This window comes from Pelobates fuscus, chromosome 11 (genome assembly GCF_036172605.1).
Source record: "Pelobates fuscus isolate aPelFus1 chromosome 11, aPelFus1.pri, whole genome shotgun sequence".
NCBI lineage: Eukaryota > Metazoa > Chordata > Amphibia > Anura > Pelobatidae > Pelobates > Pelobates fuscus.
This window is the reverse complement of record NC_086327.1, coordinates 26926602-26998690: the sequence shown is the minus strand read 5'-3', so window position 1 is coordinate 26998690 and position 72089 is coordinate 26926602. Positions and strand designations below refer to the sequence as shown.

General features: G+C 40.9%; 1 protein-coding gene across 1 annotated transcript; it reads left to right on the top strand.

Moving 5' to 3' along the window:
• The first annotated feature begins 13790 nt into the window (after positions 1–13790).
• Positions 13791–54549, top strand: LOC134578030 (sodium-dependent neutral amino acid transporter B(0)AT2-like). The gene is made up of 12 exons (XM_063436997.1): positions 13791–13917; positions 28921–29188; positions 31437–31594; positions 34538–34664; positions 35954–36126; positions 37207–37317; positions 38226–38467; positions 40866–41040; positions 42190–42391; positions 44367–44526; positions 44652–44814; positions 52827–54549. The coding sequence occupies exons 2-12, from the start codon at positions 28999–29001 to the stop codon at positions 53160–53162; spliced, it is 2037 nt and encodes a 678-aa protein (XP_063293067.1). The 5' UTR covers positions 13791–13917; positions 28921–28998; the 3' UTR covers positions 53163–54549.
• Positions 54550–72089: the final 17540 nt, after the last annotated feature.

Below are 72089 nucleotides of genomic sequence, written 5' to 3'. Positions count from 1 at the left end.
AGTGTAGTCCTGAAGCTGGACTGTCAAGTTCTAAGGTATTTGTTATATAATAAGGAAAATATGCAAATCAAAAAGAATGTTAGATGTTGTTTATGGATTCTTATTTCCTACACGATTTGAGCAGTTGTGAAGATGGTTAAGATGGCTGGCTGAGCATGATGAGGAAAGCAAGTAGTTATACAGCTCTATATTGCAACATAATAAATATGTTTGAAGACAGTAAAATTAGAATGTATATTTTGGGATCTAGGGGCTGAGAGAATGATGGAAAAATTAATTTGCACCAAAATTTGTTACCCAATGCATGAAGGGGATAGAGTTATATAGACTTGTAAATTGCTTGCAAAGACATGTAAGTGTATATATATATATGAGCTAAGAAAAAAAAAAAAAAAACTACCAAAAGGTGTCTCCTGATTCTATAATGAAAAGTGTCTATTTACACAATGAAATGCAGAGCAGCTCGGGGGAGAGAGGTAATAGCCATCTCTATAGACTAGTCCAGAGATAGGCAACCTTCAGCACTCCAGATGTTGTGGACTACATCCCCCATAATGCTCTTACACACATAATGCTGGCGAAGCGCCATGGGAGGTGTAGTACAAAACATCTGCGGTGCCGCAGGCTGCCTATGCCTGGCACTAGTCTCTACTGCAGTAAGAGTCCAATCGAATGGTTAACTGCCTAATAAGGCAACTGGCTAGACACCCCCAAATAGAAGTATTAGAACGCAAAAAACTAATATATGTAAAAAAGTACTGTAGAAGGGGAGGTCCCCTGTGCGATTAAATCAGTGATAGTCAGTAGCAGAGGGGAGTATATCAAGTCCCTGTGCCTAGATAAGACTTGTCAGTACGAATCTAACGTGCCTTCGAGGGCACTCCGTAAGTCAAAACTGCACTATCAATCAACCCCCAACTAAGTAGCAAGACTAAAATAAATACATTTTAAAAGCAAAAAATGGGCTGAAAGCCCAATCTCAGGGTAGCCGTTCAGAGACAGTGACTGATAGGATGACGGCAGCGAAAAGTAGAACGCAAAGATATTGCTGGCTACGGCGTCCGGAGCTAAAAAATAATGGGGGTTTAGTTACATTATATGATCATACATTGCATAAGCCTGCCACAACGTCAATGTACCCCATCTGACAGGCTTATGCAATGTTTGATCATATAATGTAACTAAACCCCCATTATTTTTGCCTAAATTAGGTGTTTAAAAAAATAACTAATAAAATCTGTCAACACTGAAGTTGCTGTTTAGTGGATAGGTTAGTGTGCTGGATCTTGTGTATTGCATAAATTGGCCCCCAGCAGCACCCCATTTATGCATGTTCAGGTGAGTGCAGCGTCCTGGTTTTATATATAATTGTTGTGTTTTATATACACACTTACATGTCTTTGCAAGTAATTACAAGTGAATGCGCTGGATCCTGTGTATTTTATATATATACCGTATTTATTCGAGTATAACGCGCATTTTTTTTAACCGATTTTTAATTTAAAATTAAGGGTGCGCGTTATACTCGAATAAATATACCTTCCAGGACCGCCAGGCTCATTACAAGCCCGGCGGTCCTGGGGGGGTGGGCAGCAAGCATTTACTCACCTCCGTGCAGCTCCTCCAGCTTCCCAGTGTAAATCTCGCGAGACCCGCGGCCAGCTCTGACGCTCTGACGTCGTCAGAGCTGGCCGCGGGTCTCGCGAGATGTACACTGGGAAGCTGGAGGAGCTGCACGGAGGTGAGTAAACGCTTGCTGCCCACCCCCCCAGGACCGCCGGGCTTGTAATGAGCCCGGCGGTCGGTATTATCGAGCACCCACTCGAATATTTATTCGAGTATAACAAGCACCCTAATTTTAGATTAAAAATCGGTATAAAATTTTATACCGATTTTTAATAGAAAATTAGGGGTGCGCGTTATACACGTGTGCGCGTTATACTCGAATAAATACGGTATATATATATATCAGGGTAATGTTAAAATATGTATGGCAAATGCCTTTATGTGATGATTCTGATATAATATCTGTAAAAGTAAATTTCTTGGGTGCGTCATTACTCCATGTGTAAATTTAACAATGGAATGGTCAGTTTCAGGCCAATAATTCCCGGGTGGGAGGATGTCATATTCTGCAATTTTTCACAGTTTTTGATTTAGTGAATAAAACTCAGACAAAGTGACCTTTATGTGTATTTTGGAGTGTTAGGAAGGGTGGAATTAGACAGTACTGGATAGAGCAAATATTTTGGTTGCCAGCGATTGAATGCTGGCATACATCTACCCATGAATTAAACATTATGGGTGTTACGCAGGATTTTCTGTGGGTTATGGACAAATAAGCACATTCTGAACATTATCTAAACTGACCGTTTACAGACCTACATGTATACATCGCTTCAGAGGGTTAAAAAACAAAATAGCTAAAATTGGGGCAATATGAAAGACCAGCCCATTTGCATGGCTGCCCCTGTTTGTGCCATGCTGCCAATCTCCAATCCACAACTGGATGTCTCCTTATCTTACTACATAATGCTCAATTTTTCTAAAACATCCAGAGATATTTACTAAAGTGAGAATTCAAAGTGAATTTCAAATTTAAGGTGAAATAGCCAAACTGGTAAAATTCTCTAAGCCCTTTACACTTCCAGTTGATCTACATCACCGTGACTTCTCATGTTAGTGAATAAGCCTGTGAGCTGCTAATCTTACCTCTAACACTAATCTGTTGTCACTTTTACTGCAAGTTGGTGGTAAACCCATCATCCCATCCGTGCAAGCTCACATTGTCGGTGTTATCTTTGATTCTGGCCTCGCCTGTACACCTCGTATCCAGTCTGTCACCAATACCTGACAATTCCACCTTAAAACATTGCACGCAATCGCCCATTTTAATGCTCAAGGTGCCATTAAGAAATGTATGCACGCTCTTGTAATTCCTGCATTGACTACTATAATTCACTTCTAATTAGTCTCTCCAGAGATTACACTGCTTCTCAATGGTCAATCATAAATGCCTTTTCCAGGCTTATTTTTATCTCTGGACGTTCCCCTCACATCAGTACCCTTTATTAACACCAGCAAAGCATTTAACAACTCTTCCCTTCATTACATTTCTTGACTAATTCATTGTTACACCAATTTTGCGATTGGCATTCTCCTGTCCGCTGCATGTAGCTCTGTTTGTATGGAGAAGCCAGTCTCCCCTCATTAGTAGGGCACCAGGCATGACTAAGTTTTGTGTCAAATTGTGCTTAAACAACTGTTTGACAGATTGCACTGGTACTGTGCCAGGTCACTCCCAGTACCAAAACCACAAAAGCGGCCTCCTGTTTCTTTACAGTGATTCCACACTACATTTATAATATAGATGTTTGATTCCATTTGATCCAGTGATTATTATTGTTTAAGACTTCCAAATCTCAACTTTTTTACTATCAGACAGTATGGCATTGTACACAATTACTGCTAACAGCAAACATTTTGGTATTCATCTAGGTTCTAAAAAAAAAATGTTTTCAACTTTTTTTTACGTTATGTGTTTTAAACAGAAACATAAGCACATAACTTCCAAATTTTTACATGAACTTATAATGTAATCTTATGACAAAGGATTGGATCTTGTGAGGTCTGCTATAAACGCAGAATGAATGTTTCCCACATATTGATTGCAGTAAATACATACTTAGAAAAATAAAATGTTTGACCACACCTTACAATTTGCCTGGCACATTTTATGTGTAAATAGTCAACTTAATTTGATGTGATTAATATAAACCCTAAGGGCAAGGAGACGTGGGTTATATTTTGGCAAGACATGATATGTGAATTTGGTTAGAACTATTATATAATAGTTACTGTTGTTAATACATACTGAACAAATAGTTTTTTTTAATATTAAGTATTACATTAACTATGTTATGCTTCTTATTTTTACGTTTTTTTTTTCATTGTGAGTTATATAATCAAAATGTGACTGTCCATTTTTTTTCAAAATGTGTTCAATTTCAAAGTTTTTGGTTACTTTAAAATAACGGAGATTTCATTGTTACTATTTTTTAAGGTATGTCTTCCTGGTTGCATTTTCAGACTGTTAATTTGCTGAATTTGAGGTGTAGCCTGATTGACAGCTGTACATTCCTCCCAACATTTCAAATAGACAAAGAGGGGCACTTATATTTTTGGGGTGTGAGTGGAGGTGCGGCCAGCGGTAGGGCTGTTCTGAGAAATGTTAGGTCACTTAAAGGGGTACTTTAGTGCCAGGAATACAAAGCTGTATTCCTGGCACTAGCGATCCCTCTACCTCCCACCTCCCTCGTGCCCGCTCCCCGGAAAATAGAGGAAGCTCAGCCCCCTCCTCTGTCCCACGACGAGCAAGGTCTAATGCGCATGTGCAGCAAATTGAATCAATGCTTTCCTATGGGGAAAATCTGACACTGGAGGTCCTCATGCAAAGCGTCAGATAAGTGACAAAAAGTTTGTTATGATGCCAGAAGCAGCACTAGGTGCAAAATGGACACAGCACCCAGACCACATGAACTGAAGTGGTCTGGGTGCCTAGTGTCCCTTTTACAATTTAACCAAAATGTAATCTAGAACAAGTACAATGTATCTTATTTACACAGACTGATTTCTAAACCCATTTACTGGGCGTATTATACACTGAGACACATCAAGAATATGGAGCTCCTAGAAATGAGGAACATTAGGATAGATTTGGGTTTGGCTCTCAAGTATGGACTGTCCTCGTAAATGGGGGCACCTGGGTGGTATGTTGTTACATTTAGTGAGTTGGATGAAAATATACGATGGCCCAATCCATTTTCTCCCAACTCCGTACTTGATTATTTTTGCATTACGAATCAATACAAGATCAATGTTATAACTCAAATCCCTCTCTCCCACCCTTATCTCTGTTACGGTATTTATTAGACAGGAATCTGGTTCGTCAGTTGTTAGGGTTTTGTCCTTCTGTATGGCCAAGAAGGATTTCAAAAGCACACACCTTCCTTCCACACAGTACAGGAGCTTGTATAGCTTAAAGGTACCCTCTTGGCTTCTAGCGTGTAGGAAGTAAAGTGGGTGCTTTGGAAACATTGCTTTTTTTTGTGGACATTCCAATAGAGCCGACATACAGACATTATTTTTTTTATAGATTTTGGCGTTTTTGCAGCATTTTTCATAATCTGTAATCCCCAAAATGCAATGGCAGATATTTGTCTGTTTCTGTTTATAATTTGTACTATTTCCCTGTCTGAGATATTATCATACAAGGGATATTATATAATCTGTAATGCATTTTATCCCCCCTACTGGTTCTGTAAAGGATGAATTAATACATATTTGTTTAGCTACCTGTGAATTCATGTCTATCCTATGTTCATGTGGTAGCCATACACCCCATATCAGGCAGGATCTACAGATGCAATCATGTGGGGCAACGTGCATGACATCTGCTGTGCCCCCCCCCATGTCTACATACCTTAGCCACATGCATTAGCTCAAAGGTAGGCAACCTTCTGCACTTCAGATGTTGTGGACTACATTACCGTGAAGCTTTGCCAGCATTATTACTGCAAGAGCATTATGGGTTATGTAGTCCACAACATCTGTAGTGCCGAAGATTGCCTACCCCTGCACTAGCTTGTCAGTCTAAAGAAATACAAGAGAAACATGATGGGGCATTGTATGAATACATGCATGAGTTTAGGAACCTGGGGGATTAAGGGAACAAATTCACCCTAGATAATCTAGTGGGGAGAATGCTAGGGGTATGATCCCACCAGTCATGATGGTGTGTGGGTTTTACAGTAATATTTTACTGTTTAAGAAATATGAGAAAAAAAGAGTTAGTTAACAAGAAAATGTAAAATTATCAGTGGAAATACTGAAATATACAGTTTTAAAAGGGATATACCTTTACTGAATAATGTATTTATTTATTATTTGTGATAAATTCCCTCTTTATATTAAAAGATGGGGTCAGGTAGGTTAGACAGGTCTATATCTTATTCTACCAATGGCCACCACAGTGATAGTGAGATACCGTCTCGATATCATGTATAGTACATATGGGGAGCTGGTTTTAGTATGAAAGGCTGTCCCCAGAAATAGTTTTTGGTTTCTAGGCTGATGTATGTTTTTTTTGCATTTGGAAATAAATGGAAATAAATATCAGAATTGATGTAAGGTGCATGTGTGCAGCTTTTTTTTTGTTTTTCATTTTGCAAAAATGTTTATATTGGACCCCCTGGCATTAGAGGTGCATGCTTAGCACGGTATATGGTGACGTAGAAATAGTTAACTCGCTCGATTTCAGCTCGGGTTCTGGGAGTGTGCGCATGCATGCCTTTTACATCAGTTACTTGTTTGTAGTTTTATTTGGCAAAAAAAACTGTAGGAGACTTTTACATGTACTTCATACAGGAGAGATATGAATGTGAGGATGTGCATTTTTGTTTGTTTGTTTATTTCTTCTCGTGATAAATGTAAGCACTGTGCATGGATTTATTTTTCTATTTGGTCTCATTTTAGAGTAAATGCATAAATAAGGTGCTAATCTTAGCATGTCCGTGTATATATTGCATGATGCATACAGAACCTGGGATTGGCTGAGATCAGTAAGCCAGTCCTGTTCGTCCCACTATTTTTTGTGCGAACACTGTAATATATCACAAGTCCATGCTGCCCAAACAAGGTTCATACGGCAATAATTGTGATGATTGATTATCTCTAAAGGATCTGTAAAGGCCAGAACTGAAACATGCATATTTACATATATACCAACTGCCTGCTTCTCTTTCTCATTTTCTTTTATGATTGAGAAGTTGACGGAGGTACTGTGCTCATTCTGGAATCTAATGAAATATAATCAACATTAATGGTTACAGTAAGCCGACTGAACTCAGGAACTGTTGCCATTGCTATTCGGAAATAAAACGGTTTAATATATATTTTATTTATATACAGGTTTATATACACATATATATGAGCACGTTGCTCTCTGTAATCGTCCAGGTTGGACTTGCACAGGAGTTTTTGGCATAAAAAAAATCTAGCAGAACAGCCACTCAGCACCAGATCAATAGAAGCTGGGGTCTACCACACCAGGCAAGACCTACGGTGCAGACTGTGCAAAGACGTCTCTGAAACAAACCAGCACATAGTAGTCTGGTGCAAGATTTATCAAGGACAGCATACACTGAGAGGCACAACAAAGTTGCTGGGATTGTGTACCGAAACATCTGTACAGAATATGGTCTGGACCTTCATAAGTCCAAATAGGAGATACCGCAAATGGTAGTTGAGAATTACAGGGCTGTGATCCTGTGGGACTTTCAGATCCAGACAGACAAACAAGTACTGGCCAACCAACCCGACATCGTGGTGGTAGACAAGGAACAAGAGATTGCAGCCGTGGTGGATGTGGCAACACCTAGTGACTATAACATCAGGAAAAAGGAACATGAGAAGATGGACAAATGCCAATGACTGAAAGAAGAGCTAGAAAGGATGTGAAAAGTGAAGGTAGTAGTAGTCCCTGTTGTGATAGGAGCACTCGGGGCTGTGACTCCCAAGTTGGGGGAGTGACTTCAACAGATCAGGTGTAACATCTGAAATCGCTGTCCAGAAGAGTGCAGTTTTAGGAACTGGGATCAACTCCCCAGGCATACAATAAGGATTAAGTCATACCAGTAGTTGCAAGTTGGTTGTGGTGTGCCAAAACCGACGAATGGGGTAGGCCTGAAAAAGAGAGCCCACTTATTGAAAGAGTATTAAAAAAAGGGAGAAACTGTGAGGAGGTAGTAGACATAGGCCAACAACAAAAACAACATAGGCTACAACTCCAGGCATCTTGCCTTAACATATATATTTATTTATTTAAATGAAAGGAGAGAACATTTAATTTACATGCGATTTTCCCATTTCAAGTAATTTTCCACATTCTGTTGATTACATAAGCAGTATCTCTTATCCTCAGTCATACTTGTGAGGCTTTGTTCTATCTGATACGACAGTGCTTGTTCTACCTAGAGGTCCCGTGAAGGTCGGGGAAAGTATCATGTATGGAACTGTCCTCACATGATGCATTTAAAATGCTTGCTCATACACACCTCTAAATTTCATTGGTAGTTTATTAGATTATTTTAAGGCGGTGACATTGTTAACTCTGCGTGTGCAAAGATGTTTAGGGTCACTTTCATGTCAACAAAACTAAAGCGGGACTTGTAAGGCTTCCATTACTGTGTGCAAACTATTGATGTAATCAGATGTTATGTAATTAAACTTTTTTTATTTTTCAATTTGGAATATTGTATCATGCTTTACTGTTCTGTGTGGCACTAACCTGGGAAGCACGTTTAGTAGCAATCTGAGGAGTGGCCACTGGAGGTGTCCCTAGTCTGTAATGGAATCACTGCCTTTTCTCTGTAAAGACAGTGTTTGCTGCAAAAAGCCTGAAGGGAATGATTATACTCACTAGAAAAAAATATATTACGCTGTAGTTGTTTTGGTGACTATAGTGTCCCTTTAAGGACATTTCTGAAAGAGAGGACTGGGTTGGTGGGCATTGGGCAATGAGAGTGTGTAAAGAAAGTTCGTCTGGGAGAAGACTGAGGTATTAGAGCAGAATGCTCTCCCCGGCTTTTCCCACCTCCTATAACCTTCAATCCCACCTCCTATAACCTCCGATCCTCCTTCTCCTACAGTGCACCCCAATTATGGTACGACTTCCCTCACACTTTCAAATCTTCCCCAAGCCTAAAGTCCTTTAAGAGATCCCTCTCTACATATCTCAAAACAGAATGCACCTATCATGGTTGATTATATATTTCCTACCTGTTCTATGTTAAATTTTGTATATATTGTGTATTAATATTGTTTTTGTATTTTATTGTACCCTATTGTATCAACGCAATGTTTTGTGGACCCAGGACATACTTGAAAACAAGAGAAATCTCAATGTATCTGTCCTGGTAAAATATTTTATAATTAAATAAATAATAAACTTGCGAGGAGGGAGTTTTTTTTTATGTGGTGGATTATAGAAAGTCTGGGGTGAAGATGGGATTAAAATAGGCTGCGGGTACACAGGGGAAAAGAACCAGAGTTTTGTTATTTTAATCAGTATTATCTTACCCGGAGCTGAAGTCCTGGAAAAGGTGATATGCTGATCTCTCCTGTAGAATTAAATATATATTAAAGGAAAATCGGTTTGTAAATTTAGAGAGAGCTGCAGCTTGTTTACATTTTTGCTGTATCTTTGCTTTGATTGTTTGTTCTAATGAAGGTCAGATTTTAAGCTCCGGGTATTTGTTTGCCCAAATCTATGAAAGAATTTTGGCCCAAGTTAAATCCTAATATAATAATTAAATTAGAAATATAGAAAATGTACAGACTAAAAAGCAAAATACCATACATATAGATATATATGTATATGATACACAAGATCCAGCGCACTCACTTATCCACTAAACAGCAACTTCAATATTGACAGATTTTATTTTTTTAAAACACCTAATCTAGGCAAAAATAATGGGGGTTTAGTTACAGTATATGATCATACATTGCATAAGCCTGCCACAATGTCAATGTAACCCATTCTTGGCAGGTCCTACTTTGCACCCCTCCCTGTCACATGTGCCTCATCCCAGGGCCCTATTTAGCCTTGTACTGCAGAGAGCCCCAGATGGAATATTTTCCCCAAGTAAGTGGATTAATCTCATAAGAGCAGACATTAGGCTGTAGGACCTGCCTAGAGTAGGACCTGCCAAAGATGGGGTACATTGACGTTGTGGCAGGCTTATGCAATGTATGATCATATAATGTAACTAAATCCCCATTATTTTTGCCTGGATTAGGTGTTTTTTAAAACAACTTCAACATTGAAGTTGCTGTTTAGTGAATAAGTGAGTGCGCTGGATATTGTGTATTTTATAAATTGGCCCCCTGCAGCACCCCATTTATGCATGTCCAGGTGAGTTCAGCCCCCTGGTTGCATATATATATGTATACTTCCAGTGATTGGAGCTTGGTTCCGCACTGTGATGTAGAACCTGTTTCGTACTACAAGGAAGAGCATGAAACACATTCTGGTAGTTATCAGTACTAGACCCCCCACCACATAATGGGCATTGTGTCAGTGGTTATAGTAAAACACGGTGGAATGCTTCATTGCACATGAATATATACCAGTGAGAGCTCACTTGTAACCTGGGTGGTTCTGCATTTGAAGTCAGCAGAGCACGTCTTCTGCTGGGTAGTACTGAGTTCAACACAAGGGTTAAGGTGAGCTACTGAGAGTTTGGTAGAATTGTCATGCGCTCAGACCATGTTCCTGTTGTTAACTGTAGAGACAGACACACACATACTCACTCACACCAGTGGTGCATCCTAGGCATGACAAAACTCAGACGCCCCCCCCCCCCCCCCCCGCACCACTACATGACAAAACTCAGACGCCCTTCCCCTCCCCGCACCACTAACCCACCACCCTCCTCCCCCTTCCCCACCTTCTAAATACACACACACACACACACACATTCACTGACAGACACGCATACACTAGCTAACAGACATACATACTCACTAACAGACACATACAGTCACTAGCAGACACACACATTCACTAACAGACACGCATACACTCTCACTAACAGATACACACATAGTAACACACTCCCTAACAGACACACTCCCTGACATACACACACTCACTAACAGACACACACTCATTAACAGATACACACACACTCACTCACTAACAGACATACACACACTAACAGACACACACACACACTCACTAACAGAAATAAACACACACACTGACAGACACACACACTCACTCACTAACACACACCAGCAGACACACACTCACTAACAGACACACACACTCACTAACAGACACACACACACACAGACTAACAGACACACACACTCACTAACAGACACACACAGACTAACAGACACACACACTCACTAACAAACACACACACTCACTAACGGGGACACACACTCACTCACTAACAGACACACACACACACACGAACAGACACACACACACACTAACAGACACATTAACACACTCACTTTTTTTTCTTTTTTTTTTAATTCAATCCCCCCAGCCTCCTTACCTTTGGGAATGCGGGGGGGGGGGAGTTCTCCCTTTCCCTGGGGTCCAGTGGGGCTGCTGGGCGGGCGCTGGTGAGGGAGCACTGATTAGTGAGCTCTCTGCTCAGCTCCCTCGCGCGCCGCTGAGTGATGCCGGGAGCCGGAATATGAAAGGCCATCACTCTGTGGCGCGCGAGGGAGCTGATCAGAGAGCTCACTAATCAGTGCTCCCTCGCCAGCGCCGCCCGCCCGCCCTGGATTGTCAGTTAGCCGCTAGGCTAACAAGACATTTGCCTGGGCATTTGGGGGCAGCTTTTTTTGCTGCCCCCTGGAAAGTGCCGCTAATACGTCCCTGACTCACACACAGACATACTCACAAACACACTTGGACACAGACATACTCACTCATACACAGACATACTCACACACACATACTCAAACACTTAGAAACAGACACTGTCACACACAGATATTCACACAATTAGACACAGACATACTCACAGACACACATACTCAAACACTTAGAAACAGACATACTCTCTCACACACACACACACACACACACATATTCACTCTTACTACAAGTACCAGGTGCCTTTGCATCCCAAACAGTTGACCATATGGCGTCTTCACCTTTTGTCTCTGTTAATATTCTGTATGTTAGTTACTTGTTGACAGTTATCCCCAGTTAGTGCTATATAAATAATGTTCTAAAATGATTTTCAGCTGGTATCAATGAGACTAATATGTGCCATCCCCCTTGATATCAGCAGAGTATAATTTGGATTCCACATGGTACTTGTCAGCCACACCAAGTTTCACACCAGTCTGTCAGCCTCCATATGTGTCTGAAGTGGTAACTTTGTGTGTCTCCGTCCATCAGTTCCTAAGTCTGTTTGTCAGTTTACCTCTGTGTGAGTACCGGTATGTTTTTGTCTGTTTGTTTTGTCTGTAAGCCTGTTTTTTTGTCAATGAGTGTGTGTACATATTTACCTCTGTGTGTGTATATCTGTGTGTGTGTGTGTGTCATATCTGTCAGTGTTTGACTAAGCATGATGGGAGTTGCATTCCACAGCAGCTGAAGTGAGTTGACGAGGACAATCCAACCTCTGTTCAATAAAAACAAAACTAAGAATGAAATAAAAAAATAAGAAAAATATTGACTATATTAAAATAGTGAAGGTGTTATATACAGACATACTCTGGTCTTTCTGGTGTTTTATATTTTTTCATAACACAAGTATTTCTTGCACATTTAATTTTATGAAATTTAATGTACTCCAATTTCTATTAATTTCTAAGCAGGATATTAAAAATAATAATGAATCCAGTAAAAAGTCTTATTTTATATAATATTTATAGTATAATATAATACAATATAATATGTATATACTTATGTAATTTCATATTATAAAAGTATAAAGCGTAAACCAATTTAAAAAAAAAAAGCACACGATTTCTACATTGGAAAACACCAAATATTCCATCTATTAATGAGGTATTATACTCAGTATTACAAAATAAAACTGTCTCTTAGGGAGTCATCACCTATACATTATAATATTACTATGTTATTATTTATATAGCACCAACAGCGCTTTACAGTGGGTGGACGAACAGACATGTAGTTGTAACCAGACAAGTTGGACACACAGGAACAGAGGGGTGGAGGGCCCTGCTCAATGAGCTTACATGCTACACTAATGACAGTTGCAAGAGAGGAATCAGTTGGGAGTTATTAACAGTTTAATTGATACGCTTTTATGAAGAAGTGGGTTTTTAATGATTTTTTTGAAGGAGTGAAGACAGGGTGAACATCTAACGGAGGAGGGAATTGAGTTCCACAGGATCGGTGCAGCCCTCGAGAAATCTTGAAGGCGAGCATCAGAGGTGGGAGTACGGACAGAAGATAGATGTAAGTCTTCAGCAGAGCGAAAGGGCCTAGACGGGACATACTTGTGTATTAGTGAAGATAGATAGGTGGGAGCAGCATTATGTAGAGATTTCAAAGCAAGAACCAGAATTTTAAATTGAGCTCTATATCTTACAGGAAGCCAATGTAGGGACTGACAGAAGGGTGAGGCGTGGGCGGTGCAGGTGGACAGGAAGATGAGCTGTAGCGGCGCAAATTGGGAGCACGTAAGACCACTGAGAAGCGGATTACAGTTGTTTAGGCGAGAAAGGACAGTGGAGTGGACCAGCACCTTAGTCGCATCTGGCTTTAAGTAGGGTCGGATGCGCGCAATGTTTTTGAGATGCAAGCGGCAGGATTTGGCGATAGACTAATAATGAGAATACTTGGGAAGAAGGTGTTCGAAAAATATATTTATTGTCAAATATTCATCTTGTTTACCAACAATAATATCTTTACTGTAACATTTCCTACCTATGCCAAAGATTATACATTGTTGCACCTAGACTCTAATTTCATTTCATTTTTATTAAGGATGCATAACCCCATCCCTATTTTTATTTATTGTTATATTGTAACATTTTGTTTCCTTTTTGTATTTATTATTGTTTATATTATATAATATTTTGAAAACATTAATAAAAAATCATTTGAAAAGGTAACAATGCAGCTGGTATGACATAATGAATGTAGTATTAGAATGCACGTACTGTCGCTTTAAAAGGTGTCGCTTTAAAAAGGCAGGCCTCCTGCCAGTATCACTGGCTGATGCAATAACAGCCATTGAGGCTACGAAGCACATGTGTCGGGACTTATTCAGCAAGCTACTTCTATGTGCAATCTGCCGGACTCTTAATTGATAAAAAGCTGCTCTATTTTTTTATAGGAAGTGTCTGGTATGTATCGTTTGTATCGTTTGTTCATGTTATATCTCTTTTTCTTATGTCAGCTGTCAGTGTTCAGTGACAGACGTTCTGCAGCTGGGTGTAGAATTTTCTGTAGCGAAGACCAGACAGTCCAGCACCAGACTCTGCTACAGGAGCCTGCTGGGATACAAGGGGAACATTGGGGCGGCCGCACATTGGGGTATTAAATGGAGGTCACTTTAAAAAAAAAAAAAATAATACATGTTGATTTTTTTGTGTTTGGTAAAAAATTCTGCATATTGCCGTTTCCAGCATAGTGATCGTGGGCCCTAATGTACGATTTTTATTTTTATAAAGGTTTGCCAGTTAACACTGCACTGTGGTTACCTTTACACAATGGTGGCTCACCTTGCGCTGGTGATGTTTGTGGACTGAACGTCCCACAAACCTCAGACAGCCAGTTTATTGATAACTTTGATCATATACGGGGGGGGGGGGGGGGGGAGGTCTTACCATGTGCATGGCTTTTGGAATCAGACAATGAGATCTTGCCAAAGGTGTTCCTTAGTGTTTGGAATTGCAGTTGGCGCTCAGGTTGGTGTTGTTAGGGGAGCTGTAAGTTTGGTGTCTTCACATTACAAACCTGGCAGGGGTTTAGGGTTTCACGATGTCAGATGACAAGGTTTGCAGTCGTGGCGGTAGGTAATACAGTTACAGAAATACTCGGTCCACCCTGTCCAAATTTATTACAAATCTGCTGATATGACCCATTACACACCCTCAATTCTAGCCCTACATCTATTCATTTGGCAAAGATTCCATTATTCGATTATAACATTGTTTCAGCTATAGTTGAATGAAATAAGTTTTCTTTTAACCAGTTTTGTTTCTTAATTATTTTGGATTAAATACGTTCTACCTTAAGGGATAGAAACATTAAGGGGATCTCTCTTTGACAGGTGGTCTGATGGGGTATGTTTTGGCGGCACCCTGAACCCAGAAATGACAAGCAGGAAGTACAACTATAGGAACCAACAAACGTTGAGACAGTTTCCTTTTCCTTTAAGTTCAAAGCACCTGAATACGCTCATAACACGTGTTATTTCACCGTGAATTATGGTGATATCTTTGAAATGAAGGCAAGTTATCCAGTTGGCTAGTAAAAGTATAAAATGTAATAGTAATATATCCCTTTAAAAAAAAAAAAAACTGGGGGCAAGCGGTGCATTCGTAGGCGACAGTTAACCCTTTCTGCTTTAACATGATGTCAAGAAAGCCTGAGGGCTGCTTAGGGGGCTTAGTCAGCTTAATCCCTCTGGAATGCTTTTTAATTAAAATAATAGACCCCCTGCACGGTGTATATTTCTAGAAGAGTTTCTTAATGAACGCTAGATATGGTTTTCTTATCAGCGGGTCACGGCGGCCCATTGCATGAATGTCAACCAGAAATAACCTGAATCTATTGACGGCTAGGTAGCATGAGAACATTTACTGATAAGTAAAAAAAATCAATGTCAACAAAGCTCGGAGTACGAGAATAAATGGCCATATAGCCTGTTAGAACTTTACCAAAAGAATTGTGGGTCTAAAATATTGCTTTCTGCAATTAGTGGTAAAACTGTTTTTTTTTTTTTTTTTTACTTTTACATAGTGGATGTATTAAGTAGTGAGCTTTGTAAATCAGGAGATCCGGTGACACTATAAACCCTTTAGATGCCAGAAGGCATGCTCTGAACTTATTACCCAACTCTGGCACTGAAAGAGTTAAAATACATCACCTTCTTTGGTATATACTGTCCAACCTCAAATCAGAGTGCTGGGTGTTTTAGTGGGAAAAGGGGCTTTGCTCCTGAGCAAACTGTCAGCGAGCCAAGGGAACGTGAAAACAGTAGAGCACTGTGGCAAGTAGACATGTGGAGTTCTGGAAAAGTTTGCTTTTAAATGCAGCGTATTCTTTGTTGGGTATGTCTATGAGTTTTCTGATTAAATTCCTCCAGTTTCCAAGAGAATCTGCGATAATTGAAACGCAGCATAAGCCAGTCCCAGGGACCTTTGTGAGCAAAGTTCTTGTTGTGGGGCTCTCATATAATTTAATCTGGGGGAATATGTTTGAACTACAAAAGAACTTAACCTTGACACTGGATTTAAATTTCCAGAAGGGCTATTCACTAAACAGGGAAGGGAATAAAACGACCATGCCCCAAACCACTCATGCTCTTTTGAAAGACCATTAAATTTCATATTTTTGTTTATCTAACAAATGCATGGATCTGGAGGAAAAACTATTAAAAAAAAAAACAGTCTTTCTTCCACTGCTCAGTCAAATCTTTGGCATAGACTTTATGCCGACGATTTCATTGACAAGGGAGAGCAGAAAATACCTCCCAAAGAAGGTCCTTCTGCTCTCCAATTAAATGTGGAAGTTCACACTGTATAAGGTAAAAAGGAAATAAGTAGATACAACCTTATAGTATCCAAATACATAATTTGCAAAAGTTTTATTATTTTTACATTATGATTAATAGCATTTATATAGCTATCAACAAATTCTGCAGTGCTTTGCAATTATAGAATGGGGATGGATAATATATTGGGAAACATTTTTACTCACATCAGGATAGTTACTCCACATTTGAATCATAGAAACCAGTACGGTTGTCTTACAAAGGGCTATCAGCTATGGTCTGTGGAATAGAGGGATCTTTGCTAGGTCTGGTGGACACTGATTTAGAATGGAACATTTTAACAATAAAAATATTTCCTGGGTGGCAAGCTAACACTTTCATAATTAATGTAATCCCAAGAGTCTGGATCTGTGATACCACCACCATATATGTTGACCATACTTCCAGAAGTGTGTGGATTTTTGAAATGGGGTTTTGGCTGCTTTGATCTACCTTTCTAGCTTATAATGTTAAAATCATGTATTCCTTAATGTGTATATTCTAATCTGAAATCTGTGGGTGGTGTCAAAGCCCTTTTCCTAAAAGCAGGCCCTTTAACAAACCGGTACCATGAGGATTAGCTAGTACAATGGCAAAGTAATTTTAATAGCTTTTCGGGTAGTTAGGGAAATACCAGCCCTGCACCTTATAGTTTATGAAAGAATTTTAATGCTGTTACGTCAAAGCCAGGTAGTTTTTTTTTTTTAAACTCCCAGAATCTTAACCATATGTCTTAAGTAATGTTTAATTTCAGCTTTGTTTGCATGTTTGTTCTTACATTTTATAGGCTTGATCTATGACTCACATTGGTTGTCCGTGTTACATCTCGTCTTACAGGTCTTGGCTTAGTGTACGTCTTTAGTTCGGTGACTTCAGACATTATTTAAAGTTATTACAGTTAAACAAGAACAGTGTTTGTGCATTGATTTGTAGGCTGAGCTCTGTGGATGGATTTAGTGATGGAATTGTAGTTTCTTGTGATTTCTGACGCAGTTACCCTTCTTCTGTCACAGTCTGGCTTTTTCCAGAGCCACTGACCCTCTGTTTGCCTTCGATTAAGCAGCCTCCACACTTGAAAACCAGCATGTACATGTTCCTACCCATAGATTTTGTTTCTGTGTTTCGTTCTACCCATAGTCAGGTGCCAGAATCACCTGGCTTACATGCTATTAGCGTGTTTGACACTTGTATTGACACAACTGTCAACTGTCAACGTCCGGCATAGATGCCTTTCCGGCACGTGGCACTATTGTGATTATTATGAGGTGTTTTGCAGAAGCTCACTGCGCAAACCTGGGAAAGGGCTATAAATAGGCAACATGTCCATGTCTCAGTTCCAAACATGGTTTACTTTTTTAGAGTATGTTGTGTTGCTGAGTTCCAAAGATGCCGTCTTCTTTTTCACCTTTCTTTTTCCTACTCCTGCAGTTAAGGTTCTGACTCTCTTGTACCGTTCTATCTGACAAGATCCAAATGTTGAAATGAACCAAGCACTGCAAGATATACAAGCCCTTCCAAAACTACAACTTTTGGGAGCAGAGTAGACAATAACAGCAGACTGTTCAGAGCAGGCAACCTGTTCCACCAAAGGATGGACCTGGCTGAATTTTAATCCACAAGGTGTCTTCGGTTTATAAAGTTTGGAAGCCTGAACTTCTATTTCTGGTGATGTAGTCTGAGTGAGTTGTGGGACTTGTATCTGTGTTAGTGATCTAACTTGTTGCATCCTGACATCATATGCAGTCAACATCAGTAACAGACATATGAAAGACTGGACTGATGGGAGTCTTTTTCTCAGCCTATATTAATATGTAACCACAATCCCTAACTAGTTTTCAGTTGATTGAACGGTTTCTGAATTTCGGTTGGAATTGCGTGAGTATGCTCAACATGATCCCAATCCAGATATATTGAACCATCTACAGAAGGTGTAAATCGACATTAATGTTGGTGTATGTTTGTTTAAGACATTTTGAGCAGAGTAGACCTGTATAATTGCTGAATTATTAACTCGTAACATTTTATTATTACTGTAACAGTGTTTATTTGTACTAATTAAACAGGAAGTTGTATAAGTTACTGTTATCATACGTGGCGTGGTATATATAATGTTTGTTTTGCTTATGAATTATTTTTAAATGTTAGAGATTTTCATTTTTAGGGTTGATTACTGACCACTCTGTCTAAAAAAAAGACAACCCCCCAAAAACATAACGTTTAATCCAGTACTAGACAGCCTCCTCCTCTGTGCCGCCCAATCTACCTACTGTTAGATCATCAATCCAGATTTGTACTGTGGACCTACGACACGTGCAATATTCGCCGCTCTCTGACACTCTAATGCTTCTAATATAGAAGCATTAAATCTAATGATAGTTGCATACTGGTTATCATGCAATGTGTGAGGCATCTTAACCCTACAATGTAAACGTTGCTGTTTATACTAAACAGACATTTTTTCAGTTACAGGGTTAAAATAGGGACACGGCACCCAGACCACTTTATTGAGATACCTGTAGAGTCCCATTGTACAGTGCTGTGGAATTTGTTTGCGCTATATAAATAATAATAATACTAATAATGAATATAAAACAGTAGATTTGAAAGAACATTACATTGACATCCTGGCTATTGGACATAAAGGGACATGAGAGACATGTAATCTAGATGAGGAGGCTATGGAAGTAAATGTCATTACCATTGATGTGCATGTCCTAAAAATCCATCTAACAGTAAAGCTAAACCTCACTTGTATAGGGGTAGATGCCCTTAGAACAGAGCTAGTACATTTAATGATTTTCCAAAGCTGTGTTTTCTGGAGACTTGTGTCTCCAACATGGGATGGTAGGAGAGGAAGCTGAAATCAGAACATTCTACTGGATTTGTTTTCCGTTGGGTAGTGTGCAATGTACAGGATCCTTGTTATAGACTATGAAATCTGGTTTGGTTTTCCTCATTGAGTGTCCTGGCTTCAAACATGAGAACATGTGCTCTGCATTGTGTCCAGCTCACTCGTTTCAATCTGATTTTATTATACCCATAATCCCATGTTTGGTAGATGTCTATTAAGACCAAATACCATCTGTTCATTCACATCTCATTATCTCATTGATGCTATTGAACTTACCCAGTCTTGCCTAAAACATGTCATGTTTCATTAGGATCTGGTTTAATGTTCTCAAATTCTTCTGCCCTGCTCCAAACCCTCAACAATCTTTTTTTTCTGAGAGCTTGGTTGGTGCCCAGTTTAAAGTATCAGTTCAGATCTGACCTGTTTTTCAGTCCTCGGACTTGCTGTGAGGGATATTTGGTTTTCATCGTGGTCTGCCTAACAAAATGTAACCTTTTTTTTGATCCGATTATTTAGGTCACCACTGAGTTTGGAGAAGTGCTTCTAAAGATGACATAGTACGACCTTTAGTGAATAAATTCCATTGACGTTCGTATTACATTGAAGATCATGTTTGCTATCTCAATTATTTTTTAGTGCGGGTTACGTCTGCCTAGAGACATTGTAAAGTGAAGCTGTTGCTTCTGTGGAAAATACACATTGTACCAAAACACTATAAATCACCTATGACCTGTGTTAACATTTTTTCATGTAATTTTCTGTTGTCTTTTAAAGTGTATATTAAAGATTTAGTAAGTGACATCACAATCCAGTTAAGTTCAGAAACAGACAGGGCACCCAATGCAAATGATGAGAACAGACACATTGTTCGGACTGTCCACAAGCAATGTTATATGGCCGAAAAGGCAATCATAAATAATAATAATAATTCATAGGGAACAAAAGATGGAGTTCGCCCTCCATTTGAAAGATAGTTGTTTGAAATTCTACAGAATATTACAAATCCTGGGTAGTGACAGTTCCCCTTTTAGCCTCATCGCCAATACAAGGTAGATACACATGTGCACATTACATGTTTCTAAAATATGGATTGACACTTTATTTGGAGCAAAAAAAATTAAAAAGGTAATATGTTGCCCACAGTGTTAAACAGAACTTCTATAGTGTTCAAAATCGAATCACTGAAAAACTGAATATAAATATCAAAGAAACAAAGCTAAGTAAGTTACAAAATGACACAACATTGAGAAAAGTAAAAACTATGTATGGTATAACATGCTCTGACTAGAAGGGCTGGTGATATTTTTAGCAGTTTTGTATTTCTTTGGTCGATGTTCCTTTTAGTTGAGATTACCTGATCTGCTTTTCTTTTCCAATTTTTTTTTAACACATATCAAGGTTCCTTGTGTCTGGAGTCAAACAATATATACATTTTATGCTTGACTGTTAGAATACTAGGATAACATATTTGACGGTGGCTAAGATGTCAAAGGAACTTTATGTCGTTAACTCTAAATGTTGTGCTGAGGAGGACATCTCACAGGAGGGTGGATTTAAAGTGCCAAAAAAAAGCAGTTTTTTTGATTGTCCAAGGAATTCCCAACACCCATGATTTTTAATCCTCACACGGTTTAACCCATAAATGCCTGAGGTGTATCTCCTGGGTGAGCTTCAATGCATTGAGCTCAGTAAGTGTTTTCAGCACAGAGAGCAAGGGTTAACCATCACTGTGTGGAAATGTACGAATTTCATAACTATGTTGCTGAGGAGACATGTTACTGCAGAACTAACACCTTAACAGGAACTGATAAATATTGCTACTAGCAGTGTGTGGGTGGGTGTGTGTGTTCACTGTGTAGAGTGCATTGTATGTACTGTATGCATTTTGTACATGCTACTGTTTTTCCTTTTTTTTTTTTCAATTCTTTATTTTAAATGTGACAGACATCAGTATTCAGGTTTTGCTACGTTGTGTGGCTTACGCAGAAGCCAGATGTTTCATAGTTAAAGCAGTAATTTGAACGTACATCAGGTCGACCTACGCAGAGGCCAAATTCAGCTCGGTTGTACAATTACGTTTTGTATACTGTAGACAAGACCGGACTCCGTCACTTTTTCATATTTTCACATTTGTAACAACAGTAAATACAGGGCATGCTACTGTTTTTTGTGACCTTCTCATTTTTGTTGTTCGTTCAGTTCGTCCACGTTTCCTTTCACAAAACTTTTCTCGTGTGGACTTGTCTTCTTGACCAATCCCACCAAAAACCTAATGTAATACTTTCAGGTCGTACTATCCAGTGTGGAACATTCTACCTACTTCTTCACTCTAGAATGTACTGTTTGTGTTCTCTTTTATTCTTTCCTTTTATTTTTTTTTAGCTCTTTTGCCCCAATTTGTGTTATTTGGATTTCTGTTCAATATGGTTTGTTGTCAAGTGAATAAACCCCTCAGAGATTTGCACATGCTCCCGGATCCCTGACAACCACCTGTCATACTTTGGCCTTTGGGACACTTCCTAGTTTTCTTAGGTGTACTATTTAAATGAAGTCATACATTATAAACATGCATTCTAGAGCTACTGATTCCATTCCATTTAGTAGGTATGCATGCAACTTACATTCCTAACCTCTCACTCAATTTTTTTTTTCCTCTAAGCTTATTCGTCATGATCACTTAGCTGAGCAATTCAGCTTTAATATACGGCATCTGAACTCTTTAACATTTACTGGGTTATTCACTGAAGTGAGAATTCAAAGTGAATTTTAAATTTAAAGGACCACTATAGGCACCCAGACCACTTCAGCTTAATGAAGTGGTCTGGGTGCCAGGTCCAGCTAGGATTAACCCTTTCTTCTATAAACATAGCAGTTTCAGAGAAACTGATATGTTTATAATAGGGTTAATCCAGCCTCTAGTGGCTGTCTCATTGACAGCCGCTAGAGGCGCTTCCACGCTTCTCACTGTGATTTTCACAGTGAGAAGACGCCAGCGTCCATAGGAAAGCATTGTGAATGCTTTCCTATGGACTGGCTGGATGCGCGAGTGGCTCGTGCCGCGCATGCGCATTCAGCCGAGGAGAGGAGGAGGAGAGTCCCCCGCCCGGCGCTGGAGAAAGAGGTAAATTTAACACCTTCACCCCCTAGAGCCCGGCGGGAGGGGGGCCCTGAAGGTGGGGGCAACCTCAGGGCACTATAGTGCCAGGAAAACGAGTATGTTTTCCTGGCACTATAGTGGTCCTTTAAGGTCAAAGTAGCCCAACTGAAAAAAATCTCTAAGTCAGCTATGCTTTCAGGTCGGTTACTCTGGCCTTAAATTTGAAATTCACTTTACAATCACTTTGATTTTTCACTTTAGTGAAAAACCATGTAAAAAAATATTTTAAATTCTACATAAAACACACGTGTGAGATTATTTCATCCATTTGCAATGATTAGGGAATGCATTTTGTTAGAATTCTGGAGATTTTGTATTCATTTATTGTTTTATTTTATGTTTTCTATCATGAGAAGTACACTGGTAGGTGAGGGTTTTAGTTTAAAATAGCTAGAGAAACACCTAGATGGGGGTGCTAAGGAGGGAGAGTTTAGATAAGCATATCTCTTAACTCCGAAGTGAGGTGCGAAAGAAGGGGTGGGCCCGTGACGTTAAAAGGGGGCAGATCCATCCATAGAATTCACAGACCAGCTTGGATATCATGCCAGCCAATCAGCCTTATCATGCCAGCGAATCAACCTTATCAGCCCACTGAGGGCAGACCCTGTAGGTTTCCTAGTGCCCTGACTATACCATGAGCATATCTAATGAAGCACTAGCGCATTGCTTGTTGGGAAATGTCCCGAAATTGGGATGGTTGAGATGACTGAATAAGCATATCTCCCTTTTCCTTCAGGACAGGATCCATATGTTGAGGAGAGGGGGGGACTTGCAAAACATGCAGAAATCCAACATGGGGCAGTGGTGCTCTGAGTATTGCATCATTTGTGTGGGGGCGAGTTTAAACGCTAGGTGTAAGGGAGGTTTGGTGTCATCCATTCTTATACAAAGTCTTGAATGTCCTTATCACACTTTAAAAGACACTCTGGGAACCATTACAACTTCATCTGAATCTGAAGTTGTTATGGTGCCAGGTGGTCCCTGGCGCTAACTTACTTTCTGGGGTTAAACTGTTAACATAAGTTTTACTCAAAAATTTGCGAAACGGCACCCAATCACTCTGCTCCATCACCTCTGAGGCAGGTCCGAGTCTTCTACCAGAAATGATGCAGTGATTGGGGTTAATGTTTGGGGTTATCATTAGCTCCCCATTCACAGAACGGCTTGATAAAAATGTGTACTTTCTCATGCCGTTTTGTGAATGAGGAGCTACTGATAGGCTGAAAGCATTAGCTGATGCTCTCAGTAGAAGTTGTCCTATATCGTGGAACTAGGAGTTTGGTTTACTCAGTAAACTACGAATCTTAGTTAATTGAAAACTGAATTGCAACATTTAGGCCAAAAAAGCTGATTTGAAGAAATTTGTCAACTCTGGCGGTAGTCACAGTTTGACCAGTTTAACCTTAATACATTGTTTAACAATTAAAACCTAGATAAGGTGACATTGAGGCAGAAAAATATTTTTTGAAGGATCCCTCTGCCGCAATACAGTTCATTCACCAAGTTACTCATTTAGGGTCAGAAAATACCTGATTTGGTAAAGAAATGGCCAAGTCACTTAAGATGGGAATTTCTTCTAATTTGCATGTTATGACATTTTGTTAATGGTCTGTGAATTCACCACGACTCTGTTTAGTGGATTATACAGTTTGTGTTATTTAGACTGTAAACTCTTCGGCCATCCTGTAAAATATTTTATATAAACATGCTGTACTTGCCAGATCTTAGCTCACGGACCAGATCCTCTGTATCATTTGTACTGGTATACAACAAAGTAGATCAAATGTTCTTTATTTTTGTGTGAAAAGAAAAAGGTGCTTTATAATCAGAAGCCCAAATTCTGTTAGCAGCCGTAGCACTTTGTGGGTACTACTATCAACCCCCAAAAGATTTGTACTGGTGTATCTAGATTATAATCCCTACATACTACCAACTGTACAGTTCAGCAGTATACTTGGTCGCTTTGTAAATACTAAGCAATAATAATTCACTCTATACAGCTATTTACTAAACAAAAGAGCCATTCTCTTAGGGGAATTTAATCCTTTGATCGTGCTAAAGGAACTTGTTAAGCTCGCTGTGTTGTATTGATAAACATCATTTTGTTCCTTATTGAGAATATTCGCAAATAATAACAGGGTATCAATTGTCGCAAATTAAAATATTTTAGACCAAAATAGTCAAATTGTAAATCTATCTGATTTGAAAAATCTTGCCATTTTTTTTATTCTGGCCTGAAACGGGAAATTTGACAACCAACGGATAAGTGTGTGTGTGTGTTTATCCCTTCGCCATTGTCCTTTAGTAACTTATGGGGTTAAATTCTAAAAGTAAAGTATACGCAAACCGATAGAGGCGTGTAGTCACACACCTCCTTAGCCTTGGATCTGAGTGGCTTGGAACTGGAGAGGGAGGTGTAAGACATTGTAGCCAAAGACAAGGTGATTTAAACATGTTGATTGTTCCAACATGTGATATTTAACTTTACAATTCATGCACTCCCTGCATGACTGAGAATAATTCCTAACCCCATTGAATGTTTATCTGACTGTACAATTTTCTGGCCTTCAAAGAGTTAACATTCGCCTATTTATTTATCTTAATACTCATTGAATAAAGACATAACTCCTTGGCAGAGCTTAACCAAACTTTGACTCCATGGGTGTTCACGTATACGTCAGCAATGTAAAAAGTAGACTTTGGGAGTGAGAATACTGTTCTGAATTATTTATTTGGGAAGATCTTCTTGTTTGACTAACAATAAATAAAGGGATATTTAAGGGGGACAAATCTTATTTTAAATTACTTTATGCCAAAGCAGTCCTTAAAAAAAGCACCCGTACCAATCAGTATTTAAATATATCTCTGCAGGAAATAAGGCACAGGGTTTGATCTGCTAAACAAAGAATTGCAGTCTGTTCAAAACTGAATTGCAAAAAAAGCTGGTTTGTAAACATTCTGCAGCTTATCTCTTATCACTGCTTGGCAATTTGAGACTGAATTTTGTCCTTTGGGTTAACAGCAGTGATATATTGGGGCTGACAGTATGAATTTAGGAGTCAGTGCCTCACTTTTCGTGTTCCGCTCATCAACAAAAAGAAATGAAATCTCTACAAAAACATGGTGGCCCAACATGGATTACTTGGGACACTTCAAAATGTATTTGCGGAAGTTTCCTGTCAATGTAGAATTGTTAAAATTCTGCTGTTTATGGTCTGAATAATTTTGCATTTCAGCTTTAAACTTACCACATTTCGGGGGGCGTGGCTAACCGAGCAACAGAGTGGACGCAAATCTCTGGAGCTCCGAGGAAGAAACTTAAATATTGAGAATCCCCAGAAATATTGAAGCCCCACAGGCGACAAACTTACCCACCCTCCAACAGAGACTGCCATGGGACGAAAAAATAAAAAATACCAGCCCCCAGCGACACCGAAAATGCCAGACATCAGGCTCTCCTTTGAGAGACCTGCAGCCGCAACCGCGGCTCCCGCCAAAATGGCGCCCGCGGCCCGGGCAGAAATGGAGGCCTCAGACGCATCCCAAGAAGAGGGAGACACATCCTCTTCACCCGAACCAGGAGAAGATTACCCAGAAACGGATTCCGAGGAGGACTCATCCCCAATGACTAAGGGAGATATGAAACACCTCCTGCAAGAAATAAGGCAAGTCTGGAAATCGGACCTGAAAGAGGCCCAAGCAGACATAGGGGACCTCCGCAAGAGGATCTCCGAAATTGAAAACAAAGAGACAAAACGGGAACACCAGATGCAGGACACCCACAACCAAATAGAGGACCTAGCCTCCAAAGTGCAGAGACTTACCAGGACGGTGACCGCACTGGAATCCCGCCACAGGCGCAAGAATGTCCGCATGCGGGGCATACCAGAAACGGTGAGCGACGATGCTCTGCTACCCTTCACACAGAGACTGGTGGCCTCGATGGGCCTAAAGAACAAAGATACCAAAGGGATGGTGGTCTCGGCGTTCCGAGTACGGAAAGCGGCAACAGCGCCCCAAGGGGCCCCGAGAGACACAATAGTTATCTCCAGAGACATAACAGTGAGAGCCGCTATCCTCAACAGGTCCAGGGAGATAAAGTCATTCCGGCTCGAGGGCTGCTGCGTGACAATCTATGGAGATCTTCCCTTCGAGGTACTAGCGGCAAGGAGACAACTGGCTCCAGTAGCCAAGAAACTGAGGGAGGCAGAGGTCCGGTACCGCTGGGGAGCAGACGGAACGCTGAATACCCAAAGAGGGAGCGAGACTCTTACACTATCGCCCGGAGAAGATCCCACGGCGTTCTGGAAGGCCATAAACCTACCGGGCGAAGAACCACAAAGCACTGGGGCCTGATCCTGAGAGTATCGACAAGGAGAGAATGAGAGCCTGCGAGCAGAGATGCCCTGAAACAAGGACTGACCCGCCACTTGACTGACCCCATATCAGGCAACACGACCTATAGACCACACAAGACTCACATAAAAAGGGAGGGAGACGGCCTCACACCGGGACGAATCGGCAAGTATCCCAGGCCACTTCGCCCCTAAGACATAACATAAGACACAACACGAGACACAGCACCACATAGACCAGACGCCTAGCACCATGACTACACGAGACTACACAACATAGATAACACAAAATAACCCACAAGAGACGAGGACACACACCAGACTATAACAAGACCCATCAGAAGGCAACCCATGTGTCATGTACGAATGTACAGCAGAACTTTACAATGAATGACTTATAGACGAGGCACAGAATAACGCTTGCCTCCATGACATACTCTGCATTAGTTGTATTCTTTGATGCAAAACCTCAATAAAATACAAATTAAAAAAAAAAAAAAAAAAAAAAAACTTACCACATTTCACTGTGCAGTGAATTGTAAGATGTTTGGTGGTGATCTAAAAATGAGACAACATGTTTAGTGAATTATGTTGCAGATATGTGAAATGTGTAGAGTCTATTCACTTCAGATTTTAGAGAACTGAAGCCCAAATAACCGAGCTGTGACTGTAGACCGTTCCTTTAAATCGTCTATTATTGTCTGAAGTTTCTAATTCAGTCTTCAATTCATCACAATTCACAGTTTAGTCAGTCCCAGCAGTCCTGCTCTCAGTGGGACAGTCCTGCTTTCGGGTTCCTGTCACCCCCGCCCCACCTCAGTTCCTTGATGACCCGCATGTGGGGAGACACCCCAGAACTGTCCCTGGGGAACACAGCACAAGCGCATTGTTAGTTCACTCTCTTCATGGTCCTGGAGGATGGGGCCAGGCAGGCTGTCATTTTCACGTGGGTCCTCCCATTATGGGCATCACCAGTGAAGATGGTTGCATCACTACTGACGCCCTATCAGGGCACCGTCCCGAATTGTTGGGAGCTATGAGTTTATTGAATAACCTTGTGTGTGTATTGGAGAATTTGGAGACCTCAGATGGGTCGATTATTACAGGTCCATGAAAACATTCTTCATGAATCAGGAAATGCTGTCCTTCTGTGATTTTCTGACACACAAGATTTAATAGGTTTTTCAGAGACACTCAGAAGGTGCCCAAAAGGTAGATCCCCAGATGTTGGAGAACTACAAATCCCATAATGCTTTGCAAGCATTTAAAATGCTTTAGAACAGGGGTGCCCAAAAGTTAGATCCCCAAATTGTGGAACCACAACTCCTGTGATACTTTGCATGCCTTTGGAATGACACAGCATCATGGAAGCTGTAGTTCTACAACATCTGAGGATCTATCTTTTTGGCACTCCTGGTATAGAGTATTAAAAATAAACCAGTTCATGGCACTTTACACGCTTCCTGCTGGCTAAGTATTTACTATTGAATGGTAGGTGTGTGTAAGTCTGGGGAGCCCTATTCAGATATTTTAAGTTTTATATAAATTAATTTATCCTAAATGCTATGCTTTAGTTGGCATAATGGCCGTCTGAGAGAAAGATTTGTAGCATAGAATTTTATTAAGATATTATAGTTTGGAGAATGAATTGGTACCTTCGGGGAGGGAATAAACACTATCAGGGTTATTCAGGAAGGAGAGAATTCCACATGAATGTCAAATTTAAGGTCAAAACAGCCGAACTGGAAAAATACTCTAAGTCAGTTTGGCTACTCTGGCCTTAAATTTGAAATTCACTTTGACTTCACTTTAAATTCTCACTTTCGTAAGTAACCCTTTATGATTTTCCTTTTACACCAACTCCATCCCATGTTTTGGGGGGTCACCTAACATGATGAACCCTCCTAGGCAAATCTATGGTTCCCACATCTGATACGTATTCTCGTAGTGGCTGTGCATCTGTCGCATTGAAAACAACCATCTACATACATATAGCAGCCATTCCCATAGTCCATTAACCGTACATAGGTACCCAATCAAAATAGTTCTTGCAAAAATTCTGTGACATTCATATATAAGAAATATAATGATGTCAGTTTTAGTAGCTGGGCTGCTGCTGAATTAATAACTGGGTCAATAAATGTACTGGAAATGCTGTGTCTGTTAATGTAAAATGTGTGGATCTTGCGTCGTTTCTGTAGATATGACGAGTTGTCCTTTTTACAGGTTACAAGTACTTGCTACTTACTTGCGGAGAAACCTTTGCCGACGCTGAGAAAGGAATCCATTGTGGTTTGACGACCAATGGAAAAGTCTCTTAATGAGTTAGAGGGCAGTGCCACCGGGGAGTCCAGCCTTGGTCTGATACCTGCTGAAGTCACATCTCGCCCCACCTGGGGAAGCAAAGCACAGTACATTCTCGCTCAGGTTGGCTTCTCTGTGGGTCTCGGCAATGTGTGGAGGTTTCCTTATTTGTGCCATCAAAATGGTGGAGGTGAGCTTATTTTTTTTTAAATTGTGTTGTTAACCTGACTTGGGGTAAGAAATTCTATTGTTTTTTTACTAAACCGTGAATTTAAAGCAAATTTCAAATTTAAGGCCAGGGTTCCTGAATAGAAAGCATAGCTTTTAAAAAAAAAAAAATGGCTTATTATTTTAGGTATATATTTGCCGGAGTTCTTGGAGAACTTTTAGGTTTAGGGTGTTTAGGGTTCATGGGGTTTAGGGTTAGGTAAATGGCACATAGAGGTAGGATTAAAAAGTGTTTAGAGTTAGAAGAGATCTCCGTGGTAATGGAATACTTCCTGGTATGAGCAAAGCACAATGCAAGAAAAATCAAATCCTGAGCTTTTGCCGCAACTGTAAGAACTTCAAAGGTGTGAATATTTTCATTTGTTGTATTTCTTTTCATATTTTAAAGTATTATATAATTACAATAAATACATTTTTATTGAGATTGGGCAAAGAAATTAACATACACATGTCACAATGATAGCAGAAAAAAACTGCTGCCGATAAAAAGAGAAATTATGAGCTTATTATATTCGACAATATAAAGGCTTGAATAGTAAATGAAACGTAACGCAAGTATCCTACAACGACCATAGGATACCGAGACAGGATCCGCAATCAGTCCCGGTATTACCAAGCCATGAGGCCTAAGTGCAATCTTAGGGAAATTAAGTTTATCTTGACAGATCGGTCATGTATAGATCCAAACTATGCATAGTTTGGAAGAAGGGAAGATTTAAAAAAAAGTACATAATTGAGAATTCACAATATTACGATAAATGGGGGTGTTAAAGCCACATTGAATCTACACTTACTTACGTAGATAACTAACTATCATGTACGTCTTTGGAAAATCCAAGTGAATTCTAAGTGAATTACAAATTGAAGAACAAAGTGGCATACAAATGATTTTTTAAATTTATTTTTTTATTTAAACTTTGGCATAAAATTTTAAATTTGTTTTAAATTCACGACCATTTACACTTTAAGTAATAAACCAAATGGTGTCGGGGTCATTATATCAGTGTTGATGTGAGACAGAATATACATTTAACAACTAGGCACCCTGTGCTACGCACTTCGTTTCTGTCTTATCTGGTAGGTACAAACTGTGCTAACACAAGCCATTGTGATTGTGATTATACCAGTACTGGGCTTATCAAATGTAACCAAAGAACTGACTCACATGATTTCAAAACACACACACACATGTTCCCAGAATTCTACATTCACTCAACTATGTTTATATTATGTCATTATATACCAACCCAGCATGTTCCTTCTAGTAGAGGGTGTGTCTGTGTGTATAAATGAGTAAGGAAGAATGTATGTAAAACACAGGTTTATTCACTGAAGCCTTAACACCCCCAGGGTGGATATCAGAAATGTTCTGATACTATCTAGACTGCAAAAATCCAGGCATTGTTGACAAGATTTATCAAGGTCCGGAATTTGCAATACAACCTCTAATTGAATGTAGATTGGATTTCTGATTGTCCTTTTGCAATCGAATGGCTGCAGATTGTGGTCAATTATAATACAAGCTAATACGTTGCAAAATTCTATCTTTAATGCCATTTAGATATAAAATGCATATTTTAGAAATATTATGTATGAAAGTAATATTGTTTTGTTTTTTTTGCCTCCTTGCTGCGTATGTTTCTACTGGCCCAATATAGCAGGTTTCTATCGTTTTGCTGGCAAAGTGCAGGTTAATTTATTTCGTGCATTTGCTTTTTACTGGATTTGTTTAGAGTGAGTCTAGTTGAAATTTGGTGACTGGTAAATATACAAATATTATATTTTTATGTAATATTCACATTTCAGAATGATTTAAAATAGAACCGGATGGCACTGTTTGAGGGTGTGCTTACTCAGTTTGAAATTACTAAATGTCAAAAATATTTGTAATTTGGTTGAGATTGGTTTATCTTAACCAAATAGCCTCTGTGTTTGTCTGTGTATATGAGTAAGGGAGAATGTGTGTGTGTGTGTGTTTGTGTGCCCTGTAGAGTGCAGCAGAGTGAGTTTAAACTTTATTAACGTGTTCGTCCCTACCCTTTCCTGCTGCTGCAGCGCTCCCAGCTGGCATCTTAAGTAACCAGCAATATTTACATTTATTGAGGTAGGCCAAACATTTGTCCTTTAAAAAAAGTGTTCTTTTGAAAATTCTGTGCTGCATTGGTTCACTGTTTTGGTTCCATGTTTTAACATTCCAATGGGTTTTTCAGGATCCTTCCTTTTGTTGTACTTTTTGTTACTCCTCATTATTGGCATACCCCTCTTCTTCCTGGAACTGGCTGCAGGGCAGAGCATTCGCCAGGGCAGTATCGGTGTCTGGAAACACATAAGCCCTCGTCTGGCTGGCATTGGTTTCGCTAGCTGTGTGGTGAGTAGCACGTTGTGTCCTGTCTGGGATTAAAAGTGAATTCAAAAATGAATTTCAAATTTAAAACCAAATTAGCCGAACTGTAAAAATTCTCCGAGTCGGCTGTGTTTCCAGTTGGAATTTTAATGTGAAATTTGGCTATTTCAGAATGGATTTTGCAATTCAGATTTTGAGTCACTACAATTCACAGTATAGTGAACAGCCCTGAGAGAACAGCTGGTGGGCAACTGTATGCAAAGTGGCGAATTTTAATAGAAAAATTTAACTGGCCATAGAGCCATTAATATCACCTGTTTGTGAATCGTATCCTTTTATTCCTTATATTAAACAGTAGTTAATAAATAAAATACAGACGGAATACTAATATTGTTGGCTTGTTCTACTGTTGTTTTTTTTAATAGCCCTGTAGCAGTTTAGTGAATAATCCTTTGTTTGTTACTTGTATTCTACATGGAGTTTAACCCCGTAAGGACACAACTTTTGGAATAAAATGGAATGGAAAACCATCATTAATAACAAAAAATATGAGACACCATTAGCTAAAACATGTATTTTGCTGACCATAAAATTGTCAAAAAAAAGCAAAGCTGTGGTTTTTGTGACTGGTTGGTTTATCGTCTTTGGGCTCAAGTCTGTTTCCTACCTTGTAGGGTAAAAAAAGGCTTTTAAACAAAAGACTAATTAACACGATCTGCAGATTATCTCATAATAGTCTTTTGCATTTTATGTTTAGGGGGCTCTTCGGAGTTCTTTAGTCGATTATTTTTTAATTTAATGGATTGACCTATATCTATAGAGCAACTCTGTCTAATGTACGGTATGTACACACCTGAATCCGCTTTACCTTACCTCTTAAATGTAACAATCCTGTTTCCTTAGATCAAGTGACATTTAGATGAGCACATGTATCTATTTTTTGCTTGGGAGGGTGTGTATATTTTTGTGTGATGAATGTATAAAGTGTGCAATATCGCCATCTAGTGTTTACAGTCATACATGCACGATGTTACGGTATAATCAATGTACGCAGGGCCGGATTAACATAGGGGCTGATGGAGCTGCAGCTCCAGGCCCAGGCCCATGGAATAGGCCCATTTAAAAAAAAAAAAAAAAAAAAAATGTTTTTACTTTTTTTTTATTTATTTTTTTACACACTACTCTTGGGTTTGCCACCTGACTGGTATTTTACCAGCACAGCCGGTATTTGGGTCTGCCTGGCTGTGCTGGTATTGTAGTAATACCGGCAATACAAATGCAGATATTTTTCTCAGTTTAGAGATTACTCTGCAATACCAGCACCAGCCAGTTGGGGTCACTGCGTGTGGAGAGAGGCAGGGATAGGAAGTTACAGGATATTCCTCCCTGCCTCTCTCTACTCACTGATCTGCGGGGGAGCAGCTACACAGCACAGAGTTCAGACAGCAGCTCCCAGTCTGCAGACAGACAACAGCTCAGGGAAGTGAAGGATGGGGGGGAAAGGCAGCAGGGAAACATGGGGACACTGAGAGACTAGGGGACACTGTAAGACATAGGGGCATGTGTCTCCCAGCCAATGTCCCTAGTGTCTCCCTAGTGTCCCCGCGGCTCCCAGTGTCTGTGTCCCCATGTCTCTAGAGTCTCATTGTCCCCATGTGTCTCAGTGTCCCCATGTCTCCCAGTTTCCCTATATCTCCCAGTCCCTAGTGTCTCAGTGTCCCCATGTCTCCCAGTGTCCCAAAATGTTTCAGTGTCCCCATGTCTCCCAGTGTCCCCATGTCTCTCAGCCAATGTCCCTAATGTCTCAGTGTCTCCACGGCACCCAGTGTCCCCTAGTCTCCCAGTGTGTGTGTCCCCATGTCTCCCAGTGTCCCCAAATATCTTTCTCCCATTGTCAATATGTCTCCCAGCCAGTGTCCCTAGTGTCTTAATAACCCCATGTCTCCCAGTGCCCCCAAATTTTTCAGTGTCCCCATGTCTGGGTCCACAAGGGCCCCCCATGTCTCCCAGTGTCCCCATGTCTCCCAGGGTCTGTGTCCCCATGTCTCCCAGTATCTGTGTCCCCATGTCTCTGTGTCCCTAGTGTCTGTGTCTCCATGTCTCCCAGTGTCTCTATGTCTCCCAGTGTCCCCATGTCTGTATCCACAAGTGCCCCCATGTCTCCCAGTGTCCCCAAGTGTCTGTGTCGCCAGGTGTGTCAGTGTCCCCATGTCTCACTGTGTGCACATGTCTCACTTTGTCCACATGTCTCTCAGTGTACACTAGTATCCTAGTGACAAGGGAAACACTGAGACATAGGGACACGGTGAGAAATGAGGACACTGAGACACTGGAAGACTAGGGGACTGGGCGTCCAATTCTTTGGACAGACATGCCCCCCTTTTTGGGCATGTTTGCCCTTTTGGCAGTTCTGATCATGCGATGCGCGACACTGGCCCACCCTTTTACCCTGCCCATTGACTTCCTGCTTCACTGGACACTGCTGTTAGGGGGTATGGATTTACTTGAAAGATGAAAGCATACATTAGAGAGAGATTAGCATAGAGTATGTGTATTCTTATAGCTGCATCCTTTGAGTTTCCCTCCACTGTTTTAGTGTTTTTGGTCGATAAGATTCTGTAATTAGGCCCCATCATAATTGTCAGCACCAGACCCACTGGGCTCTTAATCTGGCCCTGAATGTACGGGATACTTCTATCTGACCAATTGAGTTACCCACTTTGATATTAAATTAATAGGTGTGTGAGTCTCATCTCCGCAATATTTAAATTCATTATTCTCTCAATTAGAATTTTAAATGCAATAAAGTTGGTATTTTTCACCATCCCCTTCCATTGGCCTTATACCCATTGAGCCATTAATATCACCCTTTTGTGAATCCTATCCTTGTATTCCTTATATTACACAGTAGTTTAAAATCCAAATGGAATATTAATATTGTCTCCTTGTTCCTCTGTTATTTTGTAGGTGTGCTCCTTTGTAGCCCTGTATTACAATGTGATCATTGGATGGAGTCTGTTCTATATGTTTAATTCCTTCTACTATCCTCTACCCTGGGAGAACTGCCCAATGCTTCCAAACCAGACAGTGGAAGGCGAGTATAAAGATTATGGAGTTGTGAAAAGTGGCTCCAATTTGACAAAATATATGCTTATCTGCATGTATCTGCATTTAAAATAAAAATCTAACCTACCTATGTCAAAATGTTGGGGTATTTTTTACTCTAATGTCAGTCATCCTTAACTGATGTTTGATATCAGTGGAACGAACGACATGCCAACAATTATTTTGGTTTGCCTTTCTTTGCCTTTTGTGGTTATGCTATCCTGCTTTTATGATTTTATGTATAACTTTGGAAAGAAAAACTGTTTCCAGGAACACAATTAATTAGATTTAGCCTTTAACTAAAAAAATTACCTTTAACTGCATTTTGACAGATCCAGATCAAGAACACTAGTTTATATGCTACATTTTATCAAAGAAAATAAAAATGTAGCCTTTAACCCCTTAAGGACACATGACGTGTGACATGTCATGATTCCCTTTTATTCCAGAAGTTTGGTCCTTAAGGGGTTAAGCAGGCCACACTCACCAGGGTTGCGTTTCTACTTATCGGAGTTCAAATTTTGCTTGCCAATGGCTAGTGATGAGTGAACATTTTAAACCTGCTTTAAAGGGTACCCTCTCCCTCCCACCCCCCAATACCCGGTTACTGAAGGGGTGAAAACCCCTTCAGTCACTTACCTGAGGCAGCGACGATGTCCCTCGTCGCTGTCTCCTCCTCCGCGCCGCTCCTCCTACTGATTCCGTCGGCCAGTGGGCGAGACTGATCCCGCCCACCGGCTGAGGAGACCTAAAGATTTTCAATGCTTTCCTATGGGGAATTGAGCGATGCTGGAGGTCCTCACACAGCGTGAGGACGTCCAGCGACTCTCTAGCAAAGAAAATCTTTGCTAGAAATCAGGAAGTTCCCTCTAGTGGCTGTCTAGTAGACAGCCACTAGAGGAGGAGTTAACCCTGCAATGTAATTATTGCAGTTAATAAAAAACTGCAATAATTAAACTTACAGGGTTAGGAGTAGTGGGAGTTGGCACCCAGACCACTCCAATGGGCAGAAGTGGTCTGGGTGCCTGGAGTGTCCCTTTAAGTCCCCCCTTCCCAAGAATTTCACTTCTACAAATCTGGGTTTCGATACATAAGAAAAATTGGTGTTTATTTTTTTTTGTAGAAGTTGTTGAGCAAGAGGAAAAATTCATCACTTCGTGTAGAAGAATAAAACTATAACTCCATAGTTAGCTAGGCTTGGAGATACAATAGTGTTTTAATGAGTACATTGTCTACAGCCTTACAAGGGAAAAAACTCAACAAATATTTTATCTATAGTGCCAGAGTGCGCCAAGAGTTCTCCCACTACATACTTCTGGTACCGGTCTGCCCTAAATATAACCGATTCCATCGAAGGCTCTGAAATGAATTGGCCAATGACTGGATTCCTTATTCTGGCCTGGTTCTTAGTTTGTGGTGGAATGATCAAAGGAATCAAGTCATCTGGAAAAGTAAGTCTTGCACACATTTTTATTTTTTGTGCGTGTTGAATTCTGTGTTCTTCATTCACTTAACATGGAATTATTTTAATTTGTGGGAACAGCAAAATTCACTTTGAAATAGACAACTGTTAGCTGATTTTCCAATTCTGATATTACAGCAAAAATCTTGCTGTTTCCTTGCCTATTCTCAACAAATCCTAGTTTAGTGAATAAATGTAAATGTATGTGAGCGAATAAATTAAGAAAAAAGCTTTTGATGGAATCTAAATAAACTTGGACAAAATCATCTGTCAATTATGTACATTTCTATGCTTTTTTTTTTTTTTCCTTCTACTGGCAATGTCGAACTCTTCCAATACCCTAAAAATCCCACTGCTGGTAGCCAGCTGACCCCTTGTCAATTTTCTTCTAAAATTGGAAATTAATTTACACTCATGCATGAAACACCATAACTTTCTTATTTGTAATTTGGAATCATAGAACTCTGCATCTTGGCTGTAGCTTGCTGCACAATTAAAGGGGTGCTCTAAACACCATAACCACTTCAGCTAATTGTAACGGTTATTGAGCATTGTCTTTGGTAGTCATCGTCCAGCCCGTTTTCTTTGGCACCCCAGCACAGAAACCCAGGTCCCTCTACAGCCGTCCACAATAAATCCCACCTTTCCCCCCCTAAGCCAGCCAACCTTGGATAGCAGTGGTAAGCTGAAATTGCGAGGGGCTGGATGTAGCCCCCATCAGCAGTACTCGTTATGATACTTAGAGTGACCCTTAAAGATGGCTTCTCCCTACACTTTTTTTTTTTTACAATATTTGTTTGACTTTAATCAGATTTTGTAGCAGTGTTGCAGACGTCAATAAACAGATGAAATTAGTATCTTGTAATACCTTTTTTATTGGACTAACAGAATTTTGGAATTACACGCTTTCAAAGAACCTCCCTTTCTTAAGTTTAAAGCATTTCTGAGCAAAAACAATGATCTTTATGAAGATAATTTGTGTCTCTCTTTCTATGTATATTCTTTCCCATTTAAATATTCTGGCATGTCAAGTCATTGGTTGGTGTTTCCTCTATCTTGTCTTTTTTAGGTGATGTATTTTAGCTCACTTTTTCCTTACGTGGTTCTGTTCTGCTTCCTGATCCGAGGTTTTCTGCTAGATGGAGCTGCAGACGGAATTCGTATCATGTTTACACCAAAGGTACCCTTTTTTTGTGCCCACGTAAATTATTCAGTGAGGATTGTAAATGCCAAAGAAATTGTTAGTCCTAAAAAATTGGAATTTAAACGATCAATTGAATAGTTATTTAACCTTTTCAAGAGGACTTTGCTGAATTCGCAATGATCCCTGACAGTGACTTTGCTGCTGAGGGTCCAGGGACCCTCAGCAGGTAAAGGTGAGATTTACTTGCCTCAACCTGTCCCTTGTGGGTGCTGCCATCTTCTTTGGTCTGCTCCTTTTCAGCTCCTAGCACTTCAGTCAACGACACTGTGGTATGCGCAAAAATACAGCATTGAGGTCTTTGAAGGATCCTGCAGGACCATGGGGTCCTCCGTAGTCACAACCAATTCCCTGCAGCTGTTGGGATTGACACTTAGAATCTGCCTTAAGTCGAGGAAAGTCAGACGGAGGAGAAATGTGTCGTTATAATAAGGGCTAGCCATTGGTCATCATGAGTTAATTGCATTTTTAGAAGCAAAAATGTAGAACCATACATTGTTTTTAAAACTGACAGAGCCATGCAAGATGACAGTTGTGATCAATTATGAGGTTTATTCTTAATTGTGTAATTAGCAACTCTGGAGGGACCTCTGCATATCAGAGCTTTGTGAATAGGCCCTACAGAGATCTTAACAACAGGTCGATTTACCACTGTTTCTTCTTTAAAGGCTTACACTACGACCATTTCTGCTTTTTGAAGTGCTCATGGTGGTAGGAGTATTTATATACAGTGTTATTCTACTTGACACTAAAAAGTTTTGGAGAAACCCTTTAAGTGTAGCAGTGGCATACAACATCACTCAAGAGGTTAAAGTACCTAGCTAAATTGTTATGACTTCCCGAAGAAGGGGCTCAGTGTATTTCATACCCTTTAAATCTTCTTCTAGCTGGAGATCTGGAAAGATGTACAAGTTTGGCGCCAGGCGGCAACACAGGTATTCTTTGCCCTGGGCTTAGGCTTCGGAAGTGTGATTGCATACTCCAGCTACAACGACCGCTACAACAACTGCCACTTTGATGCCATTCTTGTTTCTTTCATCAACTTCATGACCTCTATTCTGGCAACACTGGTGGTGTTTGCAGTTCTAGGATTCCGGGCCAACAGGATCGCAGAGATATGCGTTAAAGAGTGAGTTTCATTCTTTCTTTCGTTATTTCACCACTTCCCTGGAGAAAAAAAATGTGTATATATATATTTAGATATAAAATGTGTGTGAGATAGAATGCATTCTATGATATTAAAGGGCATTCTCTATAAGGGGGTAGTAGTTATTCTACAAAATATTTTTTTTTTAACTCTGACATATATTTGTAAAACTCTTTATGCCTTGATGTAACCAAATTAGGGTTGCGGTATCTTCCATGTTTTTTTGAATATCTTTATAGATTGGTGTAAATATATCACATGAGAATGTCTGCCCTGTAGAAATTATATTCAGCAGGTGGAAAAAAATTAATCAACTAAGAAGGGGTTCGAACCATCTTGATTATTAGACACTCCAAGCACCATGCCAATGTTGCCTTCCCAGACTGGCTTATAAATGTAGACATTTGCAAAACTCAGTTATAAGCCACCCCCTGTACAAGTGACATCAAAGGGAGGAAGTGTTACTTCCTACTGTGCAGTATCTGTTTCATCCAACTTTTGTGCTTTGGACATGAAGAAGGATGTACCTCTCTCAACCATTGGAGAGGCCTGAGCTGAGGACGTGTGTATAGTCTGTGTCTTTTGGAAAAAAAATTAATTAAACTGGACCGGTTTTAGACTGATAGCACCTATGCTGTGTCTACTATTAGTTTACAACATAATAATCTTCAGTGAATGGAACTGCAGTGGAGGGAATAAATAACTATTCCATAAACTACTGTTAGACAAGAGTTTATGGGATATAGCCAAATCACATAGGTTAGAATTAGGGCTGATTGGAGGAGCCTCTTTCTAGTCAAAGAGGAGCATTCCAGCTAATTATATTTGCAGGGTTATTCACTAAAGTGAGGATTCAAAGGGAATTTCAAATTAAAGGTCAATATGGATGGGTTGGAAAAAAATCTTTAGAGACACTATAGACACAGAACCACTACAGCGTAATGTAGTAGTTCTGGGGTCTATAGCCTGTTCCTACAGAGAAAAGGCAGTGTTTACATTGCAGCCTAGTAACACCTCTAGTGGCAGTCACTCAGACGGCCACTAGAGGTGCTTCCTATCTCAGTGCTGCACAGTGTAGAGCACCTACGTTCAGTAGCTCCACTCTCTACATGGAGTCAATGAGGAGATGCTGACTAGTGTGGTGTTTTGCTGTGCATACGCAACAGCCTCCCAATGCTTTACTAGGGGAAAGTATTGGATTGGTTGATATCATCAAGATTAATGATCTCAGCAACCGAGGCGGCGTGTCGGCGGGGCCAGCCACAACTAGACTGGCATTACTGAGATCTAAGTGGGGCCGGGAGGCTGTATAGTTAAAGGAACACTATAGTTTCGGGAATACAGACGTATTCCTGACACTATAGTGTTACATTAAGTCAGTTCAGCTACTCGGCCTTAAATTTGAAATCCACTCTGATAACCATTGTCACATCCAGAGCAGTGACAGTTCCTTGCAAGGCATATATATATATATATATATTTTTTTTTTATTAATATAATTTTGGAAAAAATAAAAATGTCCAGCAGAAATATCTAGGTTCATAGATCCTTTATTAAGGTGACAAAGAAAAAAAGTGACGTTTTTTCTTTGGCACCTTAATAAAGGATTTGTGGACTTAAAGGGAAACTCCAGTGGCAGAAAAACGATCCGTTTTTCTGGCACTGGAGGGTCCCTCTCCCTCCCACCCCCCAATCCCCGGTTACTGAAGGGGTGAAAACCCCTTCAGTCACTTACCTGGGACAGCGGCGATGTCCCTCGCCGCTGTCTCCGCCTCCGCGACGCTCCTCCTAGTGATTACGTCGGCCGGTGGGCGAGACTAATCTCGCTCACCGGCCGAGGAGACCTAATGCGCATGCGCGGAAATGCCACGCATGCGCATTACGTCTCCCCATAGGAAAGCATTGAAAAATCATTTCAATGCTTTCCTATGGGGTTTTGAGTGACGCTGGAGGTCCTCACACAGCGTGAGGACGTCCAGCGACGCTCTAGCACAGGAAACCTGTGCTAGAAACTATGAAGTGACATCTAGTGGCTGTCTAGTAGACAGCCACTAGAGCTGGAGTTAACCCTGCAATGTAATTATTGCAGTTTATGAAAAACTGCAATAATTACACTTGCAGGGTTAAGGGTAGTGGGAGTTGGCACCCAGACCACTCCAATGGGCAGAAGTGGTCTGGGTGCCTGGAGTGTCCCTTTAAGGGATTTCTATTTTTTTTTACCATGCAACCTCAAAAGATTAGAGTTTCATTGTTTATTTTCATATAATATTAGCACAACCTATAGCCAACTTAATGGTATTACTTATATGTGATTGGTTAGTACTTTCCATAAGCTTATCTCATTCTATTGTTTTTATTTTTTCTTCTTCCCTGTTATAAGAAATGTATGGAAAGTTTCTAACTTTTCCCTCAATACAAGTGGTCCAGGGCTCTTGTTTCCAAGCGAGAACATCACTGTTGCAGACTACAGCAAATGGTATGAGGAGGTGAATCACCAATTGCCATTAGAGAATCTTGGGATATCACACTGCAGAGTGGAAGACGAGATGAACAAGGTGCGGAAGACCCTCTTTTCAACTGATGTTCAGATAATTTCTAAAAGATGTAACAATCACAGCAAGTGCAGGTGTTCCCAGTTTGGCTAACTGCACCATATACACAGACTCCCCATGTGATGTCAATGGCTAGAAGATTGCGGTTCTGGCACTGCAGATTAAAACTCCCAAAGACTGTGCTGAAATTTAACCAAACTTCCAGCACAATCAAAATTGTGTTCATGAGACAACGCTTGGACAACTATGTTTCATGTAGTATCTGATTTTTAGCAAACTGTTGCCAAGTAGCAGAACCTCTGTTTCAATATCTTGCCATTTCCCATCAGCACTTGCAAGTGTCCTTTAGAAGATCTGATAGGGTTGTCTCTCTCGTGACCAGGTGCCATCATGGAAATGATAAGAGCCAAATTTAAGCGAAAAGAACTGATTTGGAAAAAATCTCTATCTCCGATACAGTCACAGCTGGGCTATTATAGCCTAAATATTGCAATTTGCTTTCAGTTCTTCAACATGTTGGTGTTCATTGAATACAACCCTATGAATTCTCTTCTGAATTCAGATGAGATTTCGTCTTGCAGTGCAGCCTCTCCTGGGTGTGAGAGACGCCTCAAAAAGAAAATTAGATGTTCAATTTTTTTTTAGTTTTGTGTTCTGTCAATTTGCCCTCCTATCTTACTGTACTACAGTCCTGCTCTTCAGTCTTTCTGTACATGCACAAGGATTTCAAGACTCTAATTGAGTTTTTGGAGTTTTATTCGGTCAACATAAAAATGAACTGAAACGTTTTCCATCCCAAATAAAGACCAAATTTGAGGGACTAAAAAAAAAAAAATCCCTAAAATGGCGTCTCAGACTTGGAAACCTTTTATTTCTCAATTGTCAATCGTGAGGTAGAGTTCAGACCATGAGCTCCTGGCTAGATCCTCTCTGTGTACTCATGTGTCCACCCATGCCCAACTCAAGTCATCATGAACAAGGCATGGAGGGTACGGAAGCCCAGCACACCTCCTTTTTTTTAGGCTCTACTTGAATACACACAGATTCAAGAAATTAATTCCTTTATGTGTATAGTGAAAAATTCTTGTGGACATGTTTTTTTTTTTTTGCGTTTTGATATTTCCTCATTAGCATCTCTTGTTTTTCCAACAGGGTGTAGAAGGCACTGGGCTGGCGTTTATTGTCTTCACTGAAGCCATGACCCTCTTACCCGCTTCTCCATTTTGGTCTGTACTATTTTTCCTTATGTTGCTGAACTTAGGACTTAGTACAATGTTTGGAAATATGCAAGGAATCATTACCCCGCTGCTTGATAATTTTCCAAAATTACTGAAGAGGAAAACGTTATTCACAGGTAATCACATTTTTGAAGGTTATTTTGAATTAAATGTATAAAAGTTGTATTAGGAGTCGTGCATTGTCATTGTCAGGATTTGTGTACTGCCTTCCTAGTTTGTTCATTAAACCAGGAACTGCAGAGAATTCAAAAGGAAATTGGACATTCTAGAGCAGCGATGGCGAACCGATGGCATGCGTGCCACAGCTGGCATGCCGAGCCCTCTCTGTGGGCACGCAGCCATAGGTCGGGAATGCAGAGTAGCAGGGCCGATCCTGGTTGGGTGCACCATGCCCAGGTGCCAGAAGGGGCGGGGCACCCCCAGGGCAGTGGAGTTGTGGGGGGCAGAGGGAGCTCCAAATATGATGCTATCCAGGGTTCTGCACTAGGTGAGGGTCTTCTCAGCCTCTTTCTAGCACAGCACTGAGTGTGCTCTCTCTTGGTGCCGAGCAGCTACTTGAAATATGTTGCTCGGCGCCGAGTGTCAGCCTGCTTGATACGCACCACTCGCTGATAGGAGGTGTATGGCCAGCAGGGGAGCTCCATATGAGCACTACCTGTAAAGCTCCCTTGCGCGCCCTGTAGAGATCCCAGGAGCCGGGATGTGACGTAATTTTGTCTAGGGCTATACAGGAAGTGCTCATATCGATCAGAGCTCCCTCAGAGGTACACAGCAGCAGCCCACACTGGACACCAGGGTGGATCCACCCTAGTGCTCCTAAAGGTAAGGTGATTGGGTGGCAAAAAAACAAAACCCCAAAAAACAACGAATTAAAAATATTAGTATGTGTGTGAGAATATCTGTGAGTGTGTGAGATTGTGGTTGTTTGTGTGGCTCAGTGTTTTTGAGTGTGTTTCATTATGTGTGTATGTGACCACAATACTGTCCCCAGTTCCCCCACTAAAACTTTAATCCCCAACAATACTGTTCATAACCTCCCCAACCTAAAGCCCCCCACTTATTAAACTCACACTAAAGCCCCAATCCCCACAATACTACCCCTCCCCTCCCAATATCTCTGTTGTTGTGTTATTTTTTAAACTTAAACCTCAGTATCCAGGTTTAATTGCTGTGTTCTCACTGAATGAATGAATACCTTTACATTTTAGGGGTTTTTCACTTACTGTAAATTCTGAACAATTAAAATTTTAGCAAAAATGGCTAAAGTAGTAGTGTAAGATCAATTTTTAGATTTCTGTATTTTGACCTAAATTGTTATAGGTTCTTTTTCCAGCCATAGTTGTTATATATACACACCGTATTTTTTCATGTATAAGACTGTTTTGTTTTTTTTTCAAAATTTGTTTAGTCTAATATTGGGGGTCGTTTTAGACATGGAATATCACTGCAGGGGTTAAAAAAAAAAATTGCTTATTAAAATGGCGCCTGACGCATTTCAGTGCGCCACGGCCCACACACATACCTGGCCTCTCTCCCGCCGATCCACTTCTGAATGCTGTGGAAAGGACAAAGAGGTCCCTATATATGTGGGAGCTGCAGCAAACGGAGCTCCAGAGACATGTCACACCATAAAAGGAGCAGCCATATTAAGGTATGCTCCACCTCAGGCAGGTCTTGCTTTCTGATTTATAATTTATGGGTGAGGAAATGGGGATCAGGGAGCAGAGGGAATACTACTATGATGTCCCAGCATGCCCTCATACCACCCGCTGTATTGTGGGAGCTGTAGTCTCCCAGCATGCACTATAGAGACATTAACTTAACTTTGAGAGTACCGTAGCACAGGGGAAGCAAAAGAATCAGAAGGTGTTGTTCTCCTCAGAAGTCACCTCTAAAATATCAAATTTGTCATATTTGATGTTTAAAATATTAATTTTTTAATACAATAGGGGTCGTCTTTTACATGGGGGTGTTTTATACACTGAAAAATACGGTGTATATAATTTTATATATTTATGTGTGTGTGTGTGTATATATATATATATAAATATTTATTTATTTTTTTATGTATTTTTTATTCTCTTTATATAGTACTCTGCTGTGTATGTGGCCTTTTAATTGGTCTGATCTTCGTACAGAGATCCGGAAGCTATTTTGTGAGCATGTTTGATGACTACTCAGCAACGTTGCCTCTCATTATTGTAGTTATCTTTGAGAACATTGCAGTAGCATGGGTGTACGGAGCAGATAGGTATGGTCCTCATTGTCTACTATTTTATATGTGCCCATTTCAAATAATTAAAGATATCCTATATATGTGTAGAATGTTTGAAAAAACAATCAGATTTCTTATTTCTAACTTTTTTGTTTTTTTAGGTTCATGGAGGATATTCAAGGAATGCTTGGGTATCGTCCTTGGAGATTATATAAATATATGTGGAAGTACGTCAGTCTCCTGGCTATGATGGGGCTTCTCCTTGCAAGTTTAATTAGAATGTGTATCACACAGCCTACCTACCAATCTTGGAACCAGGAGAAGGTACACTCATATTACTTACTTAAAGAATAGGTACCAGCCATTTCCAGTTATGGTCTAAGTGAGATGAACTTGAAGACAAATGGTAGGGGGCAAGGCAGTATTGAATGATGGTAGGGAAGGGAGGGTGAATTGATTAGGGGAAGGAGGTATGGATGACTGGAGAGGAGGGTGGAATCAAAGCTGGGTTAGGAGGTATTGGAGCATCAAAGTAATACTCCGATGAAGAGTGTATCCTCTTTGCAGTTTACAAAAAGTGTAGCTTTCAATAAAAATTGCCATAGTTATAAACTAACCTTGTTACTCCCCCTGACTGTCAATCAGACAAACATAAAGATATTTCCTTGTTTGGTTAGCTCAGTGGAACTAAATTCTAGAGGTGGGAAATTGCTCAGCGCACCTGACTTTGCATTGAGCTGCATTAGGAAGTCTGTGATTGGACAGCCACAGAAAAGTCTGAGCAGGGTTACAAGGGGAGGGCTTGCAAAGGCTACATACAAGACATATGCAGCTTTTGCAAGCTGTTTTTACATATAACCCCAATGATAAATGCATAATTTTTGTTTGGGATATATCTACTAAACAATAATTTTAGGGTTTTTTCTGTATTTGGGAAGTAGAGTGTCTTTTTAAAGTGGCGCAACAGAATGTACAGTGAGGGAAAAGGGTTTTTGAACGTTTTTCCAGTGACAAAGAAATGATCAGTCTTTAATTTTAATAGTAGTTGTATCTTAACAGTGAGAGACAGAATAACAAAAAAATCCAGAAAAACGCATGTCAAAAAAGTTATAAATTGATTTGCATGTCAATCAGTGAAATAAGTATTTGATCCCCTATCAATCAGCAAGATTTCTGGCTCCCAGGTATCTTTTTTATACAGGTAATGAGCTGTGATTAGGAGCACTATCTTAACCCCTTAAGGACCAAACTTCAGGAATAAAAGGGAATCATGACGTGTCACACATGTCATGTGTGTCAGGATCGGGTCAGGGATCCAACACGCAGAGTACAAAGAGTAGCTGATACGTATACCGGTCCTTAGAATGGCCGGACTAACGTAGAACTACAATAGAATGGTCAGAGACAAGCCGAGGTCGAGGATAACAGAAGACAGGTAAGCGAGAGACAAGCCGGGTCAAGGAATACAGAAAGGCAGGAGAGTAAATAACAAAGCCGGGTCAGAACCAAAAGACAAGAGAATCACAAAGCACTGTGTGACTAGGAGGACTAGAACCACGACAGGGCAATGAGTGAATGAGAGAACCCCCGTTAAGTATCCTGGCTAGGGAGAGGAGACACGCCTCCGGCGAGTCCTGATTCGTCTCCCGAGATTTGAGTGGCAGGATGTTTCGGGTTAGCGTCATGACGTCTACCTCCGGTCCTTCTGTTATAAAAGGAAGTGACTCCCTCGCGGCCGGCGTTAGCAAGGTCGAGTGAACCGCGGGAGACCGAGGAGACATGGCGTCCGGACGGATAACCTTCTAAGTCTCTACCTCTCTCAACGGTAGAGACTCCAGGTACCCTGACAGTACCCCCCCCCTCAGATACGCCCACCGGGCGGAAGGAGCCGGGGCGAGATGGAAAGCGGGCGTGAAATGCCCTGCGAAGACGAGGAGCATGAACATCCTCTTGTGGTACCCAACTCCTCTCCTCAGGACCATATCCCCTCCAGTCAACCAAATATTGTACTCGTCCCCGGGAGACACGAGAATCAATAATGGAGTTAACCTCATACTCCTCCTGACCCTCCACCTGAACAGGGCGCGGAGGGGCGATTGTGGAGGAGAATCTGTTACAGATTAGAGGTTTCAACAATGACACGTGAAAGGAGTTCGGGATGCGTAAAGTAGCTGGAAGAGCTAGACGATATGCCACTGGGTTAATTCGAGTCAAGATCCTGTAAGGACCAATATAACGAGGAGCGAACTTCATGGAAGGAACTTTAAGACGAATATTCCTAGTGCTCAACCACACTCTATCGCCTGGAACAAAATTCGGAGCCGCCCTTCTACGTTTGTCAGCATGTTTCTTTACCAGTACAGAATTGTGTAGAAGAATCTGTCGAGTCTGATCCCACAACTTCCTCAAGTTGGCCACATGGACATCAACCGACGGTACTCCTTGGGAAGGAGAAACCGGGGGAAGAATAGATGGATGAAAGCCATAGTTCATGAAGAAGGGACTTGAATGCGTGGAGTCACAAACAAGATTGTTGTGCGCAAACTCTGCCCAAGGAATCAAACCGACCCAATCGTCCTGGTGTTCGGAAACAAAACAACGTAAGTATTGCTCAATCTTTTGGTTAGTTCGTTCAGCAGCTCCGTTAGACTGAGGGTGATAGGCGGACGAAAAATTCAATTTGATGCCTAATTGAGAACAGAACGACCTCCAAAAACGTGAAACAAATTGGGAGCCTCTATCAGAAGTGATCTCAGAAGGAATCCCATGTAAACGAAAAATCTCTTTAGCAAAGACCTCTGCCAATTCAGGAGAAGTCGGGAGTTTAGGCAAAGGTACGAAATGTGCCATCTTGGTAAACCTATCGACTACGGTAAGAATAACAGTGTGTTTTTTAGAAACCGGCAGATCCACAATAAAGTCCATAGCCACACAGGACCAAGGTTTGTCAGGAATCTCCAGCGGTTGTAGAAGGCCACAAGGAAGCGAATGCGGTAGTTTGGTTTTAGTACAGACCACACAAACCCCGATAAAATCCTTAATATCCTTCCGTAACGACGGCCACCAGAAATCCTTGGAGATCAAAGAATACGTCTTGCGGACACCCGGATGACCAGCCACCTTACTCTCGTGAAGACACTGTAAGAGCTCCAATTGAAGTTCAGGGGGAACGAAAAGTCTGGAAACCGGAGTCAGTCTAGGTGCCAGATGCTGCAAGTTCCTTATCCGATCAAGTAGCGGGGAATGAACTTTGAGAGTAGTGTTAGCGATAATGTTACACTTGGGTACTATAGAGGACAAAACCGGCTCAGATACGGCAGCAGGTTCATATTGACGAGATAAGGCGTCGGCTTTAGAATTCTTAGAACCTGGCCTATATGTGAGTACGTAGTTGAAGTGAGTGAGAAATATGGACCAACGAACCTGTCTAGATGATAGTCGTTTAGCCTCCCCAATATAGGATAAGTTCTTATGATCCGTCAAAATAGTAACAGGATGCAAGGTACCCTCCAATAAATGTCTCCACTCCTTCAAGGCCATTATAACCGCTAGTAGTTCCCTGTCACCAATGTCATATCTGCTTTCAGTACCGGACAATTTTTTGGAAAAGTATCCACAAGGGTGTAGTGGTTTATCTACACCCAACCTTTGGGACAGAACAGCACCTATACCTGTCTCAGAAGCGTCTACTTCGAGTAGGAAAGGTAGAGTAGTATCAGGGTGAACTAAAATTGGTGCGGAAGCAAACAGCTCTTTGAGTGTCTCAAAAGCCCGAAGAGCTTCAGTAGACCAATTCTTAGTCTCAGCCCCTTGTTTGGTCATGTTAGTGATGGGAGCAATGATAGAGGAGTATCCCTTAATGAAACGTCTGTAGTAATTAGAGAAACCAATGAATCTCTGGATAGCCTTGAGACCCTGAGGTAAAGGCCAGTCTAGTATGGATTGGAGCTTCTCCGGATCCATTTCAAACCCTTCCCCAGAAATCACATAACCAAGAAATGTAGTTTGGGTTTGGTCAAAGCTGCATTTCTCTAGTTTGCAGTATAAGCCATGCTGAAGAAGTTTGTGTAAAACCCTCCTGACTTGCCTGTGGTGAGTCTCAATATCCCTGGAATGTATAAGAATATCATCAAGGTATACAATTACACAGTCATCTTGAAACTCCCTAAGAACCTCATTAATAAGGTCCTGAAATACTGCCGGAGCATTGCAGAGACCAAAAGGCATTACCGTATACTCATAGTGCCCATATCGAGTATTGAATGCAGTTTTCCACTCGTCACCGTCGTGGATTCTCACTAAATTATAAGCACCTCTAAGGTCTAACTTAGTGAAAATTTTAGAACTTTTTAATCGGTCAAAAAGCTCGGTGATCAAGGGAATCGGATAAACATTTCTGATGGTTATCTTGTTAAGGCCTCGGTAGTCAATGCAAGGTCTTAAAGAGCCATCCTTCTTTTTAACAAAAAAAAATCCAGCCCCAGCAGGGGAGGAGGATCTTCTAATGAACCCCTTGTCTAGGTTTTCACGAATATACTCCTCTAGAACTAAGTTCTCATTCGTGGACAAAGGATATACATGACCCCTGGGGGGCATGGTACCAGAAAGTAAATTAATTTTGCAATCAAAAGGCCTATGTGGTGGTAAGGTATCAGCCTTTCTTTTGTCAAATACTGCCTTTAAATCTTGATACAAGGACGGTATCTGTACTTTGGTAGAGTCAGTAGCGTTATTAATTGGGTTGACACTACAAAGAGGTGACACTTTCTTTAAACAACTCTCTTGACAATTCTGGCCCCAAGAAACTATTTCCCCTGATCTCCAATCTATAACGGGGTTATGTTTCTTAAGCCAGGAATATCCCAGGACTATGGGAACAGAAGGGGATGAAATGAGTAGTAGGGATATTTCCTCCTTGTGTAGAATACCAATAGTTAAGTAAAGAGGTGTGGTCTCCCGGGAAATCACAGGCTCAACTAAAGGTCTACCATCAATGGCTTCAACAGCCAAGGGTGTCTTCCTTAACTGGGATGGGATAGTGTGTTTAGTGAGAAACTTTTGGTCGATAAAACTCTCAGCAGCGCCGGAGTCTATCAATGCCATAGTCTCTAAAGTTCCCTTCTCCCAAGTTAACGAGACCGGTAAAAGGAGTCTATGTTCTTTGTAGTTATGAGTAGAGGACAAAATCGAAACACCCAAGGTCTGTCCTCTAGAGAAACTTAGGTGCGAGCGTTTCCCGGACGGCTGGGACAGCTCAAACGTACATGACCTCTGAACCCACAATACATACACAGTCCCTCTCTTCTCCTGTACTGTCTCTCCTCCTCTGAGAGACGAGTAAGGCCTAACTGCATAGGTTCTGAAACCTGTGGATCTTTGGTTTCAGCAACTTGAAATGATGGTACTAGTCTAGAGAAAGATTTAGCGGTTCTATCTCGAGTATTCTGTCTCTCCCTTAGGCGTTCGTCAATACGGGAGACAAAGGAAATTAAGTCCTCCAGATTCTCGGGAAGTTCTCTAGTAGCTACCTCATCAAGTATTACATCAGATAATCCATTTAAGAATACGTCTATATAGGCCTGTTCATTCCATTTTACCTCTGCCGCCAAAGACCTGAACTCTAGTGCATAATCCACAAGGGTTTGGTTGTCTTGTCTAAGGCGCAACAGTAATCTGGCTGCATTGGCCTTCCTGCCAGGAGGGTCAAAAGTTCTTTTAAAAGCAGCTACAAAGGAATTATAGTTATAGACTAATGGATTATCATTCTCCCACAACGGATTCGCCCATCTCAGAGCTCTCTCAATGAGTAAGGTAATAATAAATCCCACCTTTGCCCTATCAGTAGGGTATGAACGGGGCTGTAGCTCGAAGTGAATACTGATCTGGTTCAAAAAGCCACGACACCTCTCAGGAGACCCAGCATAACGTACAGGTGGGGTAACTTGGGAAGAAGCACCTACAGTAGCTACCTCTAGCCCTGAACCCACAGAAGAAGCAGAAGTGTTACGCCTCTCCTCAGGTGGATTAATAGGGCGAGACAGCAGCGCCTGTAGTGCCAGAGCCATCTGATCCATCCTATGATCCATGGCGTCAAACCTCGGATCAGGAGAACCAAGCTGACAATTTGTACCTGCAGGATCCATGGCCCTGTCGTAATGTCAGGATCGGGTCAGGGATCCAACACGCAGAGTACAAAGAGTAGCTGATACGTATACCGGTCCTTAGAATGGCCGGACTAACGTAGAACTACAATAGAATGGTCAGAGACAAGCCGAGGTCGAGGATAACAGAAGACAGGTAAGCGAGAGACAAGCCGGGTCAAGGAATACAGAAAGGCAGGAGAGTAAATAACAAAGCCGGGTCAGAACCAAAAGACAAGAGAATCACAAAGCACTGTGTGACTAGGAGGACTAGAACCACGACAGGGCAATGAGTGAATGAGAGAACCCCCGTTAAGTATCCTGGCTAGGGAGAGGAGACACGCCTCCGGCGAGTCCTGATTCGTCTCCCGAGATTTGAGTGGCAGGATGTTTCGGGTTAGCGTCATGACGTCTACCTCCGGTCCTTCTGTTATAAAAGGAAGTGACTCCCTCGCGGCCGGCGTTAGCAAGGTCGAGTGAACCGCGGGAGACCGAGGAGACATGGCGTCCGGACGGATAACCTTCTAAGTCTCTACCTCTCTCAACGGTAGAGACTCCAGGTACCCTGACAATGTGTCCTTAAGGGGTTAAAGGGAGCAATCAATCAGATTCCAAACTCTCCACCATGGCCAAGACCAATGAACATCTGAATGGTTCAAAGGAGAACTGGGTGAAAGTGTTGTGGCCAGATGAGACCAAAATTGAGCTCTTTGGCATCAACTCAACTCGCCGTGTTTGGAGGAGGAGGAAAGCTGCCTATGACCCCAAGAACACCATCCCCACCGTCAAACATGGAGATGGAAACATTATGCTTTGGGGGTGTTTTTCTGCTAAGGGGACAGGACACCGCATCAAAGGGACGATGGACAGGGCCATGTGCTGTCAAATCTTGGGTGAAAACCTCCTTACCTCAGCCAGGGCATTGAAAATGGGTCGTGGATGGGGATTCCAGCATGACAATGACCCAAAACACACAGCCAAGGCAACAAAGTAGTGGCTCAAGAAGAAGCACATTAAGGACTTGGATTGGCCTAACCAGTCTCCAGACCTTAATCCCATAGAAAACCTGTGGAGGGAACTGAAAGTTCGAGTTGCCAAACATCAGCCTCGAAACCTTTTTGACTTGAAGAGGATCTGCAAAGAGGAGTGGGAAAAAAATCCCTCCTGAGATGTGTGCAAACCTGGTGGCCATCTACAAAAAACGTCTGACCTCTGTGATTGCCACCAAGGGTTTTGCCACCAAGTTGAAGGGGTCAAATACTTATTTCACTCATTGACATGCAAATCAATTTATAACTTTTTTGACATGCATTTTTCTGGAATTTTTTTGTTTGTTTGTTATTCTGTCTATCACTGGTAAAGTACACCTACCATTAAAAATATAGACTGATAATTTCTTTGTCAGTGGGCAAACGTTCAAAATCAGCAGGGAATCAAATACTTTTTTCCCTCACTGTAGATTATTGGAGTCATGGGTAAATAAAATATGGGATACAGATGGAATTGTAGGGGTGAAATGTTGCAGACGAAGAAAGGACAGTTGGAGTTAAGCCTGTCAAATGCTGTTGAGAAAGAAAAGAAAATGACACTGATGTTAAAATGGAATGTTTTACCCGTAATTCATAAAGAAAGTTGTAATTAAACATTATATAGTGTTTGTTGGAGAACATAGTTAACAAACACTAATATTTATGATATTTACAGTTCACGAGTAGATGTTTTAGGTTTTTTTTTTGTAGAAACTCAATACAGCTGTTTCAACTTGTACTCCACCAACTGGGGAAGTACCACAATGACAGGTAGCAAGAGAGTCACATGGACCCCGTGTCTTGCACTCCCTGTCTTTAACGTTCTGCATTAGATCCTGTATGTCACCAGCACACAGTTCTAATAACGAGGATTTGATTGACAGATGACAAAGAGCCACCATTTTAAAGAGGTTTAAATAAAAGTCTAGACATTTGCTAGCATTTCTGATAGGCTAGTACAATATATAGATGGTATTTAATGTTGTTTTTTTTAAATGAACCTAATGTCTGTATACCATGAAAGGTACACTTTAACGTAACTTGCATTAGAAAAAAAGGCAAAGGAAATAGAGGAAAATATTTACTCTAAAAAAGTATATTAAAACCAAATGTATTACCATTTTAAACGTGTTGCAAATTACTCTCAATTGTCTAATTTTTCCTTTAGGCAGAAGAAATAAACTTGCAGTACCCAAAATGGGCACTCGGACTCCTTATCAGCCTGATTGTTGTGGCTTCATTACCCATCCCAGTTGTGTTCTTGAAGGAAACTTTACAAGGCTGGTTAAAGAGACGGAGAACCAAAATGTATGGCCAGTGCGAATACAGGCAGGGAAACGTAGTGGATGAAATCACGGGACCAGTAGACGAGACCATAATCAGTTCTGGTCATGTTGGAAATGGTTATCTCCCAGTGGAGATGGAAGACATGGCAGAAAGGGGACAACTTCTTAACACTGCAGAAGATGAAGCTGAGGAGGACACTAATAATGTACATGGATAAATCTTACAATATTTTTGGGAGAAATAATTAGAGTACAGTAAAAAAAGTAGGATTTGGTTTGTGGTTGACAAAAGCACTTTCTAATAACGTGTCTACCTGCAAACGGTTCCAAGTAAGACTAGCCAGGGTTTTTAATAGTAAATCTCTGATAGCCAACAAGGTCAATACACATGCCTTTTTTTGTTAAAAGGTTTTGTTCTACAAGAAAGGTGACTGTGCCATGATAAACAAAGGAGATGTCTCTTCACCACCGTAGCTGCTTCCACCAGTATTTTGAGTTCCTACCTCTCCTGCTGACTGAGTTTCCACAAAAGTCTCCTGCACTTTTCATCTGAAAATAAACGGTACTGACTTTTTGAGGGAAGAAAACTCCTTTTTCAGGATTACACAAAAAAAAGCATTGCTTTTAGCATAGTAAAGTGATACGAATGATCATCTGAGGAGATAAAACAAAGGGAAAATGGAGTTATGTTGGTCTAAATGTTTTGCACTTTCATTGGTCCATCAAAGATGTAACTGGATCTATTGAGATCATTACTGGATCAGAGGTGGCAATCTGCCTTTGAGTGTTGTTGCCAATTCTTATCTTTATTATGAGAGTTTAGCCACGCATAATATGCGAAATGGAACCCCAGCCTATGACTATTTATGTTCCACAATGTAAAAATGTTTTACGCCCTGGAGGAACCTCTAAGAGGTCAATCATTGGTCCTATTCCCAAATGCTTGAAAGACAGAATACTGTTACACCATCTTTGGATTTTGACAGAGAGAAATAAGATTTCTATTGGTTTGTTTCTTAGCTGAAATTATAAGTCCATCTCTGTTTTCCTGTTTTCTTGCTCCTGTCGATGTAAATACTTATATATTTATGTCTTTTCGTTTGAGTCTACAATGTTCCCATTGGACACAATCTATCATTTTACAAGGTCATAGAATTGACCTATTTCTCAATGTACAAATGTCTTTCTAAAAAGAAAATATATTTAGATTTGCAATCAATCTTTGTACCTTGCTAAACATCTAGTCACTGGTTGCTAAGTTTGTAGCTCTGATTAATTATTTTTATTGGATATCAGATTTACTCCCAATTATTGTAAGGGTCGTTCATTAAACAGTAAATTGTAGTCCACTGAAAACATAATTGCAAAATTTAGGCCAAAATCGATGATTTGGAAAAATTTGCCAAATCTATAGTTACAGCTTGGCCTGAATTTTTAGATATGGGTCTTCGGTTCCCTACATTAAACTGTTTAGTGAACGAATTCCTAAAAGTTGTGCGCATGAGATTGTAAATAATTATACATATGTATGATCACATGTGAGCATTTCGGATTGCTTAATTGTGTAACACACACAAGTTGTATAATTATATGATTTAAACTTTTTTTTAAAAATCAAATCAAAATGGAGGGGTCTTCATATCAAAGGTACTTATTTTGATGTCTGCCTTAAAGGGACACCCCACTGCCCAAATACCAAACACAAATCACTGTTTAGTAGATATATCCACAGTAAAGGCATACATACATTAAATTATGCATTTTTGTCATTATGGGTATATTTAAAAACAGCTTGCAAAAGCTTGTCTGCAGCCCTTGCAAGCCCTCCCCTTATTACCCCGCCCAGATTTTATGTGACTGTCCAATCACAGACTTCCCAATGCAGCTCAATGAGAAATCTTTGCAAGGCAGGTGCTCTGGGCAATTGCCGCCTCTTAAGTTTAATTTCATCGAGCCAAACAACCAAGGAATAGCAGGACTGGATGTCGTTTTTTAAAAGTGTCAATTTATATTGAAATCTTTAGTTCACTTGTAAAATGAAAAATGGGAACACACATTTCACACAAAGTGCACTTCAGCAAGCTGTGTGGAGTGTCCTTTTAATTCTAACTTTATTTTAATATGATGGCAAATCAAAGATCTCCACTGTAAACATTGAATATTTTTTAATTCTCTTTATTTAAAACGCAGTAATGTGCCTTTCTTACTGGAGGCTAGCTTAATTACTTGTATTTATTGACTGTACCCTGCATCGACGTGAAGTTCTGTGATTCACAATCTCTTGTACAGAAGCTGTAGTAATGCATGCCACTGACTCTGTAACAAAGGACTATCACAATTATTCGCTAGCAGGATTTGGAAAGCTGAAGCCATGATAGCCCAACTACAAACTTGAATTATAGATGGTTTCCAATTTGTCTGCTTTGTTCTAGAGTTTAAAAATTACTTTGAGTTCCCAACAACTCACACTTAAATGAATAACCCTGTGGGTTGACATTTCATGCACAACGTGTACCATACCCACCCACTGTAACAAGAGTTGTATTAAAGTATCTCTATCATCAGAAATTTTATTTATAACCCTTTATAGCCTGTATATTCTTTTTCATAAAATCGTTTCCTTTTTTTTTGCACAGCGGGTATTCAGCATCATCAAAAAAAATTAAAGAAACATTTTGATTTCTCTGCATTGCGAAATACTGAAAGATAATCAGATCAAAAGTTAAAATCCAATGTTCTTATTGGCTACTGGTAATACATGTGCTGAGCCACTGATTTTATTTTTTTTTAATATAAAATATATTTATAACTGACATTGACGGTTTGAAATCTGTGACTCAATTTAAAGATTTTTACACACAAAAAAAAGGTCAGATCTTCAAGTGGTCATTGGTTGAGAAATATTGTTTTAAACTCGTTCATGGGAAGACATTTCCAGGTGACAGCCACTTTAAAGGACCACTCTAGGCACCCAGACCACTTCAGCTTAATGAAGTGGTCTGGGTGCCAGGTCCAGCTAGGGTTAACCCATTTTTTTATGCTATGTTTATAAATGGGTTAAGCCTTCCCCAAAATCCTCTAGTGGCTGTCTCATTGACAGCCGCTAGAGGCGCTTGCATGATTCTCACTGTGAAAATCACAGTGAGAGCACGCAAGCGTCCATAGGAAAGCATTGTAAATGCTTTCCTATGCGACCGGCTGAATGCGCGCGCAGCTCTTGCCGCGCGTGCGCATTCAGCCGACGGGGCGGAACGGAGGAGGATCGGAGGCAGAGAGCTCCCCGCCCAGCGCAAAAAAAGGTAAGTTTTACCCCTTTTCCCCTTTCCAGAGCCGGGCGGGAGGGGTACCCTGAGGGTGGGGGCACCCACAGGGCACTCTAGTGCCAGGAAAACGAGTATGTTTTCCTGGCACTATAGTGGTCCTTTAAACACATTGTTGGTGTGGGTGACGCATGGCTGTTTTTGACTAAATTTAATGGAGCATAAATTTATGTATACTGAGTTAATTAATGTCTGTGCCTAACTTGATTATGACTTGGAAAATGGCGGCCAGTACGATTTATGGGAAATCGCTGGATTAAGAATTGTTCAATAGTTTCACATTTTGGATCACGTATCTGGACTATGGAACTAGTTTAGAAAAATTGCATTTTTTTTTGTACTTTTTCATTTTTGGAATGGAGACCGTTACAATAATTTGTGTTGTGCTACTTGATGTAACTAACAAAATGTGATATACCAGGAAGAGGGCTGTATGTATTAAAATGTTAAAGCATTTTGCATTGGAAAAACTGTTGGATCAAAGTTCTCGAGTTTATATTGGACAGGTGTGTTCAAAGCCAGTCACACTGTTTGGTTAACCATCAAGCATCACATATTAATTTGAGCTAGCATATTCCTGGGCTAGGCTTGAAGACACCACATTCGGCTTTCTTTAGAGACAGGATTTTGCACACACAGACCAGAGCTTTTCTCTATCAGGGTTATTTACTAAGTGAAAATTTCAAGTTAGTTCAAAGTGAATTTTAAGTTTCAAGCCATTTTAAGGCCAGTGTAGCAAAACACTTAAAATGTTTACAGTTTGGCTGTTTTGCCCTTAAATTTGAAATTTACTTTGAATTCTTAATTTAGTGAATAACCCTTTAAAACATGAATTTTTGGGAAGTTAACCACTTGAAGACCACATGCCGTCATGCAGTGCTTTGATGACCAGTGACGGCATAGACAGTCATGCAGGAAAGGTACCAGCAGGGGTTAAACTAGTACCAAGGTACGATTAGTTGCCCCAGACTGAGAGGTGAGCTCAAGAGTGATCGCTCTATTTCTATCACTGCCCCCTGCCTGCAGAGTTTAAAAAAAATAATAATATGGTATCGAAATATACCTGGGGGTCCCCTCTGTCTGTTGGGGTCATAGTTTGTGACCCCACACAGGGCTATGAGCAGCACTCAAAGTGAGCGCTGCTCATAGCCCTTTAAAGGACCACTATAGTGCCAGGAAAACTCGTTTTACTGGCACTATAGTGCCCTGAGGGTGCCCCCACCCTCAGGGTCCCCCTCCCGCCGGGCTCTGGAGAGAGAAAGGGGTTCAAATCTTACCTTTCTCCAGCGCCGGGCGGGGAGCTTTCCTCCTCCTCTCCTCCTTCCTAGCGACGTCATCGGCTGAATGTGCATGCGCGGCAGGAGCCGCGCGCGCATTCAGCCAGTTCATAGGAAAGCATTTACAATGCTTTCCTATGGATGCTGGCGTCTTCTCACTGTGATTTTCACAGTGAGAAGCACGCAAGCGCCTCTAGCGGCTGTCAATGAGACAGCCACTAGAGGCTGGATTAAACCTCAGTGGAAACTGCTATGTTTATATAAAAAAAAAAGGGTTAACCCTAGCTGGACCAGGCACCCAGACCACTTCATTAAGCTGAAGTGGTCTGGGTGCCTATAGTGGTCCTTTAACCCCTTAAGGACGCATGCCATGTGTGACATGTCATGATTCCCTTTTATTCCAGAAGTTTGGTCCTTAAGGGATTAAATGCCTTGGTAGCGCAATCGCTGATTTTAAAAATCATTGCCCCACACAGCCTGCCACAGTCTCTCCCCCCCCCCCCCTTTCAGAGAGACCCCCAGGATCTGAAAAAACCCAGGGGACATCTGATTGTTGCTGGGCTCTGCCAGCTGTGTGCTACCGCATGAGACTGAGCTCTCCCTCTCATGTTGCAATCACACAGAGCCCTCTGTACTGTGTGACCTTGGAAATTCCTTGAGGGGTGGGTTTAGCAGGTGGGATTAGGACTGGGATTATGGGTAGGATTATGGTTAAATTATTGGTTGGATTAGTTGTAGGAAAAGGGGTTATATTATTGGTAGGAATATAGCTTAAATTATGGGTTGTATTAACAGTTGCATTAAGATTTGGATTAGAAATTTGATTAAGAGTTAAATTAAGGACAATATTAGGGGCAAGATTGGGGGAAAAGATATACATGTAGGAATATCATTGTACTCGAAAACAGTCGCAGAATACAAATATGGAAAAAATTTGCAGTAATCGGATGCAAGTGGGGTATTCGCTAGGCAGTGCACAATTTTAGAATATACGCTATGGTTTAAGAAGAGTGATGCTAACATGCTATAAAACATTTCTAAAGTATAGCGAAGGTACTAGGCTGCGTATGTGTGTGGATGTAAACGTTATGCTTAGAGCTGTAAGCGTGTGGTATAGCCTGTGCGAGGTAAAACATACATTTTCTATAGGTTAGTATGCTGGAGCCTGTGTTAGTGAAGTGCGTGAGAGAGATGTCAGTGTGTGCCTTGTGGAGTGTGCTCCTTGAGCTTTGGTACAGTAGCTATGTGTCTGATACTTCAGGTGGGTAAACATATTCATGCTAATCAAAGCAACAAAATCCCCTGGGAATCCCCCAGGCATGAGTCCCGCTCCAAACAGGCTGGCATTACCAAGGAAGTATAAAAGGAACATAAGAACAGAGAAAGGTCCTGAGTATTAATGCCGTCAGCCGATGCCTTGCTGGGTCTCAGTGGCGCCCCGATGTGGTGCTCTATGTCTCGCTCTCAGTAGTCCGGGGGGCGCGTATCCGGTGAGGAGGTCTGGTTCACTCGTTGGGTACGTCATAGTCCCGGTCGTGGGTCTTACTCTTGGCTGTGGTTGCGGGCTGCAGTGGGTCCGCTGCAAGCACTCTGGGGCTGCTGCTTTGTCTGGTGTTTCCGGTCGGTCACGGTGCGCTATGTTTCTCCGGGGCTTTTGTTGCAGAATTGTTTGTAGGCGGTGTGGCATTTGATGGTTGCAGGCAGACGTCGCCCTGTATCGGGTTGCCTTTCCCGGGCCATATTTTCCCCAAGCGTGTCTCCGGGTAGCAGCTTTTGGTTCAGCCCCTCTCTGTTGCCTGCCCATCTCAGGAGGGGAGTCCGGGGAAGCTTCCATGCCCCTCTCTATGGCCTCCCATGTCCAGCCCCGTGGTTCGCTGTCGGGCTCTGTCACCGGTTCCGGGGGTCTCATACGTGCTTCCAGTTTGGCCCAGAATGGGGCAAAGATTTTGTTGAGTCTGAGCTCTGTTTCTCTAGCGGTAGCGCTGGCTACTGGGGTGAGCAAAGCGTCTGCCATTTTGTGGGCCTTAGGCGCGTCTTCTGGACTTCGTGGTCCTTCTGGGGATAACCCTCGCCAGGCCATAGGGGGTGGAACGAGGGCCCCCGGTCGGGTTTCCAGCAGCTTTTGGCGTCAAGAGAGCGGCCGTCTCTCCCGCGCTTGCCATGCTAGGAGGCCGTTTAATGCTATGGGGTGTACTTTTCGTAGAGCGTCGCTTGACAGATGTCTGTGTGTGCATCCCGATGTACCCGTGCTCCGGGTGACCTTTGTTTTCAGTTTTGTCGCTTATTTTTTTGTTAATTTCACTTAATTTGGTCCCTTCTGCCAGAGCTGTGGATTCATGCATCCTCTCTGCTCCGCGGTCAGGACACCCCCCTCCCCCCCCCCCACTATTTGTTTTATAACTTCTAAAAATGTATTTAAATCCTCCACATATTGGGCATTCTGACAATCAGGACTAATACGTGAATTTATTTTTAATACGTTTTCTTTACTTGCACTTGGTGTGTAGAACTTATTAGATGTAAAACTGAGAACATAATAGTTTTTTAATGTATTTTTCCACATATTTAAATCTTTTCTTCCTATCCGATATTGCATTGTTTATACATTTAGGGTGTTATAAGAGAGGAGCCCTATTAGTCTTCTGAGAATTATACATATTGTGTATAGGTGCACCTAAACAGAAAGAGGGGAATTGTGATAGAATGAACGCATTGGAAAAGTTCCAAAAACAAATGTGTTACATCTTAGTCCTTAAGGAGTTAAAGTGGACATGGCTGACTTGGAAAATGTACACACTCGGCTATTTTAACCTAAACTTTGAAATTCACTTTTTTATTTCTGACAATTCACAGCTTAGCAAATAACTCTGCACTTTAGTTTCCATTTCTAAGATTGCTTGGATTATTTACTAAAGAAAATTCAAACTGAATTTTAAATTTAAGGCCATAGTAGCTCAACTGGAAGCTTAACTGAATTAGAGAATCTTTCTGGTCCCACGATTTTGAACCATAAGTGCAGAGCAGGGCTTCGCTCAGAGGCATAGCCAACGTCATTACATGTCCAGGGGTAACTCTTTTATTTGTGCCTCCCCAATCTGCTCACCAATGAAAACTTCAGGTTTCCATGTATTGGTACCCAAAGCCAGGACCGGCTCAAGACATTGTGCTGCATCTCAGGGCAGACAGATGGAGGGACCTGCACCTGGGTTGGATGCTCGGACGCTGAGTGAGGACCCAACTGATTAGTGGGCCCCAAGGTTTATAGAGCCGCACAGAGGCGGCCTGGATCCCTAACAGCCGGGGCGGCAAAATGCTTCCCAAGTTAAAGTTCCGCCTGGGGCCAATGCCCGAATCCATCCTATTGACGGGCTGGCCCTGCCCAAAACCATCCCACTCGCTTCTGACCCACACTGACACAGAAACACTATGTATAACAAAGTTTAAGGGGCACCACAAAGTGAGGTGGGGGAAGGGTGTTAAAAAGAGGGGGTCAGACAGACGGATGGATGCCATCACGGCCTCCAACTTTCTTTGAATAAATATAGGCTGCATCATTAAGAACTGCAATTTTCAAAGCAGTAATGAGTAGTATGGATATCTTATAGTGAACCAGTTAACCAATTTAACCATGTAAACACCAGTATTATGTGTGGATGTTATTGAATAAAGATTGCAGACCATGTTAATTCCTTTTCTTTCTGGATACACTGCCTTTTACATTTTGGTAACAGTGCACTGATTTAGACTGTAAGCTTGATTAAACCGGGCCCCCTTTTTTTTTTTTTTTTAAGTAGTAATTGTTTGCTTGTATACTGGAAACCCACTGTATAAAATAGGTTGGTGTTTTATAAAATAAAACAACCATGAATATATAAGTAATAAAAGAACGATAGCGAGAAAAGCATGAGCCATAACAAGGGACTGTCCATTGAAACCTGAGACGGTTGGCAAGTATGCATTGCACACTGCAGTCTGGGAATGACAGGCATTTTTAAATTGGGGTGGGCCACTCTGCCTCTTGGAATTTATAAATAATCTTCTTTGGGATTGTCCTTCCTGCTAGAGGAGACGGGGAGCTTCGAGTAGTGGAGTACAGTACATTTTTAGAATAGCTGTATATTATGGTTTATAAAGCGATTAGGCCCCTTTAAGTTACTAGAAGAGTGTACACTGCATTACACACACTGCAGGCACAAAGATTGAATAATTCAATAAGCTCTGAATTTTTGTGCAAATTAAAAACCAAAATAAATAGAAATGTTTGCTAGATCTGCGATCCTCTAAATTGCCTAAAATTAATACAGAAATGAACACATTGAAGATTGCACCCGACATAGCCCCAAAACCAGGAATTCTTTGGAAAGGACATATTTACAATTTCATTTTAATAATAATTTCGATATACAGAGACACTCCAAACCCCTAAAGCACTTGCTGAAATGCCTTATGTGTGAATGGTGTGTCCTCTTTTTTTTTTTCCATTTTAAACCCTTAAGGACCAAACTTCTGGAATAAAAGGGAATCATGACATGTCACACATGTCATGTGTCCTTAAGGGGTTAAAGAAATTGCAAATGTCAATACATTAACCTTGTTACACCCCTGGCTATCAATAGGACAACTGATCCTGTTATTTCCTGGATGTTTAGTTCAGAGGCAACAATTGCCCAGAGCACCAATCTTGCAAAGATTTCTCAATGAGCTGCATTAGGAAGTGTGTGATTGGACAGCCAACAAAAAGTCTGGGCTGAGAAGACTTGCAAAGGATGTTGACTAGATATCTGTAGCTTTTGCAAGCTGTTTGTAAATAAACTACCATGATAAAATGTGTAATAAAATTCATGCATGTTGGGGCGGGGCCTGACCGCAGAGCCGACCGGTCGACAACTGACAGAGCTCCGGCAAGAATCCGCTTAGGAACCCACTTTTCCCGACACAAGCGTAGACCAAACGGGCTGATTAAGCCAGCAAACAAAGGGGAACACTACGAGGAGCATAATTATACCGCTCCGGCGGCGAACCGAGCATTTTAAGCCAGACCGGCGGCTGAGGCCTACCAGACTGGAGGGAATAGGAGAGGCGGCCGCTCTCCCCCCTCTACGATCGGGGGCTACGATGCGGGGAGATCCTTGTTCCCCCCCCCCTGGACCGGCGGGGGTCATCCTGGTCCACCAACCTAAGGCAAGCACTCACCTCTGGGTCGCCACCTCGAGCCACGCTGCCCAGATGGCCCCACGAGGCATGGCCAAGATGGCCGACGGCAGTGCTCTTAACCAGCAACAGCAGACAGATGAAGCATGGGCGGAGGCTTTCAGGGCTAGATGGGAAGAAGTCTGCCAGCGCTTCTGGAGCCGAATTGGGGCCAAGCATCCACACCCCACTCAGGAAGCAGCCTCAAAGACAAAGAGTCCCTGTGCACCCCTTCACAAGCACCCGGATCACTCGGACGAGGCGCTGCCACCTAAAAAGCGTCCACAGGGCACGAGGACCAGGCGGGTGAGGCGCAGATCGGGCATCACCCGCCCGAAGTTACTGCACAAAGGCCAGGCAAAGGCACCCAGGGCACCCGCGAGAAACGCCCAAGAACCATCAGCCACTGGGCATGGTCCCAACAGCCTGCAATCAGCAAGATACCGCAACCAGAAACGAAGCCCACAGAAAGCAAACACCTACCGCACAGCCAGCTCAGTTGTAGCAAACCCAAAGGGCAAAAACACTCAGCCACCAGATAAGCATCTAGCCAACACCTGCCCCTCGCCACAGTCAGAACCGGGGATGCCGCAGCAGACCGGAGCCGACACACACGCGGCGGACCACCAGCAGCAGAAGCCTCAACAGGTGATAAGGGGCATGGGCACTCTTACTGAAATCAAGTGGCTCCAACAGAGAATCGGAATTGGGTGAACTCCAGAGACTGAGGTCCCAGAGACTTTACGCATCTAACGCTGAAGACACGGTACTGACCCACGATGAGACTTTCCTAGGGCACCGTCCTAGTATGTGCAGCGCTCATGCTTAATCATATTCCTTGTGTTAACTTTAATTTCGTTAATCTTAATGTAATTCTTACTGCATGTTATGACCGCTTAGACCAACAGTTAATGTGTATAAAATGTATGCCTCTCATTTAGCATGTCTCCCGCGTAGTTATGCATAGTCAAGCAGAACCAGGTTCACGTTTAGACCTTAAAGCGAGGACAATACGTAAATCTCAAGCTACTGTTCTAAATCGAATGTTATCTTTCATGTAATCTAACTGTTGAACCCTGCATAAGTATAGGGAGGAACTTGTGTGACTATGCATGCCACTGTTAAACTCTGTTAAACTATATGTTGATATAGGTTGATACAAGCTGCTGTGGCTATTGTGGAAACTTTGTGGTTCATCTCTATGCTTAAAACTGTGCGGGATACAGCCCAGCGTATTTTTCTGTAACTTACTCAGCCTGGCTTATTCCCTGGCTATGCAGCACACTACTCTCAGCAACCACACAGCCTGTACACTGCATATTAGCTAGTTTGTGGAGACCAGCCACGTTCTTCCTCTATCATACCACAAGCCAAGATAGTATTACCTTCATGCTGTTTTATTCTTTTTATTTAGCTTTTTTTTTCTGTTTTGTTGTAATGAAACTTAAGAATGAATCCTGTTTACTTATGTACCTATAAAAAAAAAAAAAGTGCAATGTTTTAATAATGCCATGTGATCATATGTGAATATCAACCTGGTGGCACCAGCTGTTGTGGCAGTGCACATCCTACTGTTACTCATATGCACGAATAAAATAAAGAATTAAAAAAAAATAAAAAAAAAATTCATGCATGTTTACATTGGGTGTATATCTATTAAACAGTGATTTAAATACGAAATTGCCCAGTGTCCCTTTAATAATAAAACTCAATATGCTTGCCACACAAACAGCTTCCTAGCAACAAGTTAAAAATTTATTTTTAATGCACGAAGGCAATTAGAAGGCAATTAAAATTAAAAAAAAATTAAATCTGCATTTATTACTTTTTTTAGAAATTTGAAGTCCTTAAAATCCTACCTCTTCTGCATGTTATACAGCCAAGCAGATTGCTGGGCAGTGTCCAATAAAATGCTTCTCCTAGAGAAGCATTGTGGACGAAATGAACACATTTCAAAGCCATAAAAAAAACATACATGTAAATAAATATTCATAGAAAAGAATAACTTTAGTACGGTAAATAATTAAATACTGGATGTTTTATAAGTTTTATAAATAATATTCATTGTGCTTGAATAGATCCCAAAATATGCTTCAGTAACAAAGAAAGAAGGAGTTTTAAATACGGTACCAAGGTGCAAAACCAGATCGGAGGCTGTCCAAACCCCATTTTACAAATGAAAAATACAATAAGATCCAGGCACTCAATGCAACAATGGTGTCAGGTTTATTGAAGATTGAGAGCATGAAAAAAAAATAGCAACATTTTAACATCAACTGATCAAACTGGTCCAAATATGCTTCTCTGACTTTGTCTTCCTGTTCAGCTATCTGTAAGAACTTTGATCTCATGCAGGAGGCTGCTGGCAGTGCTGTTTTCGTACTGACTGACTAAGACAGGGGCCAAAATATTTTTTTTTTTCAGGATGTGTGAAGGTGGGACAAGCCAGGGAAATGATGGCTCATAGTGCAAAGATAAAGTGGTTAACTAAGTATTAGAAAATTCAGCAGTGAGATTGCAATGACATGATCTATGCAATAAAACTTGATTAAGAAGAACAAGGAAGTCTCTACTGACTAACTCTGCTGTAGTCACATATTTTTCGGTCTATATTTTGCAATTTGGTTTTCATGTCTCCAAGAGTGCATGCAGTGTTTAGTGAATATATTAGTAAGTTTGATTGCATCCATTGCCATTTTGTTGAAATATTACCCCCTTTACTACCAAGTTATCTGAAAACAAATGACCACCATTTGTTTTTCATATCAATAACACTCCAAAATATAATGAGAAAAACATAATTATAATTAAGTAGACAAAACTATATTCTGTATAGTTTTGCAAGGGAATATATACTAGAGGTGAGTGAACTTACAATCTAGAAATATATGTATGAACTCTTGTTTGACAGTTAAAGTCACTCAAAAAGTTACCGAATAATGAATTTGAAAAATTCCTATTTTATTCTTACTTGCAAGTTAATATAATAGTGAATAACATGTACGTTGGGTTTTGGTAAGGATGCACCCCTGTTGCCTGTGTGAAAATGTTATTGAACGTGAAGTCTTTTATATCAATTTTGTTGCTTCTCATCACCAATTTGGCAAAGAGAGGATTTAAGGAGTTGTACAGAACCACCCATTACTAACAAGGGGTATTGTGAAACGAAGTTTAAATTTACTAAATACCTCAATGGCCGGCAGGCACTATCGGTTTAGATAAGAAAACTGAGGTCCATAACAATGTGATTGTAAAGTCGTAAAGTTGTATGTTCCCGTAATGTTGACAATGTTGGCTTCTGCGTAAGCCTGTTAACCGATGTGCACATGTACGTGTCATTGAGTAAAAAATAAAGAATTTAAAAAAAAAAAGAGCCACCCATGTTTCTTCAAATATAGGTTACTTGGCTACTTGAATTCTAAAATGCAGTGGCATCCCAGGAAGTCTGTCTTAGTTTTTTATATAATATTATAGTTTGTTTTGAGGTATCAGTGGTTGGTTAGGGTTTGTAGCAGGGCCGGATTAACATAGGGGCTGATGGAGCTGCAGCTCCAGGCCCAGGCCTAGGCCCATGGAATAGGCCCATTTAAAAAAAAAAAAACGTTTTTTTTTTTTTTTTTTGTTTTTTACAACTGGCCTCCCAGCCAGTGTCCTTAGTGTCTCAGTGTCCCCTAGTCTCCCATGGTCTGTTCCCATGTTTCTCAGTGTCCCTAGTGTCTTAGTTTCCCCAAATGTTTGTGTCCCCATGTCTCTGTGACCCCATTTCTGCCAGTGCCCCCATGTCTCTGTGACCCCATTTCTGCCAGTGCCCCCCCGGTCTCCCGGTGCCCCCCCGGTCTCCCAGTGCCCCCCCGGTCTCCCAGTGCCCCCCCGGTCTCTCTGTGTCCCCCGGTCTCTCTGTGTCCCCCTGTCTCCTAGTGACACGGGACACACTGAGACATAGGGACACTGGGAGAAATGGGGACATAGACACTGGGTGACATGGGGATACATAGGGACACTGATGCCAGGCTGGCCTTCCAATTCTTTGGACAGACGTGCCCCTTTTTGGGCATGTTCGCTCCTTTTAGCAGTTCTGGTCACGTGATTCGCGTCAGTGGCCCACCCTTTTACCCTGCCCATTGACTTCCTGCTTCACTGAACACTGCTGTTAGGGAGTATGGATTTACTTGAAAGATGAAAGCATAAATTAGAGAGAGATGAGCATAGAGTATGTGTTTTCTTATAGCGGCATCCTTTGAGTTTCCCTCCAACACCAACTCCATCAGATACATGACGCTTGAGAGGTATGACTGTTTTATTGTTTTTGGTCGATAAATTCTGTAATTAGGCCCCATCATAATATTCAGCACCAGGCTCACTGGGCTCTTAATCTGGCACTGGTTTGTAGTATGTCATAAGCACGTCATCATTTTCGACAAGAATATTGGAACGTACATGCTTGAGATTCAAGTTTCATTTTCCTCTGGTTTATGCAATTGGAATGGAGTATGGGAGATGGCTCATCATATATTAGTATAGGTGTGGTTGGGTCAGGTCAGGAAGTGCATCATGTGCAAATTGTGTCCAGAATATAACAACAGAATATTGCATGACTGTCGATCTAAGTAGAATTTCCACATCCATTTTTATTTCCTGGACACACATCGACTACATCATGATGATGGCCAGCACAAAAATTTGCTGCCCATGCTGTCGTATGTTACATAGTTACATAGTTACATAGTTACATAGCTGAAAAGAGACTTGCGTCCATCAAGTTCAACCTTTATCACATATGTTGTTGCTGTTGATCAAAAAGAAGGCATAAAACCCAGTCTGAAGCGCTTCCAATTTTGCCACAAACTAGGAAAAAATTTCTGACATGTTGCATTCATGTGACACAGGAATAAAATTAATTTGTCCGGCAGAATCCCATAATTTAGAGGCCATAATTGTGGAAAATTCTGCAAGTAGTCTATAGTCACAGCTTGTCTTAAGGAAAAAAAGTGCAATGTAATTAATTTAAATATATACACACATATTATACATATATATATATATATATATATATATAAACCGTGCAATTTCAGGTTCCATTCCAGCACTAGGACTCCATTCCAGCACAATGGCCATTGGAGCAACTAAATGACATCCATTTGACTAAATATACATAGGGATTAAGGAGAGAGCGCAGGTAACTTTTTATTTTCTTTGGTTTTTACTATATATTGGGGCTGATGTGTACTGTAGTCATTGCCGCCGGCCTAGTAGTGATGGGAGTGAGCGCAGGAATTATCCTTTTGTATTTGTTTTAAGAGGAAAGGAGGCTAATAACTAATGACCAACAGAGCATTCTAAATTTTAAACAAGATAAAACGATTTCATTTAGAAGGGTTGGAGTAATTCTAAGATGGCATCAACAGTATTTAGCAATGTCTACCTGGAAGAGTAACTATCATTGCTAGATCAGGACACGCTGACATACGTTTAAAGGAATCTTAACTAAAATTTAAAATAAACATTAAAGCACATAATTGGGGAAAATAATTCCATCACTGGATTCCGTAAACACTCAACATTTTGTCTCATGGCTTATAATTATGTCTCCAGAACACGATAGTGGCATTTATTTTCCCAAAATATAAAATTCACTATTGTGTATTTTTTCTTTCCTTTACATTCTTCCAACCCACGTACACATATCGCACCTGGAGAAAAAAACAAATGACAAATAATACACCAGAGAATAATAATCTGTTCCAGATGTTATAATCTAATCCTGTTACTCATCTGAAAAGATGTGTAATCCATTCTGTTTACGTTTTTAGAAACTTGGCACAATTTTAATTGGGTTTGTCATTTAAACATCTTGCTACTGAGTCAGTAGAGTTTACCAAAGAATTAGTTTTTTTTTTTTTTATTACATAACCTGAACCTAAAGCTATTTACATTTTACGATAGTCACACATCTTGGCAGAGTGCCAGGATTTATTTAATCATTATGCCGTAAATATACTTTCCAGTTTGAAAAAAATTGCAAGAAAACTAAACAAACGAATAAGTGTACCTTCCTAATGTGATGAGCCACTCTGGCGAAACGCGTCCGTCAGAGGCTCTGGAAGCTTACTCGGCAAACCTTGGGTGTCAGTTTGTCATTACCGCATACCAAACAGTAGTTATTTATTATTATTATTTATATAGTGCCAACAAATTCCGCAGCGTTTACAGTGGGTGGACGAACAGACATGTAGTTGTAACCAGAAAAGTTGGACACAACAGAGGGGTTGAGGGCCCTGCCCAATGAGTGGGGTAAAGTGACACAAAAGGTAAGGATAGTATTAGACTAATGATAGTTGCAAGAGAGGAATCAGTTAACCAACATTCCGAGAGATAGCAACCATTGTTCATTACGGTGTCAGTTTTTCATTACCGCATACCAAACTGCGGTTAGCCGACACTCCGTGAAATAGCAACCTTTGTTCATTACGACTGTTTAGTCCTCAGGTTAATTCTGTATTATTTAATACCATTTTGAGGTCTCAATATATATTTTTTTCTATTTGGCAATGTGGGTGGCTTAGTGTGAGAGTAGAATTTGTTAAGGGGTGCCCTCGAAGGCACATTAGTTTCCTATATTTTAAATAAATAGGTTTATCAAATACTTTCTCCCTTGCCTCTTCACCTAAAAGCTGCTCCACATCAGCATTAGGGATAAATGGTAATAATAATATATTGGTATACTTGTTATATTCTGATTATTCCAATATCATTGTTCGCCTAATAATAAGCACTCTGTAATAGAGGGAGGAATTCTTTTCAGAACATTATATTTTATTCTATTTCACCCTTTTTTTTTATCTCATTACAAATAAAAGTTAAGTTTTATTTATAATATCCCACGTTTTTCTCTCACATTAAGATGATACACATATTAGTTTATTTATTTTTCTTGTTTCTTTTTCTTATTTTTTCAAATTGAATTTCACTATTTAAGGGTTATCCCCCTTTTTTCCTCTAACCTTAAGTGTATCTTTCTTGTCTATATATTAGCTCGACTTTTTTCTTTTTTTCTAATTAAATATAGTTCTCTACGTACTTTCTTAAAGGAACACTCTAGGCACTATGACCAATAGATTTTCTGTAGTAGTTATGGTGCAAGCAGTGCCTTGGCGCCTTTACATTGTAAGGAGTAAAACCATTTTTGAAGGGTTCCATTAGCTCTCCTGAGAAATGCTCTGCAACACAAGGCTTTGCTTATTGTCTGCCAACAATCAGCTGACCCTGTCATCCAATGACCTAACTTAAGTCCCTGGGCCAGGGGGGAGGACACTAGATCCCCCCCCTTTATTTTACTGTAGGGCCCCCACCCACTGCTCAGGGGTGGGGGCCAGTGGGGAGGACATTAGGTCCTTCCCCCTAATTCCAATTTAGGGCCCCCACCCACCGCTCAGGGGTGGGGGCCCGGGGGGAGGACAATAGGTCCCCCCATTATTTTACATTAGGGCCCCCACCCGCCGCTCAGGGGTGGGGGCCGGGGGGGCTTATTTTTTTTTTGGTACAGTGAGCAGCCGCAGGCTTAATAGACATGCTCCTACTCGCGCTATAGCGAGTAGGGGCATAATTTACTAATACTAAGTAATCTTTACTTAGTATTAGTAAATTTGGCTGAAAGACCAATTTAGGTCTTTCAGCCTTTTAGTAGATAGCTCCCTAATACCGTGGGAATTAGGGAGTTATCTACTTATTCATTCCTGTCATTAAACGGACTGGCCAAGTAACTTACATTTTATATGAATGTATGTTACTTGATTGTTGTAAGTGTTGCAAATGCTTACAGGTGAATCCTGGCTCTGTTTGTATACTTTTTATTTAAAATTGTATACAATGTAACATTCTTCTTCTTTCACTGGGTAAGTATATTAGTACTTAGGCAATACTGTGCTTCGGAACTTCGGCAACATTGGAACTTCGGCACTTCAGCACTTCAGAACTTCGGCACTTCGACAATTCGGCACTTCGGTAATTTCTGAACTTCGGGACATCGGCAATTCGGAACTTCGGCACTTCGGACATTCGGAAGTACCCGAATGTCCGAATTGTCCGAAATTCGTCCGAATTCCTATTCGGACCGAAACGAATTGCACATGTCTAACGTCAATGTACCCCATCTTTGGCAGGTCCTACTCTAACATCCAACTGTCTGCTAAATTAGCTACTTGCTTGGGGAAAAAAATCCATCTCGAGTTCTCTGCAGTACAAGGCTAAATAGGGTCCTGAGATGGGACACCTGTGACAGGTAGGGGTGCAAAACCAAGGAGCTCGCTAGACTCCTAAATATATATATTTATATATAAATATATAAATATAAATATATATATTGTCCCATTCAATATCACAAGAAGTGACCATAAAAGCACAGGTTTATTGCTCAAAGTAGTATATAAAGCAACATATAGCAGACAAAATCATCTCACAAACCCCATATTGTACAGGTAACTCAGGTATATCCTGAGATATTATGGGCCTATTTGCATACATGTAACCACAGTGATATTGAATGTAACAGTTTTTTTTATTTATACCTACACGTTTCAATTAGGAACCTGTACATGATGTTTATGAGTTTCATGATTTTTCTTATCATATGAGGTATTTTATCTTTTTATTCTCTTTCTCATAAACTGCAGTCCGTTACAAGAAATATTTCCTTGTCGTTTGTTTACCTGCAGGATGTTAGTTATCAGTCCTCAGCGGCAAACAACAGGTAAAGCAAACACACCCTCTCTGAAACAACACTAGACTAGATTAACATTACGTAACACTGACCTGTCACCTATTATCAAGAGGAAGAGAAACTGGCTTTTCACCTCTAAACTCTTTTACTCCTTCCTGAAACCTTTTGGGAGCATTAAAAATAATCTGTGCAGCCTGTATAAGACAAAGGTTTATTTAAAGTGATCACCTCTAGTGCTGTCCTGTTAGTGAATGTGAGAGATATCATAGATGACAAAAATCTCGTTGGGGAGATCGGAATTGATCACAATGTGAGCTTAGCTTAGTGTTTGCCTTGGGCCCAGCAGTCAGACGGGGCTCCCGGAACCGTGAATTTGCCTAGGGCCTTATGAGATCTTAATCCTTCTCTTTCGATTAAGTTAAATAAGTTCTGACAGTAAAACACTGGATGCCCCAAGGTAACTATGCACATTTTGTCTTGTAACTGACACTTAAAAGAAAATTTGAACAATGGTCTATTGTTTTAAAATAAATTCTATTTATTTATTCCACAATCAGACATGAGATAGACATATCATTCACTATAGTATGGACAATAGCACAGAGTCAATAATTAGGGTAGCATTTCTGACTATGGTTTAGT

What these genes read in the sequence shown, in the direction of transcription:
- LOC134578030 (XM_063436997.1), top strand. Translation starts at nt 28,999, where the DNA reads ATGGAAAAGTCTCTTAATGAGTTAGAGGGCAGTGCCACCGGGGAGTCC. An exon ending in TTGGTTTCGCTAGCTGTGTG is followed by an intron (nt 31,595 to 34,537) that starts GTGAGTAGCACG and finishes GTTATTTTGTAG; the next exon opens with GTGTGCTCCTTTGTAGCCCT. An exon ending in TGGAAGACGAGATGAACAAG is followed by an intron (nt 41,041 to 42,189) that starts GTGCGGAAGACC and finishes TTTTTCCAACAG; the next exon opens with GGTGTAGAAGGCACTGGGCT.